Genomic DNA, 72,089 nt, shown 5'->3' on the forward strand with positions numbered 1-72,089 from the left:
AGGGCACAGTGGAGTAACTAAAAGTATTTTTTCCCCGGTGGAAACGAAATCCCCTTTTGGCCAAAAAGTACAGTTTATACGTGTGGTGGGGGGCTCAGAGAGCTCCCACTAAGGAAAGTAGGCTTTCTAATGACACAACCCGCCTTTGTTTTGGTGAGTAGCAAAAAACATTATTTTAATTTACGCTAAAGACGAGAGGCTGGTCTGCATTCATGCGAGCGGCGGAAGTCGAGAGTAACATAGCTCTAAATGCAACGCATTAGAGCTATGGACCAGAGCTAACTATAGGCTATACCAGTGATTCCCAACCTTTGGAATTTCGGTTTGATAGCCTTAGGACAGGGATTCAGATATCCCTGATCTATGACTGCAAAATCCTCAGTGTAAATTTAACTCTAAGAGTGTGCGATTGAAACAGTCCATTCGGTTCTTCTCTATATGAGTTACAGACTCGTAAAGGCTCCATTTGCAACAAATTGCCAAATTGCTCCCCGAACGCAACATCGAGAGTGCTGTACTACAAAACAGGGAAAGTGACATCAGCGGTTTCAAGAGGTGAGAGGAGGTTGAAGTCTCTTGGGACCATGAGCAGAGTCAATCTTAATTTATACTGGCCCTCGCTAAAAGGAGCAGACGGTGTCACTTTTGGCAAGCAACACTGAGTATTCAATTAAATATATATATATTTTTATTATACTGCCAAATCACAACAACACCTAAAATTAGCAAGATTTTGGCGACAATAGCGAGGAAAACATCCCCTTAACTGGAACCTCAAGCACAGCCAGGTTCTGGGTGGGGGCGGCCATCTGCCTCAACCGCGTATAAATTAAGTGGTATTATGTAATTTTTGTGTGTGAATACAATTACATTTGTATCCAATCTGTACAACGAGACCAGAAGACATGCGACAAGGACAAGAACAAAAGGAAGGGAAAGTAGACTACACTCTAAAAACATGCATGGCGAAACGCGTCGTGCAAATAAAGCAGCAATTAAATCTTGTCCACAAGCATCTTTTTGGAGTGTGCCGCCCGCCCCTTCCTTTCCTAAGGGAAGTTATTATTTGGTTTGCACACACACACACACACACACACACACACACACACACAATGCTGAATTTCATGTTGTTGTTATTGATGTTCATGTTTCATTGACGGTGTCTCTTGTTTTGTAGCATGATGTTGTGTAGTTGTTTTTGTTTCCCCCTTTTTTTTAAATCAATATGGCACGAGCCATAGAAATACCTGGACAAACCAGACACGGTATACCTCAGAGAAACAGTTCATGCAATCTTTTACAGAGGAACATGAAGATGGTTATTTATTTTTCTCCAAGGAGCTAAATGGGAGATTCGAGGGGAAGGCTGACACCCCCAAAAATAATCCTGTCAGGTCTTCAACTGGCTTATCATCTCAAGTGACGCCGGAAAGACATGACAGATGACAGATGTTGCTCTGTCTGTTGGAGATATTTACTGGTTTTATGATGTGGAGGAAGAAAATATTGTCACAGAACTCAAGGTGTTATTTCTATGTTCTTCCGACCACCCAGTGGTTCCCAAACTGTGGTGCGTGCACCCCTTGTGGTGCGTGGGCAGCTTGGGGATGCGCGACATGAAAAGGCTAATGGTGGTGCTATAGTTTTATTTTAAATATATTAACATATTATGCCAATATATTATATGGCAAGTATATGCAGAATATAGCCTATGCTGCATATGTATCTCATATTCAAGTTGCATATGTGGATAAATATAGGAAATGTATGTCTCTATAGCTTATGCAATTTATATTTCCATGTGTGGGGGGGGGGGGGGGGGGGGGGTGCATGGCCAAAAACGTTGGGGAACCACTGCGGGCTTAACCTATAGTGCAGGTGTCTATATTTTGTCAATTTTTTTTGCATGTTTTAGCAGTCGATCTATTTTTCATGTTTTCAAAGATAGCCGACCTATACAAGCTGATCTACCATGCATGTGGAAGGCAGGCTGAGGCTTTCAGACTCAGATATTCTGCTGCCATTGACATATAGCTGACCCAAATCGAGGTCAAATTCCATTTATGAGCAAACAAAAAAATAAAATAAAATGTCTACTCTGACTTTATCCCCCCCCCTTTTCAATGTACAGCCCATCCCCACTGTGTGTGTGTGTGTGTGTGTGTGTGTGTGTGTGTGTGTGTGTGTGTGTGTGTGTGTGTGTGCGTGCGTGCGTGTGAACACCAAATCCTTGCAAATGGGGGGTCCGGGGCCTTATTTGGCGGTCCATGGCATGAAAATGTATGTTTTTGAGAACCACATCTGGAAGATTGAGCCTATACCTCTTATAAATTATGTTTATCCTACTGAAATGCCATGGCAATGGTAGATAGGTATTGGGTCTCTCACACAATAAAATAAACATAAATCATTATCATAGCAGCTTATACGCACGCGCGCGCTCTTTCTCTGCAATGTAGCTATAAGCTCACACGCACGAAGTATTTAAGCGTTTCTCACGCCTCCCGCGTCATAACCCGCATTACCATCAAGCGTCCCCCCGCACTGTAGACTGAGTTGGTAGGCTATAAATGCGCGAGGATCTACAGTCAATCTGCCAAAGAAACCAATATAAACTCACTGGGAATTCAAAGTCAGACAAAGGAAAAGTCACACTGATTTAGGAAAACACCCGAAATTGTGGATATTTAAATAGGCTGATAATTTGTTGAAGGTAAGTGGAAAGCAATTTACATAATCTTTAATTGTCACATATGGCTGTCAATAATTTAATTCAATTGTCGGAGGAAGTATAAAGTGAATTCAAACTGTTGAATTCAAACATTATTTGTAGCCTACGCTGTCTAGTGTAATTTTCAATCTTTGATCAATTACGTGTTGAGTGTGTCAGCAATCAGACTCAGTCAGCAGCAGCTGCAGTGACTGACTTGATTTGTTTCCCCAAACTTTTGAAACAGTAGCCTAGAAACAAACATGCAGTAGCCTATCGTTTCGTTCTGTCTGTCGGTAACATCAATTAGTTTACACTTACAGTTACAGCCTGTGGTGATAAATAAATCAACAATCCGGACCCGCATCCAAGCGATCCTCTGTAGCGGGCGGCACTGAACAGGCAACTGCAGATTATACAAGCATGCATGTGCTCTCCGAAAATAGCCGATCTACAAGCTCACAACAACGCGTTGCGATGCGACACGGTGTGAGCTTGTAGATTGGCTATTTTCGGTGCGCGCCACCGCCATACGACGGGTATTATAGCATATTACATTCAGAATCAGATCAGATCCTCAAACCGTAATATTTAACACCATTATTATTCGGAACTGAATAGCGGTATTACGGTATAGCCTTAAAACCTCTTCTCCAAATGTCCCCCATTGCAATTTTCTCACAGCTTCACATACCTTGATCAGTTCAGCAGGCAAGAGACAACCACTTTCTACACTGCACTGACTGCACTGCACTGTAACAGTCTTTTTATTTTCAAGGACCCCCAGTTTGAATTTAGCAGGGACTCTAATCTACACTGTAAAATCCTCATTGTTAATCTCATTGTTGTCACCCCAGAGGTGGAGGTGGAGGGTTTACGAAAGTGAGAACAGGGAGAAGAATATAGGTTAGACGGGCATAAGGCATTTATAGGTGAGTGGAGGTGGCCTGATTGGAGGTGGCTAGATAGGAGGTGGAGGTAACTGAATTGGAGTGTGTGGTCCTGCTCCTATGAACCATTTATCAATCATTTCACTTGGGACCCCCTGGGACTTCCCCAAAGACCGCTCAGGTCCCTGGACCTCATGTAGAAGGCCAGTATAGCACACTGACTGTTTTATCAGAATCACCATGGTCAGGTTCATTGTTCAAGGTGGCGTCAGTGTGTGTGCCAGAATTCACAGTGTGAAACCCTTTGAAGGAAGATATTTTTACAATACAACAAAGTAAAGCAATCAATATGTTTGATAGGTGATAGATTGATGATGGCTATACTGACATGTCTATGTACTGCATGGTGCTAAAGGGCTCGTCCACCTGACAGCGACAATACATTTATTCTGTGTAACACAATTGACATCTGCCTACATCTGTTCTGTTCTGATGAGAAATGTTTTACAGTTCACATTTATGTAGAACCAACACACCCTTTAAACTCAGTCCACACATGATTGCAACCATGCACACAGAAAACTGTAATAATGGATCCATATAGGGTCCACATTTAAGTAAGAGAATTGATCCATTTCAGTCAAAGGAACAGTAATGATTTCAGCCTGCAGAGCTACAGGTCTGTGGCAGTTTGCAGCTCTGCACAAAACATCCAGAGTACAGCCACATTTTGTAGAAATCGATCCTTGGCACAATTCTACTCTCCGGATTAACTCTCAGACTTACTGTAAATGTCAAGATAAAACACATGCATCATCTTGACAAGACAACAGGTTGTTGGTTTGTTCTTGGAATATATATTCCTATGTAATTTTGTGAATTGGCACACATGGAAAGATGGAGCCTATTGATTCAGCTCCGTGCTGTGCTTGAGTGATTATCATCTTGACAGGCTTGTGAAGAATTGTACCCTCAGCAATGTACATCAAAACACCTGTTAGATTTGTATGACTGTAGTTGTTTTTCCCCCTAGCTTTTTAGTTAAATTGTCTAATCTGCTGTTCATTTATTTCATACTTTATCTTATCTACTTATTTCTGTATTCTTTTTGTTTTGTCTTATAACGCTTGTCATGCAGTCTACTGACAAGCCTCTTCTTTCCAAAGATGTACAGCATTGTCCTGTCCTGTCCTGTTCTGTTCTGTCCTGTCCTGTCCTGTCCTGGTGAAGTAAAGAAAATAAAATGTAAAGAACAAATTCTTATAGCTGAATTTTCTCATGAAAAAAATCACACTTGTGTGAAGTGAGCGGTGCCTCGATGTATGATCATGAGATTGTTATCATACATCACATTTCGCGTGCTCAAACGGACAGACATACATACATACAAAATTACAGCATCCTAGTTCCTACCTAGACAAAGTACTTGTTTGAGAGCTACGGTTAAAAGGGTGTTGCAGGGGCATGTAAGCACTGTATTCAAGGTGATTAGCTACATTATAAATGATAATCTCCTACACAGTGTACCTCACTTACCAGGAACCATAATTATTCACACAGAGCAGCAGTTGAGCTGTGTGCTTCACCCCACCTGACCCCCATCTCTGATGGGATTAATTTGTGCTCGCAGGCACACTTATGCCCACTTGTGTTATTAATTAAGATATTACTGTATTTAGCTTGCTTTAATAGCAGCTCAGTGGCTTTGTGGTTAAGAGTGTCTGTAGAAATCGATCCTTGGCACAATCTTACGCTCAGACTGGGAGGTCAGTGGTTCGATTCCAAAGACTATAACAATGGGACCTTATGCCTCTCTGCTTGTTGGAAATCTCTGTCACAATCTAGCATCATGTCCATGGGGTGTACTTAATGTACATCATGGCTGGGGGATGTGGATATACTGTATGTGTACATTGAGCAGCCTTACGCTACAGAAACATACAGTAAGCTCCTGTGCTATGGGTCCTTACGCTATACAGAAACATACAGTAAGCTCCTGTGCTATGGGTCCTTACGCTATACAGAAACATACAGTAAGCTCCTGTGCTATGGGTCCTTACGCCATACAGAAACATACACTAGGCTCCTGTGCTATGGGTCCTTACGCCATACAGAAACATACACTAGGCTCCTGTGCTATGGGTCCTTACGCTATACAGAAACATACAGTAAGCTCCTGTGCTATGGGTCACACGCATTGGCACGGCTTACATATAACTTCCTAGACAAAACACCTCTCTGAGGTAGACCTCATTCTCTGCATGTTCTCATCAGTTCGTGACATTATTTGAGATAATCGCAATTGCGTCGCAAAATTGTCATAATCGTTTCCATGTTGAAAAGTGTCAAAGAAATAGCAGATCTGCAAGCTCACAATGTGTTACGAGACCGTTAACCACAATTCATAATTATGAGTGACAATTTAATTGTCAAGTGAAATGTCATGTCATGTCACAACCCGTATACCTGTACATGCTTGTAATGTGACTTATGGCTGCAGTTGAATGAAATCTTGCGCACGCCCCGCACACATGCAAAGGTTTGTCATTGGTCAATTTGAATGTGGTTAAAAAAAGGTCTTTTATGGCACGTGGTTCTCAAACTTTATAGCTTGAGACCCAAAAGAGTGATTGATTGATGTCTCCCTGGTCCCGGGACTCAAACTAGCTAGTGTTCCGCCCCAGTGTTTGGGAAACACTGTGGTAATGGTAGTAAGCACTGTATTCAGACTGAATAGCAAATGTGAAACATTTGAAATTATAATCTCTTACCTCACGTACCAGGAACCATAATATGGTTCAAATATGGCACAAATTCAACCTATCAGAGGCAGAGCCGGGGGGGGGGGTTAGGTGGGGTGAGGAACACATATTATGTGTTCCTCACCCCACCTAACCCCCCCCCCCCAGCTCTGATAGGTTGAATTTGTGCTGTACATTTGGCACATTTTATGCGTAATTTATGCTCAGATGCATGACAGCATGGCATGCCAAACGTTAGCAAGCCTCAACCTACATGCTCACAATGCGCTGTAGGTCTGCTATTTTTGTCACATAATGTCCATGGTTGTGCATGCGACAATATATGAATCGGGCAAAAGCATCCTCGACAAAAGCATCAAAATCAGTTTGAGACACTAGTTGACCTGAGGCATTTTACAGTGGGGTCCGACACGCTTAATTCATATCAATGCATATTTGTCCTTGAAATGAAATAGCATGAGGATCACTGCTGCACTGAGCAGATACATAGACACATACTGGTACATGGTTCCATGATGCGTCGTGCACTGTTGTAATTGGAAACCATGGCAACAAAACAACATCAGATCAACGGTCAGATCATAGGCATGCAGTGGTGTCTGAAGTGGGGAGTGGTCTCAAACCATAACCAACTAATAGTAGAAAATAAGCGGAGCACAATTACTACCCCAGGAATAATGAAAATTCCTCTAGCAATTCTGCTTGCAAAAATAAAAAAGTAAACACAAAACAAAGCGAGGTTTCAATCTTTGAAACAAACAAAAAAAAATTGTATTAACGCAAACCTTTTAATTTCATTTCAACCTTTAATTCTCGGAAAACACACACAGGTACCAGCGGGGGCCAACAACACAAAACACAACAACAATATGAAAGGAAGAAAATAAAGAATAAGTAAATGAATGAAATAACATGATTAAAAGAAAATTCGATCACATGTTCAGGTACCAAAGTTGATAGATCCAACTGAAAGCGGCCTAAGGGGGCAAGAGAGCTATACTTAAGCAATGCTCATAACCTCATAAACCTAATAAAACAATCTTATTGCCGCCTAATTAATTAATGTTTGGAATGCAATCTTGCTTGTTCTTTAATTGTCATTAAAAAATAAAACGTAAAAATAAAGCAAAACAATCTTTGAAAAAATGCTAAATTATGAACACAACATGACCCAATTAAGAGTATGGAATGGTCAATAGCAACACTTTACACCGGGAATGTTTTGCTTTGTTGAATGGCCATTTGCCTCCACTGGCCAGTGGCCAAGCTTTTCACATTGAACAGGCTGCATTCATTATGCCAAACCCATGATTCTGGCCTTCCACCACACACACACTGACTTGACTTTCATCAACAAACCAACCCCAAAATAGGAGCCATACCCACAGGTTATAATGGTTCCATTATAACCATACAATTTTATTTTTTTATTATTATTATTTTTACTAAAAAAATTATCCCACGATTTTGAAACCCATTTTTTCACCCAGTGTCAAATGTCTAATCTTCTAATGGGCGCTATCTGGCGGAGTCACGTTAGGGCGCTACACTCCCTCTGCTAACCTATAGGGAGAGCAACGGACTGACCTCATGCTTCCTTCTATGCATGAGGAGTCCAAGCCGCTTCTTTTCACCTGACAGCAGAGAGTTTCCCCGGTTGCACAGAAAGGCCCTTTTGTATACCATTGTATTTTAATAGTGAATCGTTCTTCAGGTTCGTTATATCATCTGGGTCAGAGAACCATGCATGCATGTGCTCAACTTGTGGAGATTGTAGATTGTCTATTTTCGACTAAGATAATGGTGTTTTCAGATAGGGGTCTGGTGCCAAATTATACTCATCAGTCGGGGACCTTGAAATGAAAATGTTTGAAGACCACTGCTGTAGACTCTTGTAGAGGGCAAGCTGAGTTGTCAGGCCAGTTGTTCAGATGCACTCTCAGGAACTTGCAGTTGTCCACCATCTCCACCACCTCCCCGTGTATGACGCCAGGGACAGGTGGAAGTTGGAACCCTCTTGCTCGTACAGTAGTCCACAACCATTTCCTTGGTCTTCTTGTTTGTTTTGAGCCAGATCGAGGCAGTTCATCTCGCAGATGTAGTCAAGCTCAAATTGACATAATATACTGTAGTTTGATTGATTGGTTGTTTGATTGATTGATTGATTGATTGATTGATTGATTGAATATTTTTTTAACAGTTTGCAAAGACACGCACAGGAACAGTCTGCTAAGAGGTTTTTAAACCCAATAAATCAGTATATGGCTTGTTTACATTGGGGTCCCTTGTACTCAACAGTCAACATTCATCAAAACATTTAATGCAGACAATACTGTGCAAAAACATTATATAAACAAGTAGAAATAGAAAATAAAAACATATACAGTAACCAATGCAGATGTAGTAAAGATAGAGTTTGCATTTTGTTTAATGTAGATGTAGTCAAGCTAGAATTGATGTATAGTTTAAAGAATATATACTGTAGGAGCCATTAGAAGAGAGGCATTATTTGTATTATTATTATTACCAGTATTATTTTTGACCACCTGGTGGCGGGCTTGAGAAACACAGCTTATAGAAGGTGACCACTTATAAAGGTGACACAGGGGCACTAGGAAGGAACTATAGACACAGGGAACCAGGGAGCAAACCGTTCTTACCAGTAGCAGCAGCACAGCAGCAGCAGAACAGAGACTAACTTGTAAACATCTACTAATAACTGGTACAGTATGTTCATGTTCATGCTCAATTTCATTTCTGATAAATAAATAACACTCAAACTGGATCAAAGACTGGACATCCATCTGTTGCAATTTTCTGTGTGTGTACTGCGTAGGATCACTCCCATACCTGTGAGGTAACTGCAAAGGAGACTGGAAAGTGGAAAAATGGCAGTTACATATACGGTAGTGAAGTTTGAAGGGACTCAGGTGAGCGACAACTTGCAAAACAGAAGGTTTGATCCCTGGCTCCTTGAGTCGAAGTCGAAGCCCCTAAGTGTTGCTGATGAGCAGGGTGCCTTGTATGGTTCCCTCTGCCATCAATGTACATGTACAGTATGTCTGTGTGAATACAATGCACATTGTAAGGCGCTATGGATAAAGATAAAGGTGCTATATAAATACACCATTTACAAGAGCACTCAATAGAGAGTGCAAGTCTCCACCAGGCATGTACTAATAATGATAGCAATTGCAGTCAAATTACTACTTAGAATCATGAAACTGTGGGGTGGCACGTAATTGCCAGTTCAGAGTTAAAATAGCTCTATGAAATTATGCTGTGTAAGATAAAGAGTTCTGGCAACAAAAGTGAACTCTCTCCTTAAACAGTTCCATTCCTGTCTGTCTGTCTGTCTGTCTGTCTGTCTGTCTGTCTGTCTGTCTGTCTGTCTGTCAGTAGTGATGTCCTCAACCAGAGACGAAATGTTTTTATAATCGTCATATATAAAAACACTGTACCAAGGCAAGCAAAACGGACAAATGCAGTGTCTATATCTATGTTCTGAGGGTTAGACAATGGTATTACAGCATTTTAATGTCATTAGTGCTAAGCCTACTAATAAATATGCAAATTAGTAGTGACCACCATTACAGAAAACGGTTTTGTACTCAAAGGGGTCCACACTCCACACACCTTATTTTCTTTTTTTCTGTTCTATATCTGTATATTTGGCATCCCTAGCAGATCTAATATACAAATATACAGTATGATCTGATGTACGTGCGTAAGTATCCATCTGGATGGGTGGGTCGGTCGTGTGCATTTTCAGAGCATGTTTATTGTAATGATAAATCAATCAACAGTGTTCAAGTAGTACACTTTAAGTTTCTATTGATCAGTGTCACAAACACACAATGAAAGTGGACCAGTAATCAAATGGACCCACGTAGTGTACGTTGTAAAACAACACTGGTTTAACATCTCTTTACTGTTTGCCAGCCCCCCGGACACATCTACAGTAAACCTCGCTCAATGTCACAGCTAAACGTGGTGAAGTCAGTCTTTCAGATTGTGATAAAATTCCCATTAATAGGGAAGCAGCACGTCGTCATTCAAATTGTTCAAAGAGGCGAAAGAGAAAAGAAGTCTGAATCAGCGATTGTGAAGTGGCGGACTCCCTTTGCTCCTTCCTGCCGTGAAGGAGGGCAGCCTATTATCTTGTTCTATATACAGTAGTAAGCTATAGAACACTTTGAGGGGGGAAGCCATTTTGATGACCTGAATATGTTCATTTCTGACAGCTCTACTGTAATAAAGGTGTGGCTTCCATGTGGATAGTGAACTTCTCGTGACATCAGTCATTTACGATTTTCACCAAATTTCAGCCCGATCTGACCCAAATGACATTTGCGGCAATTGCAATTGCAAAATCAATTGCTTTCTGAATTAATAATGTCTTTCTTACATGACATGCAGTGGTGGGTAAAATTAAAATTAAAAATTAAAAGTACAAATTACGAAGTACATTTTCAGAAATTGCCTGAAATTTTAAGACATTTTCAAATATACTGGAAATAGCAGATCTATAAGTTCTGTGAGCTTGTAGATCGACTATTTTCAATATATTTGAAATAGGGCTTAAGTTTCAAGAGTCCCTTAATTCCTAGAAATGTGGTGGAGTCAAAAATCTCAAAATATTTCAATTTGAATACTTAAGTACAGCACTCTAAGTAAACTGTAGTTACTGTTCACCAATGCTGGCATGGCACTGCATGGAATAAATCCATTAATTTTTTTTATCCATTAATAAATCTTTCATCCATGCAGTCAATGTAAATTTGAGCCTATGCAAGGGACTGCATACAGTAACATACTGTATCTAGCTCTCTGTTCTGCCCCCACAGTGTAGTGGTCATGTTTAATTATTCTGTCAAACTGCACCACCCTGTGGTACCCCAGGGTTTCTTATTTTCATGTTTGCCTTGTGCTTGCAATTAGATACAAGTTTTACAACATATATTTCAGCTGTGCTCAGTCAGTCAGTCAGTCAAATGTCTTCAGCTGTACTGCTGTTTGTGTCTTGTCTTGGGCTAAAAGCAATGTCTGTGAGTAACTTGATTGTTGATTCTATGATGGCAGGTTATTTTATGTTGTTTCATGTTGTTTGCATTTGTACAGATGTATTTTAAATCAGCTTAAGTGATAAGTGATTTGTACTTTGACACATGCTTTCTGTATTGTAACAGTAATTTGGAATGTTTGTATTTTGTAGTTACAGTTTCACAAATTGACGAGTAAACTTCATAAAGACAATGCCTTCTCTGTGGAGTTTGTTGGGAGATGTTTAGCTGGTGGGATAGCTGACATCCTCAGCTAGTGAGGCCTACACACTCTCCAAAATTCTAGAATTATGTAGAAATCCTAGATGAATGACAGGTAGTGTAACAGCAACCAGGAGTCTCTGGTGTAGCAGAGGAAAGAAGCAGGAAGTGAGAGTCAGGCCTGCTAGAATAAAAATCTGTCTTACTAGAGTGAAGCTGAGCTTCACAGACTGTGCAGTAGCTCCAACAAAAACAAGAAATGCTGAATTGCCTCAGAGCCGTGTCTGTCCAGAGACTCATACAGTATTCCAACGGAACAACAGTGGGTCGGGAGTCGGGAACCATTTTCATGGGTCGTGAGTAAATATGTAGAGGACGAGTGCTGCATAGTGCATAATGCAACACTATATGTATACAGGACGCATGTGCATCTGTAGAAGATACAATGCTGAATTATTAATTTAATATAACATAAGTAACACAAACGATGATCGTTCTGGCTGGCTATACCAAGAGAGCGCCCTTTCATCCCCTACTTCATACTTAGTCGTTGCATATAGCTAAAATAGCCTATTAGTTCATAGATTTTCTTACATTTGACGTATGAAATATTATTTACAAATATCTTTTACGTTTTACATTGTATTGTTTTTTTTGTAAATAAATGCCCTACTTCGTCATACTACAGTGAATTGTTTGAAAGTGAAAGTCTGTCTGTGGGATTTATAATATTGAACCAATGAGACGTATTCAGAGTAAGAGCATTGTTTTAACCCATTCTGACCGGGCACCCATTTTGGTGTTAGCATCATGTTATGCTTTACCTATTGAAAAATAGCAGATCTACAAGCTCATATCGCGCCACCGAGTGGCGCGATACGAGCTTGTAGGTCTGCTATTTTTGAAAAATTCGAAGAACGACTGACATTTTTAGAATCTGATCTCAGGTCAGAATGGGTTCATCAGACCAGTGTGTGTCCAGTGGAAACCTCGTATGAATCTGATCTCAGGTCAGAATGGGTTAAATCCCATGGATTCTTCACTACTGTCACGATGTGCTGATACAGCATGTAAAAGTGTTAACACGTAATTAGCTGTAAAAACCAAGACTCATTATGAAATTATATTATGCGCGGCCCCAGCGGGACGTCTCCGTCTGCAGTTCACAGTAAAACCCAGTTATCCACAGTAAAATGTTATTACTGTACTGTACTGTACTGTACTGTACTGTACTGTATACGTCCTCTCAGCGAGAGTGGAGCTCAGCCCCATGCATGCCAGCATAGGCAGGGACCAGGGTTGCTTAGCTTTGTCATCAATTGTAACTAATAAAGGGCATTATTTAACAACTCTGCCTTCGGGGGTCGAAGCTACGGTGGTTTTTATTTATTTATGTATTGCATAGTGCATTGTTTAACCACATGAACCCTAGCATCTCTATTCTGGGCATCTAATAATATATTGTTGCTAAAAACAGGAAATACGTTATTATAACATGCCCAGAACAAAACAGAGATCTACACACTCATTAACACGTTTGCAACGTGATGTGTTATGAGTAGATTTGCTCCCGATCATTTGTTTTTGAGCATCTGCCGATACAGATTTTTCACGATCCGATATTTATATTTCATAGAACACAACAGTACAATATCCAGTCTAATATCATGATATGGATATTATATTGATACTAGGGGTGTTTTTTGGCTCCCGATCCGAAAATAACATGATCGGGCGCCTGCTGGTCTTGTGGTCCAGGTGCATACCACATATACTGTAGGCTATGGCCTGACAGACATGGAACCAATTTGTACACTCTCAGAGTTACATACCGATAGGGACCGGGGACATTTGGAACCCACTCAAGGACATTTTGAGACCCACTGGAGTAGCAGAGTGTTTCCAGTGAGCCAACATGCACAATATCAGCACCCTGACTCTGTTTGACCAGAATGGAACAGAGCCTTTATTAGTGTCATCGGTAATACCTGTGAACTGTGAAGGAAGTAGGGAAGGCCCAGAAGTAGGAAGCATACAGTAGGAAGAGTTATTCTGTGTGCATAGAGCCTACTGTATATTGGGACTCCTATACAGGTTAGTCCGGGTGCCTTTGCAGCAGTGAGTGTAACTGGGAGGGATAGTGTTCCTCTGAATGTGCTGCACCCAGGCGGCAAGGAAGCTACACTGCTACAATATTAATTAATAGTCTGGTCGCTATTTTCCTCCTGCTACCGGCTGCAGAAGCCTTCTCCCAGAAGGATTACCATGTCATTGATTTGATTGGACTTTACACTTGATTTTATTACCTTAGTGATCATTGTGATCAATTCATGTCAGTCCGTCACGCCTCATGACACGTGCCATATATTTCTCCATGATGAAGATCACGACACTGACCTCATCAAACCCTATAGATAGCCATGCATACATGGAGAACACTGGATCATCACCTAGATCTGCATATGTGGAGCAGGCCAGCAACTCTATATACAGTAGATCTGACCTCAGGACACCAAGTTTATCTGACCTCATCAAACCCTTAGATCTCCATATATGGAGCTGACCTGTTCTGACTTTCCATTATGTTGAACCTTCCCCACCCGTCCTTCCTTTTCGATGTCTCCTTTTTGACTGATACCTGTCCATTCAAAATCTAGACGGGCCCGCCCCGAAAATAAAGGCAGTCCAAGGAGAACAAAAAAGTCCATATATGGGTATTCCCAGACCTGTTGTTTCTTTTTGGGACCATATTCTTTACAGTCTATGGTTGCATCTTCCTTCCAGAGTTTTGGGTCCAATACCGATCCTGGTTTTGGAGTGTCCTATGTTACCGATTCCTGAAGTGTGGCTTTGTGTGTACCCCCCGTGATGTCATGTGACATTCAAGTCACAAAATAAATAAAATAAATGTAATAAATGTGTGTATGGCTGACGTCATAGAGGACTGTCATAGGCTGTTTTTTTAAGAACATAAAATTGGCATTCTATCATACTGAAGTTTAAACATTAAAAATCATGTATCATATTTGCTAATCACAGCGACCGGCTATCATACTGTAATGAATTAAAAATGTACTTTGGCGATACCATGTCTGGTGTTCACATCATTAGCGACTTCATGTGATTTCTGTATCGGCGCATAATTGTTATGTAATTAGATTGTACGGAAGTTGCTGTATTTTGCAGTGACAAGCCTGCATGAGGACCACAAATATGTATATATCTATACAGTATATCTAGTGGTGAATGTTGTAGTTCTTGACAGAATGTGGATCATGAAGCGCCTGGTAGCTGGGGGTGAGTGCCACTACCTCTTCCCTGGTAAAGAGTATGTTGTGGGACGCAAGAACTGTGACATCCTGCTGTCTCGTGACCGGTCCGTCAGCAGGGTTCATGCCCACCTCGCTGCTACTGACCAGACCCTAACAGTGAAGGACAGCTCCAAGTATGGAACGTTTGTCAACAATCAGCGTCTGTCAAATAACACATCGCTGAGCCTGGGAGAAGGAGACCAAGTCACCTTTGGAGTTTTCCAAAGCGAGTTCAGTGTGGACAGGATGCAGTTGGTGGTTTGTTCATCGCGTGTGGACGATGAGGGCAAGGCGAGGCTCTCTCAGGCCCTGCTTCCTCTGGGAGGTGTACTGGTCAACAGCTGGACAGAGGACTGTACTCACCTGGTCATGCCCACTGTCACGGTCACCATCAAGACTATAAGTGCTCTCCTGTGCTGCCGACCAATCATCAAACAGGAGTTCATCAGTGAGCTGAGCAGAGCAGTTCAGCAAAAGCATCCCATCCCTGAAGCTGACAGTTTCGTCCCAGAGTTGGATGAGCCCCATCTGCACAGAGAGGAGGTGGATCTCACAGCCAGGCCAGAACGCCGACGGCTCTTTGTTGGGAAAACCTTTGTCTTCCTCAGTGACAAACAGCTCAAACGTGTGGGTGCAACGGTGGCTTTTGGAGGTGGGCAGAGCCAGCTGTTGGCAGAAGGCAGTCTTCCCCGCCCGCTGCTACAGTCGCCACAGAGCTGCGTGGTCAACGTGGTCACCAGGAGCTCCCAGGCCTCCATAGTACCTTCTTCCACCATGGACTGGGCTGACTCTGTGGGGAGGATTCTGCAAGAGAAAGCCTTGCGGTGGATCCCAGAGTTTGAGATTGGCTTGGCCGCCGTCTACATCTCTTGTGACAAATACTGCAATCCAACCCATGCCATGACAGACACGGTGGGGGTCTGTGCAAAGTCCAGAATTCACGGTGCCACACATTCCCAGAATGCAGTGGAGGAGACAGTGTTAGCAGGAGTATCTCTGAACATCACAGCATACGCCGTCAACACAGAACCCTCACAAGGCATCAGTTTGGATCAACATGAGGTAACGGGGGTGACAGCAGTAGGAGAGACTCCCGAGAAGAGACACAGAGGCAGCTCAGTAATTACGGTGGCTGAGACCATCAGTTCATCTATCAGCTCTACACAGAAAACAACCTCACACGGGAAGCAGACAGACAGATCACCACACCAAGGTGTTGTGACAGCAGGTGTGGCTGACCTTACTGTGCATCCAGTCCCGTCTAAGGCGACCAGCTTTGGGGCCATGTTCTCTCTGAAGCAGTCCCCTCAAAAACAGAAGCCATCTACAGTAACGTCTCCACAGAAACGGTCTTCTCTCGCCAGCTTCTTTCAGCCACCCGATAAGAAAAGACCTCGGGAAGATGACTCCTCCCCTGTTGTGTTGGAGTCAAAGCGGTCCAGGGATCTTGGTCACCAGGCCTCGGGGTCAGAGTTTTTCCCGGGCCAATCTCCCACCGGCTGCTACCCTGACCAGGGCAGAAAGAGGAAGGAGATGGATGCAGGGTTTGAGCTGGAAGAAATAGAGTCTGAGGACATGGACGACTTCGATGATCAGCAGCCGTACCAGCAGGTTCAACCAGCAGGACGCAACAAAACCCGGCCTGATGCGCTTGTAGACGCTAAGAAGTGTGAACACTCCACAAATCAGAGAGAGGCTTTAAGTGTCGGGACACTTTCTAGCAAGAGGTTGCGGCTCGCCAATCAGCTGCCAAGCATGGAAGTAGAGGAGTTACCAGTGTCCAATAGAAACCAGAGCCTTGAAACAGAGGAGCGGTCTTCATCCAATAGGAGACAGCAGCCACAGCCTGTGGAAGATGAGGCATCCAATCAGAAGTCCAGTCCTCCTCTCTGGCAGGCTGCCAAAGAGGAGGAGGTGTCCGTTGTTGTGCATTCAGAAGAATGCAATGGTGTTTTTGGCCAACAGAAGTCTTCTGAGACCCCACTGAAGCCCACCAAAGTCAAACTGGAGACCCCCGTGTCGGGGGCAGACGAAGATCTTCCTCAAACTGGGTTATTCATCGAGTTTAGATCACTGACAGTCAAACCACGGCACTTCCAGGGAAACGGCTCCACCACCAATTTCAAACGCTTCCGCAAGGTTCCAGTGCCCGGAGCCAAAGGCAGACCCAGCTTCATAGGAGCATCAGATCTGTTTGTTTACAACAGGAGCAGCAATGCTGAGCTAGACGAATGGCTTAGAGCTGTTGCTGAGGACGAACAGCGGAACAGCAATGAGCAGACTCTAGAAGATGATCTGCTCATGTACAACCCCACCAACGTTACCAGGATAACATGAAATGCTATCGTATCGCAACCTGAGGGAGCACGAGTATGTTTTACTAGCAGAGAATGTACAGTGGATGGATTGCATTGCTATGCACTACGTGCTTACTCGAAGTAAGTTAATTTATACGTTTTGATTCAAATAAAACGTTTCTGTTAAAGGTTAAAGCACTATAGTAGCGCACACTTAGAGTGTTTGTTCACTAACAGGGGTCTTCCCGACTATCATGATGATTATGTATGATGTGAAGATGTATTTATATTGACTGACATGACATCACACAAAGAGGTCACGTGATGTCATTTGCCATTGACGTGGCCCGAAAGTCAAAAGAATCATCATAAAAAGTCCATAGACATGATGGCGTCACAGGCAGAACACTGCACAGACAGATGTTGGAGGGGCTAGCACCCCTCAAAAAATACATTTTCATTTTTCAGCCAATCAAGAGAGTACCCATTTATCAGCTTTTTTTTAGTGTTCAAGTTCACAGTTTATTTTCCACATTTTTCCATGAATTAATTTTGCCTCAAAAAGGCAAAAACGGCTGACCTGACTCCGCCAGATTGCGGCAGTATTGAGTTCACAAGTTCCCTCCTCCTACCTTGATCTGGTCTCTCTCAAGCAGAAACGATGAACCGGAAGCAGCGGGACAAAAATCTGATATCTCCATAATAATTTTGAGTTGTAGTCTTGTTAGGTTGTGTTTACATTTGAGCTGTGGCACAGCTACAATACGTCATCAGTCTCACGTTGATCGCTCCGATCAGCATTTGACCGGAGTGCATCGTCTCTGCCCGAGAGAGACCAGATGGGAGCAGGAGGAGGAACTCGCTGCTGCCGCTATCTGGCGGAGTCAGTTTAAAAAACAGCAGAAGTACTTGTAATCTCACAATGTGTTGCATCGTGACTATATGAGCAACACCTTATTAAAGCATCTCTGTGGACACAATGAGGAGGGCGTAATGAGCCCCTCTGTGTGCTGCCTGTGGTGTCCTTGTGTAAAGTACTCTCCGCGCTCATGCTGAAGGAATGATTCACAGCCCGAGACACCGTAACCTATGCTCTCTGGCTGCACTCATTATTTGCCAATCCTCCTTTATAACAAGAATCTGTGGCTAATTACATGTTGCTGTCAGGTGGAAACATTGCTTGTACATCCAAAACATTGCTGTTGAGGAAATGTATCTGTTTGTCTGTCTGTCTGTCTGTCTGTCTGTCTGTCTGTCTGTCTGTCTGTCTGTCTGTCTGTCTGTCTGTCTGTCTGTCTGTCTGTCTGTCTGTCTGTCTGTCTGTCTGTGATAAACCAACCGTGTCATCTCGCTTTCCTTAAACACAAGCCTAACATTAATCTCAATTGAAACCCTCCACAAATTACACACATACTGTACACACAGTCTTGGAGCCTAAACCTGAAACGTTGTGTCCTTGATCCTCCTCCCACTCTATCCATCTACTTAGTTACCGTTCGGTTCATTGCACCTACATTTATTATATTGAAAGCACTGCTGTTTGTTTCAGATTGTGGTGTATTTTACTTTACTGGAGTATTTCCAATATTTTAAAACTTTCTTGTTAACAAGTTACTATAGTTATTATACTATATATATTATACTATGTATATTTTGATTCTTATTTCAAAACATACATTAAACACTTCATCCCTATATACATTTTGTCCAACAGCCGATATATATATATAGCTTGTAGATCTGATATTTTCAAAAGATTTTTATGATATTTGAAAACTTGTGAAATTGGACATTGTGCATAATGAGTAGTAGGCTATACTTTCTACTTTTGGTACAGAGTATTTCTACATTGCAGAATTGATACTTTCACTTTTTCCACCACTGGTGGACGCTATATATATATACACTCTGGGGACATGACTGGTGCTCTCAGCAGCTCAGTCAGGTTACGATGGGGACATGACTGACGCTCTCAGCAGCTCAGTCAGGTTACGATGGGGACATGACTGACGCTCTCAGCAGCTCAGTCAGGTTACGATGGGGACATGACTGACGCTCTCAGCAGCTCAGTCAGGTTACGATGGGGACATGACTGATGCTCTCAGAAGCTCAGTCAGGTTACGATGGGGACATGACTGACGCTCTCAGCAGCTCAGTCAGGTTACGATGGGGACATGACTGACGCTCTCAGCAGCTCAGTCAGGTTACGATGGGGACATGACTGACGCTCTCAGCAGCTCAGTCAGGTTACGATGGGGACATGACTGACGCTCTCAGCAGCTCAGTCAGGTTACGATGGGGACATGACTGATGCAGTCAGGTTACGATGGGGACATGACTGACGCTCTCAACAGCTCAGTCAGGTTACGATGGGGACATGACTGACGCTCTCAGCAGCTCAGTCAGGTTACGATGGGGACATGACTGACGCTCTCAGCAGCTCAGTCAGGTTACGATGGGGACATGACTGACGCTCTCAGCAGCTCAGTCAGGTTACGATGGGGACATGACTGACGCTCTCAGCAGCTCAGTCAGGTTACGATGGGGACATGACTGACGCTCTCAACAGCTCAGTCACATTCACTCTACTCCCACTCTGTTCCCGTTGTCACTTCTAATGCAAGATTTGCCAAATATTAAGCCGATTTGCCACACAGACATTCTCCGCCAAAATGTAGCATCCAAAGATGGAACAGTTGTTCAGTAAATGTAAAGTTGTCCTGTTGAATTTCAAATTAACCTCGTTCATTGTCTCCACCAGGCGATTTATTTTTTTCTGTTTTTTTACTGTAAACCAGCCTGCTCAAAGCTGGCTCCTCAATAGGATTCAGGAAAGGAGAATAAGGTGGAAGGAATAGAACAGAAACATTTTCTAATGATGCCAACAACTGTGTAATGGCTGAGATTGGGTTGGACCCTCTGGCCAGCCTCGCTCATAGTCAAACCACAGTTGCCCTAATCTCATTAGATATGACCGTTCTCCTTCTTCTTTTTCCTCTTCCTCTCCCTCCTCCTCCTCCTCCTCGTCCACCACCTTGTTCTCCTCCTCCTCCTCCTCCTCCTCCTCCTCCACCATGTCCTCATCCTTCTCTCTGTCCATCTACTCCTCTACCTCCTCCTCCTCCTCTCACTCTTACCCCTCAACTTCTCTGGTTGTCGATCTCTTCAAGGTTCTCCATTGTTCACCAGACAAAACACAGGCTCTCAAGCCCCTTTTATGCTGCAGTCCTGATAGAAAATTGCTCACCAGACCTGAATGTTTAGAGATTTGACTATTTGTGTGTTGTAGGTTGATGCTTTGAGATTTGATGTGAGAATGAAAGTCTAATGCAAATAAGGGAGTGTGATGTAGTGCAAATTATGTCGAGTGATTCAGATTAGGTACATGAAGTGAAGGTTGTGCAAATTGTGTTTTCGATTTTTGTGTGTTAACAATCGTGAAAAACTGTAATAGGGTTAAATAACCAATTAACCTGCAATTATATATAACGGGTCAACATGACTGTTTTATAATTGACTATATAATAGCTGAAAATAGTGAATGTGTATATGTGTATTACATTATTTATTGTAATGTATTTAATACATATTTTATTGATTAAATCGGTTAGGTTGATTATCATTATATTGCACTCATTTAATGCCATTTAATGCAATATAATTAAGTATGTGATGTCAGTTGCTGTTACTTGTATAGTTAGGCTGTTTAATGTGAGAGATGCTTTTGCTTAAATGCATGTGAGCTGAAAGTTGACAAGACGATACAGAACAATGCATGTCACCAGATTTTGTGCAATTATCATCATTAGAAACACTATTTAAAACGAGTAGGAGAATTGTTAATTCTTCATGAATACCCATAGCTCTCTTGAGAGGCAAAAAAAAGGTCTGCAACTCCACAGCTGTTGTTGCTGAATCAGAGAGAGAGAGAGAGAGAGAGAGAGAGAGAGAGAGAGGGGGGTCAAGGCTAGAGCACATCAGGTTCTTCTCTGCACAGAGGTTCTGTTTACAGACAGACAGAAACTGCAGGGTACTTTATACAAAATGCAGTTGTTGACTCACAGTCCTGCACAGTTCACTCAATAAAGGAGAGATTTTGTGATTCTGTTGCTGATTTAACCATTTAAGAACTGCATGAGGCCAATTACAAATGCCTTTCCAAAGTTCTAAATCAGTTCTAAAAAATGTAAATCAAAAACTTTCTCAAACGTTTTTGTGCCACGGACCGCCAAAAGGATATGTATTTGGCCCATAGACGTAAGAAAATATGGACAAAGCGTTCTCCGGGTCTGATATGGACGACGTACGATCCACAATTCAAGGGTCAGCCCTTGAATTGTAAATCGCCATCATTTCTAGATCCGTTTGGGCCCAGCTGGCCATTGGCTGGCCCAGACAACGAGGCGGGACTTCCCATGTTGGTTTTTGTTTTGACTCGAGCGGGGGGTGGATCCCGATCATAGACTGTAAAGGTAGCCACGCCCCTCAGAACATACTCGACTTTATTGTCATTTTTTTTATAAATGGGACCATAATTTTCCAAAAAGAATATTATGACATGAGAAATGAGACTTTAAACTAGTGACTGGAAGCAGAAAGTATTCATGACCATGTTTATTAAGGTAATACAGTCTAGGTTGGGCCCAAATACAAGGACCTCTATGGAGCTATGGGGTTTTTTGGGCCCAATGACAGCACCACAACAGGCCATTATATGAACTTTCAGGAAGTCAGGATTTCCTACTGGCTTCAGACACTATTGGCTTCGGCCGCAGACTCCCCCGTCTGAAGTGTTTTTGTGCCAGGGACACCCCTAGAAGAGAAGAGTTGTGTTTTAAAAAAAATCAGACCCATCTGAAGTGAGTGGTGCAATAATTAAACATGTACAGATGTACAGCGTGTCACTTTTTTGAGAACTACTGTTCTAAAACACAGTTCTAAATCTTCTGAAAAACGTATTGCTTTATCTAAAAATGACACAGATGCTTTCCCAGTTTTAATGGGTTAACCATTCGGTGTGGGTTTTTTTAGTTGTTTTTTTTGGTAGCTGAAAAATAATTCTACTTGTTGTGTTGTTGTGGTGTTGTTAACAGGTTGTGTTGAGCGGTGTGCTCCCTGGCTAGGGCTGGTGTGGCCATGCCATTTGGCTGTCTAACAGTTGGGGAGAAGGACTACAACACTCCTTCCGAAGTCGCTGACAAATATGACCTGGGACAAATTGTTAAATCGTGAGTATACCTGTGCAGCAAGCAGTACGGTGTCAAATAACTATGTATATTTACTCAAGTACTGTGCTTAATTGCCTCTAATAGCCTAGACTGCCTAAGTATAGAGTTAACTTTGAACAGCTACTGCACCAACCGCTGAGTTGCTTGTCATGGAAATCCACTTTGAAATGGTGTAATCGCTTGTTGTAGTGTAGAAGAATATCCCATAGCGGCGATCACAACAACAGCCCGCTGGATTAACCCATTCTGACCTGAGATCAGATTCATACGAGGTTTCCACTGGACACACACTGGTCTGATGAACCCATTCTGACCCGAGATCAGATTATAAAAATGTCAGTTGCTCTTCGATTTTTCTAAAATAGCAGACCTACAAGCTCGTAGCGCGCCACTCGGTGCCGCGCTATGAGCTTGTAGATCTGCTATTTCTCAATAGCTAAAGCATAACATGATGCTAACACCAAAATGGGTGCCCGGTCAGAATGGGTTAAGAGCATCTGCTAAATGCCTAAATTGGAAATTGGAAAATTGTATCATGAGATCCTGCACATAATGTGAGACGTCAAAATGAATTGAAATAAAAAAACAAATGTAGCTTATATGTATCAGGTCTGGATCGCATCTTGGTACTATTGCAGTGTGTGATCACTAGTCGGCGATCAATTGTTTAGTATGAAAGCCACAAAGATATAATGGCAGCAGATTTAAAAAAGGACTCCACTAGTTTGAAATACATAACAAACTGATGACTATAAAAGTCCTACAGTGTGTAGGCGCTATAACAGGGCAACCAGACTATATAGCAATGTCACACTTTATTTTTTATTTTTATAGTCTACCATATTCTTTGCTGGCGAGGACTATTTATATTTAGATTGTTGAAGCTGTACAATTCTGATTATTATTATTATTATATATTCCAATACTAGAGTTTGTTCCACAGAGTCTGGGATGTTGGAACGATTAAATGACCGGGTTGTCAGGATCAAAAGTGACCTTGATGAGCTGGCCGCCAAAAAATAGGGCAGTGTTCCAACTTCCAGCACATCTTTTCCATAGAACTGCATGGCAGAAAGTCACTGGCAGCTCAAAAACAGTTTCTGGCTGGTAGTCCAGTCTGGCAGTGTGCCGCGGGTTCGACTCCCGATCCCGAGAGCCTTTACTGCATGTCACCCCCCCCTCATCGCTCTCCTGATTTCCTGTAAGCCTACTGTCTGTCCCTCCATAAAAAATATAAAAAATAAAGGCGAAAGCCTAACTCTGTCTACCAGCTCTGTGTCTCAGAGGTGGACTGCACATGGTTGGTAGGCTGGTTTCTGAACTGCTCATAACCTAACTCTGAGAGGCAGTGGGTTTAGACAGAAATTATACCATGTTATTATAATGAGCATTAGTGAGGATAAATTGTATGAAGATAAGTTTGTAGCGTGTACCTCCACATGCGTTACACCCCCTAGTGAGACCTGTCACTGTCGGGTGGAAAGAAGATGTTGGCTTGACGGTCCGGGTATCGGAGGAGACCTGAGGCTTTCTTCACCCTCCCAAAGACTGATTGTGGGGGTTGGCGGAGATGGAGTACTTGTAGAGAGGCTGCAGGGGAATTGGGAATTGGCTTTACTAAATTGGGACTTGAAGGGGAGAAAATATTTTTCTTTTGTCTTGAAGGGGCATGTTTTGCACAACGACATAGTCTTTTCATTATGTCTGCCCATGGTCTCTGTGATTCATACGTTTGTTTATCTCTTGTCACTGATACAAAAATCTGATGTTTTATTTTAAAGAAAAGGGGTCTTGTTTTAATGGTTAAACTGTTATGATGTTAATGTGAATTATTTCGTCTGTCTTGTCAGAGAGGAATTTTGCGAGATATTCCGAGCAAAGGACAGGAATACGTTGAAAATGTTCACCTGTAAAAAGTTCATCAAAAAGGATGGGAGAAAAGTGAGGAAAGCCGCCAAGAATGAGATCCTGATCTTGAAAATGTGAGTGAAGTTTTTAATTCTCTTATTGCTGTAATATACAATAACAAACATAAGACTGGATTTAAAATTGACTTTATAAATCCCTCATACATGCATAATTGCAGACACATGCACTTTCAACCTTGTGTTGGCAACGAATTTAAAGTGAAAATAGCCCATATACATGCATCTTTTTTGAGAATTTTGAGTGACATAAAAGATGAGGCATTCAATCATTTATGAAAGAAAACATAAAAATATGAAACATGAAGATGAAAGGTTTCTGCCCGACAGTGATGTTATTTTCAAGATGATATTGCATTGCTGGTATCATAGGCTTGAATGATACGCCTGATTTATAAGTAACTTAAGCCTGATTTATCCTACGTCGCATGAGGGTGTTGCACGCCAAAAATAGATGGTCAACAAGCTCATAATGTGATGAGTTGTGAGCTTATAGATCTGCTATTTTGACCAACTTGTACAACAAAGTATAAATCAGGATTTACTGCTCAAACTAAACACATTCCTCTCCTCCTTTCATAGGGTGAAACACCATAACATCCTCCAGCTGGTCGATGTCTTCGAGACCAAGAAAGAGTACTTCCTCTTCCTGGAGCTGTGAGTGTCTTGTTGAGGCGCTTTGTGAGCCTTTGATTAATTAAAGGCGGTGGTTCTAGGGACGCACGCACGCACGCACGCACGCACGCACGCACGCACGCACACACACACACACACACACACACACACACACACACACACACACACACACACACACACACACACACACACACACACACACACACACACACACACAGTTAAGACATTTAAATATATGCACAGTTTATGCTAAGAAAAAGAAGAAACAAAAACAATCACATGCATCAACAAAAGCCATATTCATAAACAGACTAGACCTCTTGGGAAAATATACACTCATTCTGTGGCTTTCGTGGTTTAGCTACCAGCAGCCTTTCATAGTTTGATGGCAGCATCATTTCCATTTTCCCTGGCAATTTACATAAATTGTAGGCTTCCCAGAGGCTTAGAAGCAAAAATGAGGAACAGTTTAAACACTTTAGCCCTGTTTTATTTTACAACTATTAAAAAATAGCTGATCGAATAGATTTGTGAACTTATAATAATATATTTTTGAAGATTTTACATTACAATACAATACAACTCCATTAATTCAGGCCTTATTCATTATGTCCGTGTTTTTCACCCTTTTTTAAACCGGCGCTAGCCCCTCCAACGCCTGGCTTTGTGTCATATTTTCATATTGTGCTATTGCTAGTTTTACTTCACTGAAAAGAACACTAATTATGGTGTGCGGTCAGGCCCACGCTTGAATCAGGGAGAAGGACCAAGGACGTCCCTGACATGCATAAACACCAAAACAATAACACAGGGGACAGAGTGTGGGTAGAACAAGAATCCTTCAGCTGGCTGCAGAGGGCGGCAGGGAGAGGTCCCTGTCCCTGCTCTCCCGCCCAGAGATGTTCCGGGATTAAAGGAGCCAAACATCTGTGAAGGGTGGCTCCCGGCTGATGACCCTGGGCCTGACACACTTCCGACGGTGCTGGCTCACCATGGCACCGTCGGAAGTGTATCAGGTGGAGATGCCCAGAAAGTGTTCTCACTTCTCACTTGTGCTTACATCTATTGCACACCTCAGGGCTACAGGCAGAGAGGTGTTTGACTGGATCCTAGACCAAGGCTACTACTCAGAGCAGGACACCAGCAATGTACTGAGACAGGTGCTGGAGGCTGTCGCCTACCTGCACTCACTGAGAATCGTCCACAGAAACCTGAAGGTATACTTCTTATTACATACATAAATACACTGTCCATCGCTGACACCTAGTGCTGAAAGGTAGCACCTGCACTTGACATGCCACAATAATATGCTTTAATCCAAATAATGAAATGAAATAAAGTGCACCAGTGGTGGAAAGTAAATGAGTAGATTTACTCAAGTACTGAACTTAAACACAATTTTGGTTTAGGCGAGTCTGAGCATATGAATATTTTAAAACAGCCTGGGGTGCACACAAAAGGAAAGTAGACGTTACAATTTGTTTGTTTTAGAGTGAAATAACCCTTTTAGTGCAAAGTGATTCTTACACCACAGAAGTGCACAGTTGCATTTGGTAATCATGGCAAAAAAAATACCTTCATGTTATTCCTTTTTAATCACAATGATTACTTTAATATCTATTTCTGTCTGGTGCAGCTGGAGAATTTGGTGTACTTTAATCGTTTGAAGCACTCCAAAATTGTTATCAGTGACTTCCAACTAGCCAAACTGGAAAATGGACTCATTAAGGACCCCTGTGGCACACCAGATTATCTTGGTAAGGATTTGGTTTTAGATCAGTAACAAAAGCATTAATTTAACTATAATTGGTCAACTGTATTAAGGCATTTTGATTAAAGATGATGTAAGTGAGGTGTGCAATATGGTTTTGAGGGATGACACATTTTATATATTGTTGCTGTTGGGCAGAAACCTCTTATCTCTGTTTTAACTTAATTTGTGTGTTTTTATTTATTTATTAATGCCCTACTTTGCCCTACTAAAATAGATAAACGTATTGCATTTTGAGCTTGTAGATCTGCTATTCTTTATTTAAATTCCAAAAAGTAACCATTTTGTAGGTTTCCACCCATCAGCAACGATATTATGATTTTGTGTATTGTGTTTTGTCAGCTCCTGAGGTGATATTATGATCTTGTGTATTGTGTTTTCAGCTCCTGAGGTGATCGGGAGGCAAAGATATGGAACGCCAGTCGACTGCTGGGCAATAGGGGTCATCATGTACATCCTGTAAGTGTTCCTGTAATAGTTTTTTATGGATTACTTACTTACTTAGTTCTCCAAGTATCCCGATCCTCAGCCAACACTTCCAGCTGTCCCCAAGCTGGCCCATAGCTTTTGCATCTGCCTCCAAGTCTCTGCGCCAGGTGTTCCGTGGCCGACCTCTCTTTCTTTTCCCTTGGGGGTTCCACTTGAGGGACTGCCTTGTGGTGTTTGAGGCTGGTTTTCGGAGAGTATGGCCTATCCATCTCCAGCGCCTTTTGAGGATCTCTTCCTCTGAGGATTACTTTTTTATTAATCAAAAGCATGCTTTTTATATCAACAAATCAAGGCAAACAATTTAAAGGATTATTTCTAAATAAATGGCTAAATTAATTAGTTTGATTAACCACTTTGCCCTAAATTATGATTTTTGAGCTATTGTAACTATATACTTATACAGCATTATACCCATAATGCATTATAGAGGTGCCTAGTAAGTGTTACCAAACCTTGTGTTATCCATGGTCACCTATAATAACAAAAAATATGATCACTTACCAATTATCTGTTAGAATCGCTTTTTTTATAACTGATTGAACCAATTAGTTTGATGTACTGTTGCAGCCCTATTCACAACTACGTGAAAGTATAAAACAGTAAAGTTTATATAACCTTTCACTGTTATATTTTTCACACGAACCATTCCACATGAGTATATATTATTTTTCTCTAAGCACTACTTTTAGTAGCAACTAAGCTTCCAGACCAAAGTGATGTGGGCACGCTTTTAAAGAGTGGTTAACGTTGTGTCTTTCTCTTCCGAACTCAACAGTTTGTCGGGGAACCCTCCGTTCTATGATGACGCGGAGGAGGACAACTATGATAACCACGATAAAAACCTTTTCCTGAAGATTTTGTCAGGAGACTATGAATTTGATTCACCATACTGGGATGACATTTCTGACTCAGGTATCACTATGAGATCACTGGGCCTCATCAGGCTAATGTTTTTTTTTCTCTTTTTTGGGGGGCTTTTTATGCCTTTATTGATAGGGAATAGTATACAGACAGGAAAGGGGAAGAGAGATGGGGACTCGGGAGTGACAAAGGCCGTCGGGCTTGGGAGTCAAACCCACGGCACACCTTCCGGCTGACTTGGCTGCCACGGTGCCCAGACTGTTGAGCTAAGTGTATTTTTAAGCAGAACACAATAATTGTGTTTTAGTCGAATCAGCGGTTCTGGACAAACACCGATCTGACCGACTTCAACACAGGCACTGCACTATCCCCTGGGGTCCTTGGTGACACACGTGCCGAGTTTAAAGTAAATTAGTCAGGTGGAATTTGGGATAGGACAGAAGGTGTTTTTACTAGTTTTTTCATTTTTTTCCTAAAGTAACTACTGGGAATGAGGACATTTGTGCAATCAAAGCCAGCAACATCCCATCAATGCCAGTTTTCATTGTTGCTACACTATATCAATATCAAATCACAAGTGTGGGAACCCTAGTTTAACAACTTAAAACTTGATTACGTAACTGGAATCTTTGCTTTATCAGCAGTGGTGCTGGGGTGATCCGATCTGACTTTATGATCCAGGAATGTTGATGATCATGTGACTAAATGGTCTAATATTCTATTTCAGTATCTTCGTAAAGGTCTCTATTCTACTCTGACTGGTAGTTAGGAACCAAATGGACCGTTAATGGGTCTGTAACTCTGACAGTGTATAAATGATATATATACATTTATAGAGAAGTTAAGTGTAGATTGAGGTCGTCGAGGATGAAAAGTGCCCTTTTCTTTTTCTTTTTTATATAATATTTGTTTTATTTGGAAAGTGCAATACAATACATATAGCAATTTTACATATGACACAAGAGCAGTTCCCAAGATTTTTTTTTTTTTTTCCACCCCTCTTCCCTCCCTCATCCCCCCTCCATGTGGCACCATCTCCAATGTCTCTGTATAGTCCTTTTTCTACATATGACATCAAGTCTGTGGGTCCTTTTCATTATTTACATGGATTAACTCTAGGTTTGTTTGTTTTTTTACAGCCAAAACACTTGTAGCATCATTGATGGAAATAGACCAAGATCAACGACTAACAGCACAGGAGGCTATAAACCATGAATGGTAAAAGTTCTCTCTCAGAAATACTGAAAACATTGTTTATTGGCTCTGCTATATATGGAGTATGAGAGATGACAGTTCTGTCCTGACCTTAAATATAATTCTAGGGGCTTTTACTTAGTTGAAAATGACTAGTTTTACGGTTAATACAAAACATACACTACAGTACGTATAGTGATGAATGGTTATGTATTATTACTGTAGGTCATCAGGCTACTGCCATGAATTGGCTCAACCAAAAATCTGAGTAGGCTTCTTCCACCAATGGTTGTCCTTTGCCTCAGGATTTCCGGGAACGCAGCCTCAAATAAGAACATCAAGGATGGAGTCTGTGCGCAGATAGAGAAGAACTTTGCCAAAGCCAAGTGGAAGGTAACTTTTACAAAACGTATTACCATTTACTCGAGTATCCGAATCCACTACATCTCAGATGCAAATTATATATTTTTTACATTTATTTGTAGTGGAGTTTACAGCAGTTGCACCTCTAGACAATTGTTCCCAAACCTTTTAGTTTGAGATCCAAAAGAGGAATTTGCTGTTTCTCCAGGATCCAAGCTAGTGAAAATTGCCGATTTTCTACAAGCTCACATCATGTGTGAGCTTGTAGAAAATATTTTTGAAATAATAATGAAAAACTAAATGTAGGACACAATAAAAAGGATATTTAGTTGCAACCCATGAAAATGTGTCCGCGACCCAAAAATGGGTCCCGGCCCACTGTTTTGGAAACACTACCTGATGAACTAGAACTAACTATCCCTCGATTGTTTATGGCTCACAGAAAGCGATAAGGGTGACCACCCTCATGCAGAGACTTCGGTCCCCTGAACAGAGTGAGTCGGGAGGCACTAGTCCCGTCGTGGGGCCTCCGGGGGGTCCCGTACCACCTGGCAACACTCCTGCACCCCCAGCCGGACGCCCAGGGTCCCTGGGACCTGCCGGCACGCAGGCTCCTGTCAACACATGCACTGCCATCAGCCCTGCAGCCTCCATGACCAGCAGTGCTGGCCAGCCATAGACCCACTGCCACGGTCGGGGACATTCTCCAAACATCATTGCAAACACAGGGTCATTAGACTGATTCAAAGTAGTATTTTAACGCCTACTGCGGCTTTCGCGTGCACCCGGTACAGTTACAGTATGTTGCTCGATTCAATATTTGATATTCATTTGGTCAGACACACAATTCAAACTCCAAGTGTTGAACTTGAACCATGTTAAATGAATTGAAAATACTAGTCCATTCTGGTGACAGATATTGTCCTTCCTTGTTCAATTACTTATTTTTTTTATGAAAAAAGCAATGAAATTGTGTGTGTGTGTGTGTGTGTGTGTGTGTGTGTGTGTGTGTGTGTGTGTGTGTGTGTGTGTGTCCACTCAAGCATTAGAAGGACAATATCAATCACCAGAAGTAGAGACGTGTTTCACATTTGTTTTCAATGAGGCTCATATATTTTAGGAGGGGCATAGATATCCTACAGTAGCCTACATGTCTGAAATATACAGTAGGTGCATGATAATGTCTGAAATATCCAAATACTGAATCAAGCAGCTTTAAACTGTCTGGGATGCACGCAGAAGCCAGAGTAGATGTTAAAGTATCCCTGTAAAAAACAATGTAAAAAGGACCTGTGCCATCCCGAATACATAATGTAGTGGCATATTGATAAAGTCTGTATTCTGTTCAGCTGTCTCCTAACCCACATCCTTAATGGAGGCTGGAGCACTGCTTTGTTCACACTCAGCCCAAATCCCATTTCAGCCTATTCAAATTGTTTTAATCAAGTCTGAATTAACAGCAAAAAAAAGGGGGAAATTTAAACCACATTCCTAGGTGGTTGGAAATTCTTTCAAATTGGATTTCTAAAGATGTGTGTGAGTTTGGACACTCGGACACGGAACCCTGATTTATATTTGGAAGTATGATGAGGTCGCTTAGCAGATCCTAGCACGTCGCATTGTCATCAGAGTACTATTATGAATATAGCATTACTCACACAATACAGTATGTCATTACTTTGTTACCACCACCAATGCAGATAGGTCAACAATGACACAAATGCCATCTGATGACTTTTCAATTAACAGTGTGGACAGTCTGTCCTAGATCAGATTTCAGAAACGAATGGGATTTGCCTGCAGTCTGAACAAAGCCAAAGAGCTGCGTTTGTATATTTAATCCACCCTCTGTGAACTGTGTGATTGTGTGATTGTCTTACTGTATGTATCGTACAGTACACTGTAGCCTACTTCCTTTAAACGTTGCTCTCCTGTCCGCTCTGTGCCCCTCAATGAGTGGACGTGTTAAATATTGTTGCTGTCGGGCATGTCTCCAAATCTCAACTTTCAAATCTTTTTCGTAAATGAATGCCCTACTTCATCATCATACAAGCCAGTCGCACTAAAGCAGTGAAAATAGCAGTACTACAAACTCACCACACGCTCCTATATGCGACGCGTCGTGAACTTGTAGATCGGCTGTTTTAAAAAATATATATAATAATGAAGAAATAACTTTCTTTTAACATATATTAGGTTTCCACCCAGCAGCAACAGTACTGAAAACAACTTTATTAAAATATCTTATTGGTCTGCTATTTCTTCATATAGGCCTAATGGCCTATATATATTTTTTAATGCTGTCTCTTTATGTTGCTCCTTTGGTCAGTTTCACAAGTTGCTATAGGCCTACTGTAAGTTATTATGAGATATGCTCAAAAACATTTGCTTGTGTTTTGTCTTTATTCGCACTTTATTCGAAACGTAGTAGGCTATTTTCGTTCTGTGGAGAGTAAAGTTTCAGCTGTTGTGGCGTTGTTCGTAAAGTAGCTAATAGCCCACGTTTTGTTTTTCTTAGTTGATTGTAGCTTTTAGCTGAGAAAAGGGGTTTGTTAAAATGCTTGTTAACTAATAAACTTAGCAATATTACTAAACTGCAACTGTGACACATTCCTTGAAGAATCACTCAACAAAGTTTTGTTTTTTCAGAATATTTGTGGAGACTCATTTAAACCATGTCTTGTTTGAATGTTACTGTTAATAAAACAAATCTGAAATACATTGTAATTCGGTCAAATTGCATTGTTTCTATATTAACTAAGTAAAAAATCATTAAATCATCTGACCGTATTTATTTTATGTGGAAATGTGGAATTGCTCTGACGCATACTGGAGTTATGAATGAATAGATAGCACCAAAATGGTATTTGTAAGTCAAATGTATGAAATGTGGAAAAAGAGCAAACATCTTATTATGCTTAAAATACCTTTATTACAGTAGGCCCTGGCCCCTACAGTCATTGAGTAATGAGTACCAGCTGCTCCTTGCCTAAAGTGGAAATTTGTTGTACGCAAACTCGGGTACAATAAAGTTAGAAAAAAAGAAAAGAAAGAAAACAGCTCAGATTTGGCCTCCATCTTTGTTTCTGTGCAGACAGACCTAAATCTATGAGACAGACACACAGACACAGTCAGAGCGTAGGAGACAGACAGGCTGTATCCGTATCGTATCCTGATAAGACTGAAATCCCTTCATCCTCCATAGTGGACTATATATAAAGGTTAGTATTTCAATATATATCGCACTGCCAGCTTGTTAAAAAATATATGATACGAGATAATTATGATATTAGTTATTTGATGCACGTTTCAGATCGTTTTCTTAACCTCTCCACATAGCATTAGCTTCTAAGCTAATGTGGCTAAGCGCGTCACCTTTTTTCCACAATGGCCTTGATAGAGTCGGTAATAAATGAATTCACGTTACTCCAATAGTGCTATAATTTCCTGAATTAAACTGGATGGACAATCATGGCCACAATTCACCTGCATTTGCTTTTAGGTCTAGGACGGATTAGATTATTGTCAATATCAATAGGCCGGGACGCCGGGTGGTTTGTAGCCGGCTAACGTTAGCCTGCAGTGTTAAAGCCTCATTATAACCCGTAATACCACGGGCTGGCGTCGCTTGCAAAAATAGACGTGCAAGCTAAGGGCAGGCTCATACTACAATGATACTTCAGTAGCCAAATTAGCTGTGTGAGCTTGTAGATAAGCTATTTTAGTTTTCACATTTATAGCCTATTTGAAAAATCTAGTCTGATGTTGAATTATATTGTAAGACAGTCATCATACTGTATGTTCAGGAAAGCATCATTATGTTCAATTTAAATTATTGTATTATATATTATTGAGTCGGTGGCTGTTTCTTGGCCAAAAGGCCATATTTTAGCTTTCTGTTCCGGTTTAGTAAATTCTGCTGTAAAATGAGACTTAAACTGAATTAAACTCCGCCACCAGATAAGACACGTTCTGGAGGAAAATGTGGGATGGACCTGGACAAAGATCGCGAGGGGGCCCGCCCTTTCGGTAAGCAGACAGAATTGTACTGATGGTGTTACTGAACTCAACATTTGTACATAAGGACTTATATTTGTTCATACTAACTGTGATAATTGCTTAAGTTAAGTAATTGCACTTGAGTTCAATGCTTGTTTATGTTGCTTATTTCGTGGTCTGTGTTTCTTTGCCAAAGCTTAACTTCAAAGTATAAATGTTTGTTCTAGTGGTGACCACCGTGGAGAGATGTTTGCAGGCCGCGATGGTCCCATGCCTGATTTTAGAGGTAGAGATGGGATGAACATGGGTCCCAGGCCTCTAGATGGACCACCCATGGACATGAGGAGGGGTGATGGTCCCCCCATGGACATGAGGAGGGGTGATGGTCCCCCCATGAGAGGACGTGACATGGAACAACGGGATATGCGAGATAGAGATCAAAACAGAGAGTTCTTCAGATCTGATGAAGAGCGAGACTTGAGTCTTAGGAGGCAATATGAAATGTCAATCAGAGACAAGCTGATGACTGCACCTGACTTCATGGGCCCAGGCAGGAACTCGGCAGACATGGAAGACAGGGGTATGCCACAGAGGGAGCCAATGAACAGGTTAATGGACATGAGAGACAGAGAGATGCATCGCTACGATAAGAAAGACATGGATGGGAGGAGAGGATTTCCCTCAGAACCAATGGGAAGAAATGATGGGTTTAGGGACATGCGTGATAGGCCTCCAATGGGCAGGGATGACATTGATGGCTGTGATATGGACATGTCTTCACGTGAGAGGAGGATGGACTTTGACAGAAGAGGTGGCCCACCGTTTAATGCAAGAGGAGGATTTGATTCCGATATGGACTTCAGAAATCGCCCTGGACCTGAATTCAGAGATAGGGACCGGTCTCCCATAAGGTTCGGAAACGATGATCGTCCCCCGATGGAAAGGGGAAGACCAGGCTTCAGAGGTGCAGAAGGCGCACACAGAGACAGAGAGTTCCAGCATTCAACCGATAGCCCCCCAATCGACCACTACAGAAGTGGTGAAGAGATGACTCTGGCAGAGGAATGGAAGAACCGTCGCAAGGAGAAACCCCCCGTGACAAATATGTTGAAAGGTATGATCGATCAAAATGCACCTCCAAGCTTTGGCAGAGAGAGTATTCTCGGAGCCCCGCCACCATTCAGTGACAGGGAAAGGCAGCCTACAGAGTTCCCTGGGAAAGATGCTGGCTTCCCCCGTGATCAGTTTGCTGCCAGGGATCTGCCCTCAGTTGGCCTCAAAGCTCCACTCGACCTGCCATTCCCAGAAATGGGTCTTCCAGGTTTGCTTGGTAGAGCGCCTGAAAGTAAACTTTGGCTTGGTGAAAGGGATCCCAAGCAAAATCAAAACGATGGAAGGCCCCCTTACCATCAAGATAAGAATGAAAAAAATCAGGGACCTCCAAGTGAAGGCTTCAAAGGGCTTAAGGCTATAGTGCATGATCAGCGACCTGATAGGGCTATTAAGATCGAACCTGAGTTCCAAAGTGGCAGTGCTACAGAAGGGAGAGACCAGGACTACAGGGACATTGATTATAGAACAGGGTCTGTGAGATCTTTTGATTACAAACACGAACCATTTCAAGCACCGGAGAAAGTTCTGAAAGAATCCAAACCTTTCCCACCACCGAAATTTAGTGATTCTGGTTCACAGGTAAGTTTCATTTTTGTGAAAATTTCTTAGGAATAGGAACCTCTTGTGATTTTTTTCATGCTTGATAACTGTTATTTGATTACAAATGTCCATGAAAGGATCAAGATTACAGGAGTGCATCTGTGGAGGACAAAGTTTCCAATACAATATCCATAATTGGCATTCCAAAGACTGCTACAATGGAGCAGGTAAGAATGAAGAATGAGAAACGATCCATGTTTTAGGCCATTCAAAATGTTCTTGTCTTGATTTGAATGAGTAGTTTTGGTTGACTGCCATGAGTCTTTATATTTTTCTTTCTTTCTTTTTTACTTTTCTTCACCAGATTCTTGGTGCCTTTGCTGTTCGTGATGGCGTTCCAATGCAGGGGATGAAAATAAAAAGTGTTGTCCCAGGTGAGAAAAAAGTTGCTTTGTGTAACTTGTTTAGGGCAATCGATCGCCCTTATACCCTACGATATATTTCGCTATTACGACATTCGAAACTTCGCACTCTTCTCTTCTCGAGCTTCTTTGTTGCCTTTGGTTTTCTGGGTCTTGATGAAATCATGCTGTAAGAGAGAGAATGTTCTGTGTCCTGACGACCTAGCCTAGGGATATCAACAGTCCAAGAGGACATATCTGCCTTGGAGAGTTATATTTTTGTTGACCGTCACAAATGTTCTGTGACAACTGACAGACTCGCCGGGTCCTTCAGAGGTGTATAGCCCATTCTCCTTTCTTTTATCCAACTCTCTCAGTGTTGACCTCATCGACAACATGCCTGGAACAGGGATGGTTTTGTTCATGCTGTGCTTAGAACTCAAGCTGTTCATGTCACTGATGGATTGTTGGTACACATGTCAATATGATGTCAAACCCTTTCGTCAAAATTATTACCACAAACATTCCAGAAGCCATAAGTATTTTATTAATCTGTTTATTTAACATTAGATGAGTTCTCTACTCTTCTTATGCAAATCGTCATATCCCCTGTTCGGGGATATGACATACCCGATATCCCCTTCGCTCTCTCTCTCCCCCCGTCTCTCTCTCTCTCTCTCTCTCTCAGGCTCCCCCTCTCTGTCATTCTCTCTCGGCTCCCCTCTATGTCCCCCCCTGCTCTCTACGCCCTCCCCCTACCACTCTCCCCCCTCACTTATTTTGGCTCATGTAGCAAACCCGTTATGTGAGGCTCAGCCAATCACCAGGCAGAATGACATACCTTCCAGCCAATCGCAGCGTGCAATATCTGAGGACGCGTTCGGTCCACACATTTCGTCCTCACATTATGAGGACGTAATATCTGGAATTATTAGTTTTTTTGGGCCAAAGTTTGCCTGGTTCTAGACCCCTGAATCACAATTCTTTACTTGCTTTTGCTCATCCCGACGTTTTCAAATTGTGTCGTGCAATGCAGAGGTCTGGTGTTGCCTTTGTCAATGGCTTCTAACAGGTTGGAGAAACCTTTGCCATTGGGACTACGTTTTTGCTATACACTGACTGGCTAAATGGGCTGGCTACAGAGTGTCCAGATATGTCGGTCAATACTGATTCACCCCGCCACCCCCTCCCCAAATAAAAGAAAAGGGAAAACAGAATTTCTGACAGAATACTGTGGTAAAGAAGTGGCCATTCCGTCTGAATGTGAATATCAAACCAAATAATCTCCATATATGCAGCTTGCATGTTCTGCTAACATGCAGCCTTTAAGTCGGTCTGGGATATCTTACTTTAAACTTAAAGACATAGCTTTAACACATCCTGTCAAACAAATGTCAATGTACTGAAGGCAGGAGAAGAAATAAGTATGAAATGTACCATGTAAAAAAAAAAAGGTATGCGTGTCAAAAGGTGTACATGTTGACACTACAGAAATGCTGACTGTTACATCGATGTGTTCACGAACTACTGTTTTTTTTTACTGGGTGACTGTCCTTACAGGCATTGACTAACAAAAACCCATCTGTATTTCAAATGCTGTCCCCAGGTTACAGCTACGATACGGCCTATGTGGAGTTTTTAAACCTCGATGATGCAGTCCACTTCATGGAGTCGAACAAGGTGGCCCATTCTCGTCACTCTACGAAGGCTGTCTCTCCCACCAGGATTACGGGGGTTGACAGGGCTTTTCAGAGGAAGCGGGAGGGGATGTGGGGTTTGGGGTGAAGTGGTTATTAGGCTTGGGCGGTATCTGTTTATTCATACCTTCGTATCACCAGGTATACGGTATCCGACGATATTTGTGTAAAAAAAAAAAAAAGAAAAAGAAACGCTGCCGGTGTTAGTCTTTGTAGCATGTATGACATTGTCTAATCTAGTCTGATATCCGTGATATGCCTACTTAGACGAGGCTTGCCAACACATCAGTTGGCTGAACGCACTAGATGTGTGGGCTGTGGTGACAGACAGGCACTTTAATAAAATCATGTGGCTAATAAGCTGCTTTTGTAGTTGAAAGAAGTCATGTTAAGGTAAAGTTATAGGTAAAGTCTGTATTTTTGATAGTATTAAATAATTCCGTGGGGATTTCTTGGTACCCTGCCTGGTTTACCGTACCGCCCAAGCCTATGATTATGATTACTGGGCCTGCATTAACTATGGGGGTGGAGATAACTGACTTGACATTCACGGCCGCAGTATTTTGAAAGTAAACAGTTCGCACACCGTCTTTTACTAAAGTAATTCAGTTACTTGTCTATTAATCCAGGATAGTACCTCATGTTACTTGGGTAGCATCTAAGATGAGGTTTAAAGATGCAATGTTTTACTTTTCTCCTGGAAGACACAGATCTTCGCACCCTTATGTCTATCTTTTAACCTTTGTACTGAAGGAATCAGAATGAATTTAATCAGAAAAGGACACACTTCAAACATTGTATTGCATCCTCACCTCCAGCTCAGAAGTTGGTCACTTTGTCCCACTGATGGTGTATTATGACAAAAAGGTAATTCCGGACACTTAATGTGTTGTGACGTGGTGTTCGTTCTGTACAGGACAAGAGCATTTTTAACTCTGCACCACATTGGAATATTGCTATGCTGTTTGCTTTTTTTCTGTGGTCACAAGCTTTGAAGAAGTTCTGTGGTCTTGGGAATACCTGCAAATTGCAATAGTTTAGTTTCTGGTACCTCCTCTCTGTTGCACACTCAGTTTAGGTTGTAATTGCAAACCTGATTGTTTTATCTACATTACGAGCCGAGATGACCATTTTTATAGTACTAGGAGAACACTTGTGTAGTACTTGTGTTGATAGGTTGATACTTGATAGAAGTCTGGTACTATTTGTCTTGATTGTGCATCCTCAAGCCTCTTCAGAGAGGTTTCGTCTTCAATGTTCTGATTCAGTCCTTGATATGGAAACATTCTTGGGCTATTCACGCTCTTTTGCTGTTCTGTGACCTCTTCTTGAACAACGTATACCTTCTGCGTAGTAATCTCCACTACGTGGGCCATTTGTCACAAGATCTTCAGCTTTCACTGGCATGCTTTGTACGTTTCTAACTTCTGGAGTTTTCATCTTGATATAATGGAAGCGCTCTTCAATCAAGTTTTTTTTTTCTTTTTTGCAGTATTTGTGTATAGTAGCCTACACTACGTGAAATGTGTCCTGTGCATTTACCCATCCTAGCTATTAGGAGCAGTGGCTGTCATTAATATGGCACCCTTATGTTGCTCAGGGACACATAGACTGGGCGGGTGAACCGGTGTCTTTCAGACTCTGCTGCGGTCCAGGGGATTAGTCTATCAGATGTTCATTGGGATGACCTCGGGTTTTGATGACTATGCAGATGCTGCATTTAGCGCTGCGCTTTTCCATTGGTAGAGGTTCACTGCAAATGATACCATTGATGGTGTTTACTCTGCAAACTGATAGCTCAACATAAATATTAAGATGCCACCATCAGCTGAAACCGCAATTTATTTTTTATTTAATCCCATTACGATATTCGATTAAAAGCCATTTGGTAGGTGGTAAGCTATAGGGAACCTTTTTCCTTGGTGATTTGTGCTAATTTCCAAATGCATTTATAGATGCATAGCTGGATCTGTTCTCCCCCCCCCCCCTTGGCTTCTTGCAAACTGATATCTGAAAACGAGTGCTGTGGCGGTTTTATATTTCTGATTCCGAGGAGGTTTTATGTTTTCTGAGTACTTTTGTTTTGCGTTTGGTTACTTTTTTTTCCTTTTTCTTTTTAGATTAGTTTTTGGCTTTAATGCCTTTTATTGATAGTTTCAAGTGGAGATAGACAGGAAAGAGGGAGAGAGAGAGATGGGGAAAGACATGCAGCAAAGGTCATGAACGGGTCTCGAACACGCGGCACGCTGTTAGTCAGGCCAGAGCCTATATGTGGCATGCGCCTGGACCACTAGGCCATCGGGTGCTTTTGACATGGACCATTTTAGGCATAAGCTAGTTGTTACCTAGTCACACAATGTGAATTTGTCACTTTGTCTGCCAAGTATATTAACATATACTTGGAAACGGTCTTTAAAGCAATTCGTTATGCTTTTGGTATAAGATGTAGTTTAGTATTCTCAACATTACCACAGTAGTTGCCATGGTTTGCTTCAGTTTGCAGTCCTTATTGACTGTTGAATTTTCTTTATTTCCTAATGGCAACTATCATTTTGGTAGTCATATCCTCATTATCAGAGATATGTAATATTTCATTTCCTTGCAAGGATTTTACCGTAGTAGATCCTCGCAGGTCTGTCCTTTTTGTGCACAGTGCACACACAAACCTGGCTGTCCTTGTCACCCTCAACACTGAGGTAGAAGGCTGTACCTGCCACAGTGCATGTTGGGAGTCATTTGACTATGTTATATAGATGTCAGTCAGTATTGTTACCGGTTGATGCACTGACTGTGACTGTTTTTACTTTCAGGGCTCCCTCAAGGTTGGTGCTAAAACTGCCTCCATGAAATACGTCCAGCCAGTCAAGAGTGAGAGAGATCTGCATGTGAGTGACACTGTTTTATCTCTACCATCATTGTATTAATACGCTTTACTACAGTGGTTCGCAAAGTGGGGTTCTTGAGGGGGGTTCAGGGTGTCCCCAGCAAAATGAGGAACAATTTAACCACTTTAACTTTCTTTAACCCTATTTTGTACTGAGCTACAAGATTGCAATGTGTCAAATTGTGGTGCGTTGTGAACTCGCACTCACTCGGCAATTAGCAATGTTCGAATTTCGGCTTTAGGTCAAAATCTGTAAATGGAAAAGATTTCTTTTTTCTTATGCGTGTCCCTGGAGCAAAATCTTTCAGATGTATGATTTGCAGCCAAATACATATCAATTTGGGGGCCCCTTGACACGAAAATGTTTGAGAACCACTGTTTTACTCTGTCATGAATTTCGATTCTTGATCTTTATCCTTTTTTTATAATTTAGGAGTCCCTTCCCCAAAGACCTACAATACCCCAAGTTCTTCAGGAGGCCCTGTTGCCCGGTCCAGGTGAGCTCTTGTTGGACAGTTCAAAGAACAACGTGAATGGCTCCCAGCAGCAGGCCCCAGAGCTGCTGGAGCCTCTGCCCCCCTGGCAGAGGAACTGTGACCTCACTCCGGAGGCCTGGCAGCAGCAGGTGGACCAGCAGCTCAGACAGCAAGACGCGGAGCTGCAGTCTGAGGCCTGGGCCGGCCGCAACGCGCCACGCCACGGCCCACCCCCCCACGGTGACCCCATCTTCAAAGAGAGCAAGAGTGAGTTTCATTTTGCTTAACCCATTTTTGACTTGAGATCAGATTCTAAAAATGTCTGTTTGAAAATGACAGTTTTCTGAAAAAGCTATGTTTCTATGTCAGTCGTTCTTCGATTTTTCAAAAATATCAGACCTACAAGCTCGTAGCGTGCCACCGAGTGAGCTTGTAGATCTGCTATTTTCACTGCGCAACACCAGCGTTTGACCTGTATACATGAAGAGCATAATGGGCCTATTTTTGAGGATTCTTGCCTATAACATGCCCAAAATAGGGACTGGTACAAGAGGGCTTAAGTCAACTTTTACTTCATTACTTAACAGCAATGATACTAAAGAACGTGAAGCCCACCACCACAGTGGAGACCATCCTCAAAGCCCTGGACCCCTTCGCATATCTGGACGAGAGGAACGTTCGCCTGGTCAAGGGCAAGACACCCGGTGCCAAATGCTTCTGCTTCGTAGACATGGACTCCCACGAGGTATTGCACACAACACTAACACTGATATTCAAAAGGATCATACATGCTGTGATCCCCCCCCCCCCCTAAAACATGTTCATCAAGTACTATGAGGAAGAGATTTGATTCTTCAAAAAAGTTGTACAGAAAGTGTTAAAATCACTTTATGTGGCCACAACCAACAGTTCATTAACCCATTCTGACCGGGCACCCATTTTGGTGTTAGCATCATGTTATGCTTTACCTATTGAAAAATAGCAGATCTACAAGCTCATATCGCGCCACCGAGTGGTGCGATACGAGCTTGTAGGTCTGCTATTTTTGAAAAATTCGAAGAACGACTGACATTTTTAGAATCTGATCTCAGGTCAGAATGGGTTCATCAGACCAGTGTGTGTCCAGTGGAAACCTCGAATGAATCTGATCTCAGGTCAGAATGGGTTAAGTATACCTTGTTTTCACCTTAGCACTACCCACCTGAACTTAAGCTTATTAGGGGTTAGGGTTATGATGATGACACAAAAAGTGGTGTAATTCGATTGGGCCTTTTGACAAAAAAGCTTTCAGGAAGAAACCACAAATACACAGGGATTTGAATATTATTATAACCACACCTGGGGGTCTATTTGAGTAATGTTAACGGCATAGACGCTGTTAGGGAAATATACTGATTCCCTTTGTTAGTTCATAGATACACATTTTTAAATTACTTAGACATGTTCAAACCTTTAACCTTTTATCTACAGATTGTGTGTGCTCGGCTGAGCAGCAGGGGAGGCGTGTGAGTCAAGGCTCTGTACCTACGTATCAGACTTTGATTCACTCCTTTCTCTGTCTTTTAAGGGCCTAGACGCCAAGGTCAAGTCTTGTCTTTCTGGTTCAGGCTGGTTACTCCCTGGCATATCGCCTGTGAGATTTACCACTTGGCCAGAAAGACACACCCTCTCAGACATCCTGTTCATCCAATATATACCATTGTATGTGCTTTTATGCCTCTTATGTCTATCCAACTGTCTCCATAAGAGGTAGTTGTATTCTCATCAGTCGACTTAATCTTCTGTTTAATAAATAACCACTCATGAGGCCAAACTGCTTTCAGACCTGACTTTATTTCACTGAAATGTTCTACGACAACGCATACAAAACAGAAAAAGTATAAAAACCACGGCACTGCATCTTTAATTTGTTATTTATATTGTTTTGTAGCAAGTGGTGCGTCTGGTTGAGCTGCTCACCAAACCACGGCCCCTCAACGTTGACGGTGTCAGAGTTTATGCTGAGGTTGCCAAACCTCTAAAGAACCAAAAGTGAGTATTCAGCTTGGAATATTGTCATAAAATCATTTCCTGTAATGTAAATCATCACAAGTCATTCACAAGTGATGTATTTCCTTTTCTTATTCAAGCATCAAGAGAGAATCGGACAAACCATTCACGTCTATTCTGGGGTACCCACCGGACGCCAATATGATGGAGGTAGGTCTGAGGCCATTTTGTTCCAGTTTTGTAATTTAATCAACTGAAGATGTGACGGCATTGGCCTTGACCCTTTAGACCAGTGGTTCCCAGACGTTTTAGCTCAAGTCCAAAAGAGAAATTTGAGGTCTCCCTGGGACCCAAACTAGTGATAATACACTCCTGGTACACACACATTGTGAGCTTGTAGATCTGCTATTTTCACTATTCATTTTTATTCTTTTTATTTGGGGAGGGGTGTTCTTTTGAAAAAATGTTGGGGCTGTTTTTCGGCCACTGCGTTCGACAAGCATCGTTTGTCAAAAGTGACTTATTTACGAGTACGACTCAGCCACTAATCGTATTGTTGTGAAGTATAAATGAGCCTTTAGTAGTACTGAAATACAACCCACTTTTTTGTTTTGTGATTTCAGCCGCCACCGATTCCAGATTTCTCTCTGCAGTATTCACAACATCTGCAGCAAGCAGTTCATCCACCAGCTGACATGCAAGGTCAGATTTCCTCAAACATGGAATATCTTAGCCTTCATACAATGTATATAGATGAATGCTGCACACAGGATGGCTGCACTAGCCTAGTTATAAATTAATGCAAGTGTTTACTAAAGTACTAACATTTTGTTCTATGTTTTAGTAATTCAACACAAATTAATTCATGTTTTTAAAGTTTTTAAACTGGGTTCATTAAAATTTGCCAACATTAAGGACTTCAGGATTTCAGTTGTCTTAAATTGATGGGGTAATAAGATGAGTTGGAGTTAGACCATTTTATTAGAAAATTCTGAATTGTTACCACCTCAATTTGTACAAAGTGAATTGAATGAAGTACAAATGACCTGGTTGATTAAACATGGTTGTATGTTTACATACTGTATAATATCTGTGCAGCCATAACCCACTCCAAACCAATCCCTGAAAGTTGGCAACCTTGCACGACTGACACAGATTATTTAACAATGATGTAAAACTAGAGTGCAGATGCCTGCCGATACCCTGAAACTACTAGTTTCAGACACAACCAACAGGTGCTATGAACAGTGTAAACCTTTCCTTGTAGACAAAATGTCTTAACAAGTCATGTATTTCCCCAGGTGATCCAATGGCTGGAAGTATGAACCCACCTCTATTACCAGACCCCAGCGGCTACACCCAGGTGGGTGCTCTCTCTCAAAGGTCAATGCCCAAAAACGAACCATACTGTCTGCCCTGCCACAGTAGTTGATTAACATGGCGCCTCCCTTCCCTTGCCATTCATTCTATAGGGAGTTGTCTACGGAGAGAACCCTGCTGTGGACCCGTCGTCCTACCATCAGGCGATGGCGCCGGCTATGTCTGCAGAGGCAGCCGCAGCCGGGATGATGGCCGCAGAACACGGAACGGAGGTTTACATCTATGGTACGTATGAGAGCCTCCGTCCGGTATTGATCCCGTGGGTTGGACCTGGCTGACGCGCTGCTGATAGACTTGTACTGTTCGCTGTGTGTCGGCGCTCCAATGATAAACACAGGCAGCTCTTCGTGCTTTTAAATATTTATTTATTGCTTCACCTGTTCACCATAGTCGGTACAGCATCTGCGTTCTCATAAAACAACCCATAATTAGAGACAGATAAATAAACATTTCAGACAAACAAACATTTCGCTTCACAGGGTTTGAACCATAGACTGTAAAAAAATATGGACAAAGCGTTCCGCGGGTCTAACGTGAACGTAAAATGAAGCCTGTCAGTCCTTGCAATGGAAGTGGGACCATAATTTTCCAAAAAGAATATTATGACATTAGCAATGAGACTTTAAACTAGTGACTGGAAGCAAAAAGTATTCATGACCATGTTTATTAAGGTAATACAGTCTAGGTGAAGTTGGGCCCAAATACATGGACTTCTATGGGGCTATGGGTTTTTTTGAGCCCAATGAGAGCGCCACAACAGGCCATTATATGAACTTTCATTTCCTTAGTGGCTTCACAAAATATCCGTCTGACTGCCCCCCTGGTTTGAACAACTGACATACCTGCGGTCAAAAACCATTGCCCTTCCGGGTCAATCCTCCCTACAGATGCCAGTGAACCTGGTGCTTATAAGGATAACAGCGCCACCCCATGGTCACAAATTCACTTGATAATTGTACTCATTTGGCCCTTACAGTACGAGACAACTAAAGCACCCAAGTTTGTTGTTCCGCTATTTCGGTGCGTGACATCAGCTCGCAACTTAAAGGACCACTTGACCAGCTCCCATTAAAAATGGGACCCAATGCCTCCCTACTCAGCATTAACCCATTTTGACCTGAGCTCAGATTCTAAAAATGTCTTCTACATCCAGACAGTTTTCTGAAGAAGCTATATTTCTATGTCAGTTGTTCTTCGATTTTTCAAAAATAGCAGACCTACACCAAAAGAAGGGCTGGGATTGGGGTGTCATGGGTGTACTTGTACATCATGGCTGGGGGATGCACTTGTCCTCATATTATATGAAGATAATATTGAACATGGGCAAAGTGCTCCTTATGTATGAATTAGGTTTCATGAACCTGTTCTCTGTTGAAGTTGAGACTCTTTTTGGAAATGTAAGATTGCTTTTTTTTTCTCTCCACATTGTTTTTATGTGGAGAGTTATGCTGCTGCAAAGCCAGCCGTGCTTTTGATGTTTGTACTGCAGTGTAATAGTGTATGTTTGTCCCTCTATAGGCTCTGAGACTCCAGACATGACGGGCTACCTCTATGATGGTACATCCGGCTTCTTCTACGACCCCCAGACCACTCTGTATTACGACCCCAACTCCAGGGTGAGAATATCACACTGACCATATTCACTTTCACAAAGCGTTCTTTTTGCTCTTGTCATATTCTGCTTTCATTTCAACCTCTTACCTAGCACGCTTCCTGCCAATACCGTAGATCTGCGGCATTTAATAAATATGATCCTTGGAGAAAGTATTAAGGGTGGACCTCATTTACAATGATGCATAGATTAATGACAACATTATGACGGGTTAAAATTATGATAATTTATGAAGAGGAAACTAGGGCTTAAGTGGCTAAATAGACTAATCAAATTACTAGAATATCAATTAGGATTTTTTTGTTGATATCAAAAAACAACTCTGATATTTGATTAAGTAGTGGCTAGTTGCAGCCCTACTCGGTTCACTCACTCTCATCTGCCTCTTGTCCTATTTTCTTTTGCTTTTGTTTTCTGTGTGCATGTGTAGTATTTCTACAACTCCCAGACCCAGGAGTACTTGTACTGGGATGGACTGTCCAAGACCTACATCCCCGTACCCAGTGGTGGCTCCACAACAGAGACCCCTGCAGTGAGCCAGCAGCCTGTGGCTCTGAGCGCTGAGGTCCAGGCCATTCTGGCCAACCCGGCCGCGGACGCTCCTCTGGAGATGAAGAAGCCTGCAGAACCCACGGCACCACTCCAGTCCACTGCCACTTTACCTCCCCCTATCGGTAGGCTTGGCACAATCTTTATTTTTTTGTTTGTTGCAGTTTTCCATTCATAAATGGTAAATGGTGCATTTATATAGTGCCTTTTATCCAAGGCGCTTTACATAGATTGTGCATCAATTCACCCATTCACACACACACATCCATACACCGATGGTGGCGGAAACCACGCAAGGCACCAACCAGCACATCAGGAGCAATTAGGGGTTCAGTGTCTTGCTCAAGGACACTTCGACACTAACTCTGGGGGAGTCCGAGTTCGAACTGGCAACCTTGCGGTTACTATCCAGCCACTCTACCCCTGAGCCACAGCCGCATTCATCTGTATGAATCAATTGAAAAATGTTTATGATACATTTCCAAATATTTTCAGAAATAGCAGATATACATGCATTGTGAGCTTCTTAATCGGAAATATATGATTTGACAATTTGAAAAATATATATTTTTGAAAGTATCAAAATGTTATGTAGCCTATTTTGTCATATCTGGCAAGTGCTATGTTTGTTGACTTTTAAATTTTGATGTATGTGTTCCAATGTTCAGTGCCAAAAACAATTCAATCATTAATCACTATTATGACACTTCCTTCATCTTCAAAGAAAATGTCCAGAGTATGAAGGACGTTGCTCCAGAAGTCAAGCCTCCACCGGCCCCAGATGCTGCTGCCCCTCCTGCTCCTGCCCCTGCTGCTGCTGCTGTTGTTGCTGCCCCGCCGCCCACTGCCACCACACCAGAGTCTGCCCTGCCCTCCTTACCGCTGACCCCTGAGAAGAGGGAGGACGACGACTCCAAGAAGGACAATAGAGAAGAAAAGCCCAGAAGCCTTGCTGCTGTCAAGGTACAGTACGGTAGCTCTTTGAACAATGCTTCACGTGATGTGTGGTGAAATGATGTGATGAAAACATTTGAAGTGGGGTTATTTTCTATTTTATCATAAGTCACTTGATCACAGTGCATTATCCTGTTCATACCGCGGCTTGCAAAATCTCCATAATTGCCAAAATAAATTATTCAGAAAGCCTTCCATGACACGTCTCTGCCAATCAGTCCAAAGTGGTCTGTTGTAGGTGCTGTGAAAGCATAAATGATGATATACATGTAGGTACCCTTCATTGAAAAATACATTACAGTATGTGTACTCAATAGCACATGGTGAGCATTGTGTTGACTGTCCTCAGTAGCACATGGTGAGCATTGTGTTGACCGTCCTCAATGGTGAGCATTGTGTTGGCTGTCTTTAGATCATGAAAGACATGGAACGCTGGGCAAAGATCCAGAACCGTCAGAAGGACACCGTCCGCTCCCCGTCCCCCGTCCTGAAGCTTGGACACGACGACAAGAAGACCTCCAAGGCAGCCGATGCAGGGTTCGCCATCTTTGCCAAGGCGGTAAGAAGGGGATGCTATATCTTCTATGTCCAAATTATTTTATTAATTTTAATTTGTATTGTGTTATCACTTTAGTGTCACTGTTGTTGTACCTTACTGACTCACCTGCCAGTGAGGATTCCCCACCGGGAGGGCATAGAGCCTTTCTTCTATTCCTCCTGGGTTATCCCAGCCTGTAGCATTATACAGTGATATCACCCTCCTGGCTTTCCTCCTGTGTGTTTGTATAGTACTGAATGTACTTTACCACTGCTCCACCTGAACGGCCTACTGTCATTTTCAAATGGAACGTTGGGTACCGGCTGCTGACTAAATGCTTACGTCATCACTGGAAGCCCAAATCTGATTTTGGCCTATCCAGATTAGAGTTCTCAACGGGCCTGAATATTAAGGCCCTGCCCTAACAATATATGTATACTGTGTATATTTAAAAAAAATCATGGAGGCCCAGTCCGGCCCTACTGATTAGCATACATTTTAAGGCCCAGGTTTGGAATCGCATTGGTTTGATCAAGTCTGAAAATGCATGAAAATTACTTTTGAAAATCAGATTTGCACCACATTCCTGGGAGGGGGTTGAAATGTGAATCTGAATTGGACTTAGTTGCTCATCTGCAAGCTCACAGTGAGCTTGTAAATCTACTATATTTGTACATCTTTGTACAAACAGATTATAACTGAAGTATTAATACTCACACCTATGTCGGACTCATTACTGATCAAATAATGTGTTATCCTCTATTTGTGTCTCTCTACACAGGGTGCTGGAGATGATCTCTTCAAGAAGCCCATGGCTCCTCCTAAGAAAGATCATGAGAAGGGAAAGGTGAGAAAGGTGATGATCACATAAACACAAATACAGTGGAAAAGAGATTAGCGGTGTGGAGATCAAGTAAACAGAATTTAGCGGTTCGGGGAAAAAACCAGCGGACTCATCTAATTTAAAGCCGCAAACCAGAACAAAGCGTGGCTCTGTTTCTGTGTGTTTGTGTCTCTGCTCGTCCGGAGCTAATCTGGCATACTGCAAGACCGATCAACACCAAACTTTATATGCAGTACACTGCCAGTAGGCCACAAAAGCATATCCACTAATTTCTTTATGTTTTATATTTAAAAAAAACCTCGTGTGAAAGACACTGCAAGAAGATATAGCGCCGATAAAAGCGCTCGTCGACCGTTTCTGAATAACTAGCAGGTTTGATATTTGGCTCTCTCGCCGACTGGACATCCTACAGTATTAACTGAGTTGTGACAGCGCTCCGAGAATATTACAGCCAATGAGAGCACAGGACAGCTGTGCTCACAGACACTGTCTGTTGACTGTATTGATAGATGATAATATATATATATATAACCTTTATTCCTTGGGTCCCTGTGTCGTAGATATATTATCCCAATGTTGCTGTTAAATAGTCTATAAAACCAACGCATTTCACTTGAATAATGTTGATAAAACCTCCCTCCCCAGCGTCCTTTGAGCTCTCTGGGTCTGCTAGCGTCAGACTACGGTGTTTTAAAATGTGCCTCCCTCCCCAGCGTCCTTTGTTGTTAAAATGTGCCTCCCTCCCCAGCGTCCTTTGTTGTTAAAATGTGCCTCCCTCCCCCCAGCGTCCTTTGAGCTCTCTGGGTCTGCTGGCTTCAGACTACGGTGTTTAAAATGTGCCTCCCTCCCCACAGCGTCCTTTGAGCTCTCTGGGTCTGCTGGCTTCAGACTACGGTGCCGGCAGCGACGAGGAGGTGGAGGAGGAGAAACACGACGCTCCGAAGCCCTCCAAGAGCAACAAGGATGACAAGGACGACAAGCTGACGGACTGGAAGAAGATGGCCTGCCTGCTGTGTCGACGGCAGTTCCCCAATAAGGACGCGCTCATCCGCCACCAGCAGCTCTCTGACCTGCATAAGGTAGGGCTGTCCTGATCATGACATTGTACTTCAATTGCCATTAAAACTCTTTCAGCGCCACCTGGTGGTCACCAGTTTAGGCTTTGAGTGCCAATTCTCCCATTAAAAAAGAAATAATTATGCATGTAATGTGCATGTCATCACCTGTACACCAGATTAGAGGTATTTTCAAAATATGGATAAAAAAAGAATAAAGGGATCACGTCTTGTCGTCCGTGGCATCCGGTACATAATTGGCAATTAGCAAAAATTAAAATGTCTTAAAAAGTTTTGCTTTTAAGCTTTGTAAACCAAACTAACCAAAAGAATATACAAAAGAAATTACTGACATATTTAATAACTTAATACTTTCAAACGTTTAAAACAATATATATTGGAAATGGCAGATACACAATAATGCAAAAATAATTGTGATTATCTCAAATAATTATGGTTAGGTGATCATGTAATAATTGTGACAGACGTGTATCACTGTTTTTACCATCAACTCATAAGCACACACACACAGGGGAAGGTTTTTACCCAGTAGAGAGACAGCCACCGGCTGTAGTGTATGCATTCACATCTCATAGCCGTGTCTGTCTTACAGCAAAATATGGAGATCCACCTCAAGATCAAACGCTCCAAGAAGGAACTGGAGGCTTTGGAGAACCAGGAAAAAGAGGTAAGCCTCATTAAAACGTCACTCCTGAATGCCGATGAGAACCACATGCATCATCTTCATTGATTCACTGACTTGCTAATCGTCCCCTGTACTCCTGTAGCTGATCGCCAAGGACGCCATCAAGTCTCCAGAGCCCAAGAAGGGAAGGAAACACCATCACCAGCAACAGCAGCATCATCATAACACCTGGGCTGGAAGCTCCAAGTAGGTGGCCCCACCTTTCCTGCAAAATGTCATTGTAAGTCTCTCAACTTAGGGTTGGGATTCTTTTTTGGGGGATTTTAACAATTCCGGTTCCTTAACGATTCCTATATTAATAAATCTATATAAACAGATAGCTTTTGAGAACCACTGGTATTGTATAGCAGTCCACATAGCAGCTCTGACAGTGTGATAAACCTATTCCAGAATTGGTTTCAAATATGATGGAACGGATTCCTCAATTTAGCGTTTGTTCTGCTTTAACCAGTAACCACAGTCGTATAGTTATCCCATCGTCATTAAATATCTGCATCTTTTTGTCCACACCTCAGGGATAACTACAAGGGTAGCGAGAGGCCTGGTCTGGGTGCCGAACCTGTGGAGGTAGGCGTTAAACATTTACGTTTGGCTGCAGAACTTTGTGCCACACATTATTGTCAATATATTAAAAGCTGCTCTCTCTCTCTCTCTCTGCATTTCCTCGCCCCCCCTACAGAAGAAAAAGAAAGAGCCTGTCGTTTGGGACCATGCCACTTACAAGCAAGCTGTACGAAAAGCCATGTTTGCAAGATTTAAGGAGCTGGATTGACCTGACCCCCCCCCCCCCCCCCCGCCATGTGAGGCAGTGGATACCGTGTCACCCTTTGTCTCTGTGAAGAGTTCATCCAGTGGTTCTCAACCTTGTCAAAAGCGTTGGCGGACCACCCGTCTGACCACATTGGCAGCCGAACGTTCAATTTAACGATCGCTCAATCGATTGTGACACAGATTCAACACAGACACAACGAAAACATATTTCGCAAAGGTTTTTAAGAAAAACAGAATAGCATGTCATTTGTTTTACATATGTATTTTTAAATTATATTAATGTTATTAAAATCAATTTTTGGGGGGACCCACCAGTGGTCTTTGGCCCATAGGTTGAGAATCACTGAGTTGATCAGAATGAGCTACCTGCCTTGGAGTGAGAAGTCCCCCCAATCCCCTCACAACGCAGGAGGCTATACCAACCCTCTGTTGCCAGCCCTGTTCGTGAGGCAGAAAAGTCCAATCTGATATGTATTAAATGACGATAAACTCACCAATATGTCTACAGATAGCTTGGGTTATCATTTGTTTCAAAAATAATCCACCCTTATTGTCTTTCAGTGGAAGAAATTGTAACTTAGAGGTTGGAAAGATGGCTTGTGGTTGTGGCTACCTCCCTCTTGCACACTCGAGCGCGCGGCCGTGCGCGCACACACACACACCTCTGCCTGTGTTTACTGCCTCTGCCGTGGCTCGTTCATGTACTTGTTTTGAACTGAGGTTAACAGAATAATGCGATGAGCCAAAAGGCCGCGTTTCTCATCTGCAGTGGACCTGCGAGGGCTTATCTAGAGCAGTGGTTCTCAAAGTGGGGTTCCCAGAGGGTCCTTGAAGGGTTTCAGGGGGTCCTAAATGACTGATTAGGAACCAAATGGAACCATACAGGTCTGTAACTCTTAATGGACACGGTTCAATTTGTACACTTGAGAGTTATTGGGTCCGTGGCCTAATGCATACAAAATTGGGGGTCCTTGAAATTAAAAGGTTTGAACTGGAAAGAAGATGGAAAAAAAATCAAATTAGGTTCGTTTAAGATTTTGGTTTAGGGTTACATGTTTCAGCGTTTCGATCTGCTATTTTCTTTTTTTACCCCCTTTTCTTTAAGCCATTTAGCAACATAGGGGCCACAGCCAGAGGCTATGGCTGGTTGGGGATCCTGTGGCATAGACCAGTATTGTGAACCACTGGTCTAGATAGTTATGCGTCGTTACTGTGTTTTACGGTTTGTGTCGATGATTCCGTTAACTCTAAACTGTTTATTTTTCTGCTCCTAGTATGTTTGACCGATGTACAGTGTTGTGATTAAGTGTCCAAACCTGTTGTGAAGATGTTTCTTTTGTTATGTTTTTTTTTTGTATTTTATGTTCACAAGCTCGCTGCTTGGTTTAAATTTGTTTTAACAGGCGTTTTTTTTTTATACATGGACTATTATCTTTGTATTGGTATTATATGTACCCATGTTTATGTACAAAGAAGTGGACTTGTATAACATGGCATGGTCTGGCAGGGTTTTCCAACCCCCTTTTTTTGCAATTAACACAATGCTCTGTGTTATGAGTGCAAGTCGCTGTCTTTACAGGGAACAGTCCCTCTGTGCAGTTTCTTCTTATTGCCACTGGGTGGCAGCAAGACCCTTTTTATGTTCATATACCTGGGGGAAAAACGAGTTGTTGTGACCTCTTAGCTAAAATGACAATAAAGACATGATAGAAATACTTACACACTGAAGCTTCTCACCTGTATCTTTTCTGTCAATGGACTTACTAAATTAACATTTTCTTTCCAAAGATAAAACAAAACCAACATTGTAACGGATGGTGTTCTTGCCAATGTGAGTCATGCATTGTCTACGTTTCAAACACTGCAAGTCTCCTTTGAATTCTAACAGTAAAAGTAATTAAAATCCCCTCAGGCGAACTTGAGTTGATTTTGAAGCATAGTGTGGTCAGAGTGAAGCCCCAGATGAGATCCTTAACACTGGCCCATGTATTTTATGTTGTATTTATTAGGGGATTAGCGGAGTTGTCTCTGACAGTTCTCTGAGAGCATGGTAACAAGATCTACACTCCTATCCCAAACAGCAGGAACCATTCAGGGCAGTGTATCCCAACATGGGGCCAAGGCAGGCCCCCTTTGGAGGCGTCCAAGAATCGTGATCAAGATCAAACCTTTTTCTATAGGAGGTGATCTTAATTTTTACATCAATACAGTGTTGTAGAAGCTACTTTTAGATAAAACACTTAAATGATGCAGACGTGTATAGCCTATTTAGAAACGGGGTTTACAATACTTAATTGTATCCATGTAAGTAAATGACAAGTAAAACAATATTTTTTTCCCCAAAAATACTTTTAGCTGTGAGAGAAGGGGGGGGGGGGGGGTGCTGCTCCCCCACCCCCCACCACACCCCTGCTCTTGCACCCCCAGATGTCCATCTGACTGTCAAAACTAGTTTGGAAAGTCTGTCCAAAACGTGTGCTGACCTTGAGACTTTGTCTGTTTGGAGGCAGTCCAAAAATGTTAAACAAAAATCTGAACTATTTCATTCATTATATTGCTTGTAGGCTATATGTTTGCAATGTCGTCATAGTATAACTTGTCGTATATACAGAACTTTTTTATTTCTTTTTTTAATAAAATCTACAGTAGGTTGGATAAGTCCCCTATTTGTACAAGAATTAGGGCGTAAGTGTCCAAAAAACAAGTGTGTGTGACGTGTGTGCAATTTGTGGCGGGGTTCTCAGCTTTAGTCAGATGTAAGAAAGGGGGGTTCCAAGGAAAACAAGATTGGGAACTACTGCTTCAGGCAGAGTTCTCCTGATGAGGGCCAGATTCCAACACCTTTTTATCAGTGATAGGCTTCAGTGCAGAAAATGTACTCACACTTGGTCCTGAAGTGTTTCTGACAAAGAACCCAAAACTATGCTCTATGATGACATCTGTGCTTTGTGCAATAACAGTAGAAAGAATTTCCTTCGATTTTACGTCATTAAGAAGTTGTCTTTCATATTGCCTGTCTTTCGTGTATCCATGAAGCTCTCACTACTTGAGCCAAGAAAGAGCAGGTATATAAATCAGGCTTATCGAGGGGTCAAATCTCAAAGGTAAACAACTAAAACATTACAGACTGCTCTCAGAGGCATTGACTGTGGAGCCTGGAAAAGAGTGTTGCGTTGTGCGGCGTGCCCTGGCAACAAAGACCGATGAAAGCACAATAAATAACCACACCACACCCATTATCTCAGGTACTAAAAAGTGAACACCCCAGATTCACAACTAATTTGACTACTCCTCGGTCTGGGGCCCATGACCCATAGTTTGACTACTCCTCGGTCTGAGGCCCATGAGTCATGACCCATCGTTTTGCAACCCATTTTGATAGTCTAGGCCTAGGCGGCTCTGGGTAGCTGACCACCGGAGCTGAAATAACGTTGGAGTGGTGGTGAGTAAAAACAGAGAGAAGAGCTGGGGCGGTGGCGGTGGTTTGCTCTTCACCGCGGCTCGTGACGTCATGTTGTAGTTCGGTGGTCACCTCACCACCGGAAATCCAGACTATGAATGAGCCTTATTCACTTACCACCGCGGCGTGACGTCATGTTGTAGTTTCCAGTGGTCACCCTATCACCTAAAACTGGAGTATAGGCCTTTACCTGGACAAGGCCCTAAAGCAACTATAGGGATGACTGCATGTTGACACTGTGAAATGCAGTGGTGGAAAGTAACTAAGTAATTTACTAAGTACATTACTTAAGTACTGTACTTAAGTACAATTTTGATGTATTTGTACGTTACTCGAGTAGGCCTATTTCCAATTTCCAATACTTTTACTTCTACTCAACTACATCTGAGATCCAAATATTGTACTTTTACCCCACTACATTTATTTTAAAACTTTAGTTACTATAGTTACTTGGATTTAGATTATTATTACAGTACTTTTTCCACCACTGGTGAAATGTAACCTCGTGTCACCAGGCTTAGGTGAGATGTGTGATATACTGTGTATGGTCTGAAAGTGCAATGCACTAAAGGTAGACTAGGGGGCCCTGATGTGAAAAGGTGAATGGTATTGTATTTATGATGTCATGAGGTCAAAGGAGATGAAAGAGGAAGTAAAGAAGTGAACACATGGTTTGAAGCTGGCTTGTCTTCTTTCTCATTTGAAAGAATTGTGCAAGCTGCCTAGAATTGGACTGATTGGAATCAAGCTCAGTTGTGGTTGGAGTTTTAACTCTGCCTAGCGGGGCAACAGCTGTGATGGGGTTTTTAACTATTCCTGCCGAACAGCCACTGACAGTGGGGACATAATAAGGCTTGGAGAAACCATTCATTTCGACTATGGGGTCAAATGTTTGTTGTTACGGACGGAAGGAATGGACGGTTAAGGAAAGAACAGACAGCTAAGTCGTGTTGAGCACCTGGATCAAGAAATGGCAAAGGAGCAGCAGGGCAGCCATGCCCATGGGCAGGCCATGATGTCCAACCTGTGTACAACTAATCTCGCGAGTTGCGTCACCAGACTTTTTCGAGTCCAACAAAGTCCTGGACCTGGAGGCCTATGGCAGTGTTTGGCAAGAAAGAGGCCATGACCCCTCACATGGAAGAGACTACAGGGTGGCAATTAAGCCCCAGAGGCCGGAGTACTTATCATGTGGAAGATGGCACAGTGGGGTTGGGGTAAGTGTCAGATTTCCTTTTTAGTTTTGTTCCTATGTTGACTTATGGTGCAACCAGAGCTATCTAATAGAAGAGTTGCAATATTGAGGGGTCAGAAAACAGCCCGGTCACGTGACACATAGACTCCAATGCATTCCGTAAACTTCCGGTTGTCCCTATTTGAAGGCTTCAAATAGGGAGTTTGCATAACTCTTATCTGGGTGCAATGCATCAGCATTTTTACTAAAATAATTGTCATAGCAGCCAAGATGAACAACAAGCCTGCCAGACTAATTTCAGTTACATTTACCGCCATATAACCAAATGTCCTAAATGAAGTGAGGGGCGCTTATCATCGTACAGGTTCATGAATCATCTCATACTGGCCAATCAGAATGCCTGTTGCCACAAATGTACGTCATATTTGGCGGACATTTGACCTCATTTCTCCTTTCATTGTTAATGGCAAATATTGAGACGTACCAAAAGCTGTATATAGGAGGGGGTTCACACCCGTGTGAAGTGAGGGGTGCTTTGTGTTGCCACAAATGTACGTCATATTTGGCAGACTTTTGACCTATTTTCTCCTTTCATTGTCCATGGGAAATATGAGATGTATGGCATTGGGACTATATATGTGTATATATATATAATTATTATTTTAATGAAAAGAAATCTGCAGAATAATCGCTAAAGAACATGATTCCGTAGTTGCATCCCTAGCACGCTATCGGAGTTAACCTGCTATAGTGAGGGTTGTCAGGACTTGGACTCCTTGTATTACATCTACTCTAAAGCCTACATCATACATCTTCCTTTGCCGAAAATCAACACTATCCTACGATGATAAATTAGGCTTACGCGAGGATAGGACTCGATCTGGCCACAGAACTCACTTCATCACGCTTTGATCTGAGAGCCGAAGACTACATTAGTGTGCAGACTTTGAGTTTAATCTCTATGTCTATGGAGCTGTGGTTCTCCCCCAAAAGAATCATATTTTCATACATGACAAGCACTTGGAATTGTAGGTGTTGAGAGGCACAAATATAGTTTGACCCCCGAAGATGCTTTGGCTATGTCTCACGACCCCCGACCCCCTCCCCACCACCAATACAAATTGACTGCTACATTAACCTTAATAATACTATACTCTAAATTTCCATTTTCCAGCCATTCAGTTGCAAAAAAATAATATATATATACATATATTTATTTATTTATTCCAGGGCCCCCAAGGGGTTGCAACCCCCATGTTGAGAGCCCCTGATGTATTTTCACAATTTTGCCTCTAATATTTGACAATTGGGGCAAATATCTGATACATTTTTCATGTTTGTTGATTACGTTTGACACAGTAATGGTGGTGCATTATAACTAGACATGTGCCCGTTGGCCACTGGCCTACTTGGGAACGATGCAAGTCGGGAACCTACTGTAGTATGCAATACCCGTTGTCATAGCACCCGTTTTAACTGCCTGTCTGTGTCACATTATGGAGATCCCTGTGTCTGAAGAGTGCAAACTGAGTGAAAAGTGTACTGGTTTAAATTGATTGCAATGGCAATCAATAATTGGCTGAGGCAGAGTCAGGGAATTGTACAGTTGAAGGGACTTAGGCTCATTACAGTAGGTCCACTGGCAGAGCCTGACCAGAGCCTTTAGTAGTGTTTCTGGACAACGGTGTATGCCACCGACTCAAGGCCGGGCACTGCACTCCTTGTGGTGGTGTGGACACTAAACACTATGCAGTGGGGAAAACGGTTCTCGAGTTACGTGGATTACAGACGTACTGTATACGTATGTATGTACGTACAGCTGTACGTACAGATGTGGTGCATTTATAGTAGGATGTTTCATTTTAGAGGTCTTTGTCACTTTATTTATTAATGTGCAGATATACTGTATACACTTAGCCCTAGATCTTGCGCCACCCCTTGGTTTAAAACATTTAAAAATAGTACAAATCTACAAGCTAACAACGTGTCGATGTAGATTGGCTATAGTTGAACTATTTTTGTTTTAAAATAGTAAAAAATGGCAAATAAGTTTAGGGATAAGGGGTAAGGGGTGGGGCAAGATGGAGTCCTTATACTGTAGGGCAGGCTATGTTGGTTTTGTTTACTCTTGAGTGAGAAAACAGTGTTGCACATTAAGCAAATTATCTGGGACCCCCACCCCATAAATTTGGGGACATCCCAGGGGTCGAGGGGGTGTACTCCTTGGCTTTAACTGTGTAGGCCTACACATCAGCTATTTGAAAATGGCCGATCTGCTATTAAAAAACAAAAAAGGTATATTTTTTTCCAGCCATTCAGACCTGGCACAAAACATTTTCAGAAGGGGATTCACGACCAAACACATGAATTTGTGGGGTCCTTGACATGAAAATATTTTGAGAACTGCTCTGTTCAGTTTAAAATGTGCGTGTGCAAAGTGTGACCTCCGCCGGCTCCTCCACAGAGATATTTAAAGCTGTAACGTATTCATGCCAGGTCCGTTTGGACAAATCAAAGCCGTTTTCTCTTGTTCTTCTTGTTGTGGTATGTTGATTGATATCTAGCATGTGGGAAACATTGTGGAATAATCGTCAACTACGCAGTTGAAGCAACATTTCTGTTCCTGTGTCGCTTTTATCTCATTTACATCTGTTTCTTCTAGTGTGTGCTGCACAACGTTAAGTGTCCTAGCTCTGTGCAGCTGCAGGGAGGAAGTGAAAACATATCTGGCATGGAAGGTATGAAACTGTGGTTTCTAAAACTATTGCAAGTGAACCCCCCAAATAATTGGCAAAACGCTAAGATTTTGAAAGTGTTATCATTGAATAAGAAGCATACTATTACGTTCTATTTATCCACTTTGGAACACAATCGATTGATTAATCATTAAAATATGCTCTGAAACACGGCTTCAAGAGGTCAAGATTTTCAAGTGGGCACCGAATTCCAGATAATGTTGAGAGCCACACTGGGCTATAGTATACTATAGAAGCTCGACCCGACAGAGGCGTGTATATGTCGCACTGTGATCCGACTGAGAAACACACACTTTATGGCGCCTGACACACTATTAAAACGAAATCGCTCTCTCTCTGTTCCAGGGGGAGAGGGGGGGGCAGAGCGGCTCGCGATTCGTTTTCAATGGGAGTCACTGGGTTTGACAGAGCAGCTTTGCTCCATATGGCTGTGTTCTGCCCTCCTCCCCCCCTCCATGGAGCAGAGCTGCTCTGTGAAACCCAGTGACTCCCATTGAAAATGAATTGCGAGCCGCTCTGCCCCCTCTCTCCCCCCGGAACAGAGTGATTTCGTTTTAATAGTGTGTCAGGCGCCATAAAGTGTGTGTTTCTCAGTCGGATCACTCTGATTTACTTTCAATAGTGTGTACGGGTGTTTTAGGTTGTGTTGTTGTTCCGTGCTGTTGTTTCTCTGTGAGGCTTCATACACACATGAAGAACAAATGTGCTGTGCTCTGCCTGTGTTTCATGGCCGCCTCAATGCTTTTCCAATGGAAGTCACGTGTTTTGACCAAACACTTGTGTTTGATTGGGGGGAGGGGGGGCGTATCGCGTCCGTGGAACGCGGGCGTTGCGGCGCTTTCGCATCCTTCTGCATGTGTCACGGTCTATGACTTGCCCAACTGAACTGCACACAAAGTGTGCAGTTCACAACTTACCGTCTCAGATGTAATAATAGATGGGGCCTATGTCCATTAGGCCACAGGTGGGGTCCGGGGACCCCCTCGGGGTCCTTAGGAGGGTTCCATGCATGAGATCCGTCCCGGCTAAATGAGGAACCGTTTTAAACACTTAACCTATTTTGTTATTCGGATATTTGAAAATGGCCGATCTACAAATCTTGTAGATCTGAAAATGTTTTACGAACCACTGCAATAGCCTACATTTTATAGATTGCAATCTAATTATAGTAATATTCACACATTTTGTCGTTATACGTCTTTCTGTATTTCCCAATTTGAGGAAACGACCACAATGACTTACTGATGTCAGAAGGTGCTGAAATGTCTTCATACATATTTCTGAGCATGTTTCAACTTTTCAAGGTGGCCTGTATGATTTGTCCAGGTTGTTTTCATGCCCATAGTAGAAGAAATCTGCACATTATTCTCATCTCCAGTAAATGCATAGCAAGCCTACGGCTACCGATCAAAATGAATATCTTTTCAGTGCAAAGTAACACCTATAGGCCTTTAGTGTCTGTGTATTTGCATATAGATGGAGTATTTATCAGCGCAGATCTAACATGGATGGTTGCACTCATTTATTTCATTGTACTGGAGTCCAAGTCGCACAAAGCCCAAAGTCAATGAAATGTGTGAAACCTTAATGCCAGATAATCTGATTGGCAATGCGGCGAGAAATGTCATTTCAGGAAAGCACGGCAAGCACCGTGCGGAAACAAATGGGCAAGTTTGATTCTGTAGCCCGAAAGACAATGAGATGTCTGTGCTGATAATGAGCAAACGCTCAACATTGACCGATGACCGGTTGCCACACACACATCCACCGTATAACAATGTGCACGCTTGTGCATCGCGCGGTGTCAACGGCAAGAATGGGGCTCTTTGCAGCTTGATTTATGCAGACGTCTCAATTAAAGTCAGAAAAAGGGGGATCAGTAGGGGAAATTCCATTATTTTTCTGTTGCATCGCAGCAAAAAAAAGGGGCCATTTTGAAGAGTGGTCTCGGGGTATTGTGATCTAATTTCCATTCCTTTTTTCTCTGTCCCCCCCCAAAGCCCCCCCCCCCCCCTCTCCCAAGCCCACCGTCTCAGCTCCTGCAATGACAGATTATCATTATCATTAAGTTAATGATTTATACTTTGCCGTATGACGTTGTCGTGTAGCAAAAATAGCCGATCTACAAGCTTTTAGATATTTTCGTATGACAGAGCATTAATGAGGCATTTATTTCCCCCAGTCTGACTGTGTCTGACGGTGACTTCACCGGATGAGAGGCTAAACAAGAGACGCAGGGGGCAGACGGTCACCTTATTTTGTATCCCCGGCACGTGCTAACAGGGCTTTCAGGCACCAGGGGTGGCAGTCAGGGTTGGACTGGGGGGCCAATTATCCTCCCAGCTGGCTGGCTCCCAGCTAACGGCAGCAGGCAGGTGGGGCCCAGGCTGGCTGGGATGCTGGGCTGGGGTTGGGCTGGGCTGGGCTGAGAGGGCAGGCGGAGGGTGGGGATGGGGGTTTGTGAAGAACACAGCCAGCAGGGACCCTCAGATATTTAGATGTGCCATCCGTCACCACCAGTGGAGAGAAAAGCAGTGAGAGGCTCTTTTGATGGCGGCGGTGGCTGCGCGCTCGAACCCTGCGGCCGCAAATGGACAGAGACACTAATTATTGAAGAGAGAAGAACAAAAAGAACCTGAATAATTGTGAATCATTGATTACAGTTTGTAAATGCCCCATATTCATACTCACATTTATGAACCCTATAGCGTCCCTATTTTGGGGTGAACATTCGTGAAAATATGCAATCAACGCAGCTTCTCGATCTGTTATTTCCGGTGAAGAGATTTGGGATTGAGAGGAAACGGGAGCGGGCCATGGACCCCTGGGAAACGCCAGGGTATTCCAGTCAACAAAGTCTAGGGTTTCTCAAGCCCTAACCACACCAAAGGGTCACCATGCAACTCCTTGGGTCCAAACGGTTGCAAGGAGTTGATGCTAAAACCGTCTTGTGGTTTTTTGGCCATTGAATTCCATGCGTTTAATCACTAGGGTCAACGCGCAACAAGACATATCACACCGCAGGGACAACGCTAAAACCGTCTTGACCCTTTGGTGTGGTTAGGGCTTTAGTGGTTAAACGCAGCATCTACATACTGTACATATACAGTAGATATTTCAGTTATAGTTAGTCGGTTTGGTCTTAGTCGACCAAGACTTCACCTCATGATTGTATTCAATGCATTTTGTCCATGCTGAATGAATATTATTTTGCAAAAATTAAGAGCACATATCTTTCTAGATATAAACCTTTAATTATCTGCATGATTGTATGCAGCAAATGTGGCCTGATATTTTACACATTTGTTGAATAAATCAACTAGTTGACAATTTTCGACCCTGACATTTCTGTGACTTTATTCTGCAGTCCTGAAAAGCACTGATGCACACATCACAGTACGCATAGTGGAACAGCCTTTGTCGCTGGGCCACATTTACTGTATATCTTTATTTTCTTTAAGTACAGTATAAGTGACAGAAGTGTCACATTTTTGTGTGTTAAGAAATTCTATCCATACAGTATTTACAGGTTGATGATACAAGATACTTTGAGCATCAGGCTTATGTAACACAGTCACATGCACACGCACATGATGCTTTATGGCCATCTCCAATATCTTTTGTCCAACGTGACAAATGATCAAATGTATGCTTCATGTCCAATGACTCCCCTTAACCCATTCTGAACGGGAACCATGGAGTCATGTTATGCTTTAGCTATTGAAAAATAGCAGACCTACAAGCTCATAGCGCGCCACCGAGTGGCGCGCTATGAGCTTGTAGGTCTGCTATTTTTGAAAAATCGAAGAACGACTGACATTTTTTAGAATCTGATCTCAGGTCAGAATGGGTTATAATCAGACCAGTGTGTGTCCAGTAGGAAACCTCGTATGAATCTGATCTCAGGTCAGAATGGGTTAAGGAGTAGCATGTGTTTGCGGTCGGCCCCGTGCAAACAAAAGGGAACAGATCATCAAAAGACTAATAACCCATTCTGACCTGAGATCAGATTCATACGAGGTTTCCACGGGACACACACTGGTCTGATTAACCCATTCTGACCTGAGATCAGATTCTAAAAATGTCAGTCGTTCTTCGAATTTTTCAAAAATAGCAGACCTACAAGCTCGTAGCGCGCCACTCGGTGGCGCGCTATGAGCTTGTAGATCTGCTATTTTTCAATAGCTAAAGCACGACATGACGCTAACACCAAAATGGGTGCCCGGTCAGAATGGGATAAGAACATCATGCTGGTCTGAGCGTATACTTGCTGAGCACATTATGCTTTCAAGTGTGAGTTGAAAAATGAGTTTTGCTCTTGACTGATAATCTACCAGATCATCTTGAAAGTGTCCTTGTACTTGTCAGACTATAGGGAGCATATTTGGGAAGCGCGCTGCGTTATGTTGTGACTGCTCTGACCACCGCTCCAATGTCTGACCTGTCGTTTAACCCATTCTGACCTGAGATCAGATTCATACGAGGTTTCCACTGCGAACACACACTGGTCTGATTAACCCATTCTGACCTGAGATCAGATTCTAAAAAAATGTCAGTCGTTCTTCGATTTTTCTAAAATAGCAGACCTACAAGCTCGCTATGAGCTTGTAGATCTGCTATTTTTCAATAGCTAAAGCATTAACATGATGCTAGCACCAAAATGGGTTCCCGTTCAGAATGGGTTAAGAACGTTATTATAGACGTTGGACGTCAGTGTTCTGCCTCAGCACGGACATGAGAGCGTGCGAGCAGCACGTCTTGACAGCCCTTAAACCAACACATGAAAACATACGCTTGAAATACTTCCAGCCATTTCTTCTCTCTCAATGTCTCCGTTATTCTCCCCCCAACCCGCTCTATTCCCCCTCTGTCTGTCTGTCTGTTGTGCGCATGAAGCCCTGTCTGACATCACACACAACAGCAACCATTGGTGCCCCGTGCTAACCGTCGCTGAAAATGGCAGATGTTATGATTGATTGATTGTTTGACATATTTATTAACAGTTTGCAGAATTACAGTACAATTCAAGCACAAACTCAATACAAAGACTGTTAACTGTGAGTGGACGACCCAATTAAGCATTAACCTTGTTTACAACAGGGTCCACCTTGTTCAATTCATCAAAAATGAGCATGTGGATCAGCTATATTTGCCTTCTGCCACCAGTCATACATTGATTGATTGATTGACTGAATAATTTATTAGCAGGATTGTTAACAGTACAGGTAGTACAGTCAAAGGGATATGCTAAAAGGACACAAAAAGTCCCATGTTTCCATCTATTTATCTATACATGCACCACGTCTCTGTGTGCAGTATGTGTGTACGTCTGTAATCCACATAACTCGAGAACCATTCGCTCCATCGACTTAAAATTCAACATGCTCGTTCGCGGCGTTCCATATACCAACCACACGGAGGGCAGTGCCCGGCCTTGAGTCGGTCGGACCCACGGTTGGCCAGAACCAGCACAAAGGCCCCTGCCCATAGGCTCCATATATGGAGCTGGCCTGTTCTGACATGACTGATGTTCTGACATCTGCATAGACTCCATGTCCAGGCATGCCTGACAAAGAACTCCATATATGGGCATAAATGGGACACAGACATAATAACTGGGTGGGCCAATTATTGATCACACCTGATCAGCCCCCAACAGGCACTGTTCTAGTTGTACTAAATTCATTAATGCATATTAAGTACAATACACAAAGTATCAAATGGGGCTCTTAAAGCTGCTATAAGCAATAATGTGTCAAAAATGTAATTACCTTTTTATTTAGTTTGGTATTCAGACAGCCAGCAATGAGTAAAACGCTCTAAAAGAATGTAGTCTCTGTGAGACATCTAGGGGCCACAATCGGCATTCAAAGATATTCCTAGAAGCCTGGTCGATTTGCTTTTGTTTTCGACCAATTCTTTTTTGTAAGCGTTTTACACATTGTTGGCTGTCTGAATACCAAAAACTAAAATAAAAACCAGTAGTCTGCGTGAATGAACTCTTGACGTTTGGTATCTGTTTGCAGTTAGCAGCATGGCTGTCCTGCAGAGATTTATTAAGACTGACTGCTGAGCCACCCTCACTCACACTGTGTGATTATCAGAGATACAGACCGCAGAGGTACAGTAAAACATTTAGGCTAAAAGGATAACAGGGCCTTGTTTCCATTGTTGTCCTATGTATGCAACATGGCATAGAATATTAAGACATTAATACAAGCTGTACACAAAAACCGATCCATTGATACAGAAAAACACATGACAAGTGATTTACGACACATTTGCTTCACGACAAAGTGATGAATTAATATGCTTTATCTCTTCTGCCAGATAGTTTGCTTTTTTATCATTTTCATATGAGCTGTCATGACGCCTGGCAAGTCTTATTGAATGTTCCATAAATTATAATCCCCTTTGTCACATCACATGTCCAGTGGGAGTTGAGAGAGGGAGAGAGATCCCCATGAATATTAGTGTGACATTATGAGAGGTCACAGACTGGCTACACCTACCTTTTTATGTGACCGGTTGGTTTATAATTGAGTAATTCAATTTGCAGAGAAAACGTACTGTATTCACAATTCTCATCTCATTTTCATGAACAGACTGTCATAATACATGTAGATGTATACATAATAGAAGTCCCATGTTTACACCTGCTACAGTTTTGCAATATTTCGTGACTGATATTTTGTATAGTTTGGCATTCAAGATTATGTATAATATAAGGTATACAGTTTACACAATGTTTTACTTTATACTAAAATACAAGATAGCTTCATAACTGTACTCTCAGAAATATTGTGAAGAAAATCATTTTGAGCTGGAATTAATTTGCATATTTCCATTTTTCTTTTCTTATTTCGAGTACAGGCAGGGATTTTGTGGGATTTAACTTGTCAGGATTATGAAATTCATCATGATTACCTCACTCTACTGGAATATACAGTAACCTGTAAAGCACAAACCACACCAAGGGTCGGGTTGGGACAAAACGTTTTTTAATGTAGACCACACCACACCGATGCAACTCATTGTGCAAACTCAATGAGTTGCATTGGTGTGGTTTACCCTAAAAACTGTTCCAGGGGGTCCCCAGCAATTGGTTAATTGTGAGTCGGGGGTCTCTGGCACAAATACTTTTAGATGGGTGTCCGCGGGCAAATACATGACACGACGCATGAAAAGGTTTCAGAACCACTGACCCAAACTGATCCCCAATTTTACAACATGGCTCTTATCACTGCCAAAATATGAGCTGCCATACCTTTCATCATTCTCATAGATTGCTGTTGTCTGTAAATCTATCCCACACCCTTACAAAGCACTCTCTAAACACATTTGTGGGGAACTACAAAGTGACAACCGCTATCATGGTTTCAACCTAATTGATGTCATTCTATGTTGCATAGTGTGAGTTGTACAGTAACACGTTCTGGTAGCATGCCTGCTGGATTGGAATAGATATAGACGTTAACTGGTAATTGAGGTTGAAAAGTATTCCATTCCCGGTTATGGTTTTGACAATCACAAGGATAACTATTTAGTTTTCCCATGTGGCTGGCTGTAATGACAGCTTGAGGCAGTAGAACATTGACATCATATACAGTATGGGCAATATAACTGGTATCCCTCCGATTGGTTTATCGTTTAGATGCACCGTCTAAAATGAAAAGCCTTGCTATCCCCTGTTATTGCTCTGTTGTGCATCATATCCATGTTACTTATGTTTTTGTATACCTCCTTTTCTAGTTGTTATATCAATTGATTCCTCCCTACACACATTAAGTGTTGCCACTGTTGTTTTATCCTACTGAGGAGGAGCCGGGAGGACGTAGACTCAGAGCCTGCGTCCTACTCCTCCTGCCTAACATCTCTGCATCCCCAGCCCGTAGGAGTGTGTGCAGTGACAAATGTAGAGCATGTAGAGCAGGTCGTCCACTGATCCCTGGGTCGGCGGTTCGAATCCCGGCTCCTCCTGTCCACATGTCGAAGTGTCCTTGGGCAAGACACTGAACCCTACATTGCCCCTAATGAGTCGGTCGGTGTGAGCTTGCCACCATTGGTGTGGGAAGTGAGGACGCTGGCGTCGACTGTTCGCCGCTTTACCTCCCAATGTACTGTATGAATGAATGAACCATTGTAAACCGCTTTGAGCACTTGGAAAAGCGCTATAAAAATGCAATTCATTATTATTATTATTGTTAAATGCCACTCTGACCCCCGGCTTCCCTCACCTGAACACGGGCCAGTTGTGTTTGTGTGTAGACGCTCAATAAAGCGAGATGCACCACGGTGGATTCGAATCCCTCGACTCCACGGTGGTGGGCAGGCACTTTACCACTATGCCACCCAAGTGCCATTCTCTTTTCTCCATCTCTCTCACCCACTCTGCTGCCATGTTAAATGGTTAGATAGGTGTTCTGTGTGCATTTGAATGATCAACAAGAACTAATATGTTGTACTGTTAGTATACTAGTATAAGCTAGTGCTACTTACTTACTACGGGAATAAACTCTTTTTTTCAAGGTTTTTAAAGAAAAATATTTATTTTTACACAATTCTTTCTATATAGCCGATTCTAAACTTGTATTATCAATGCAATCTCAAAGTGTTTTGCCAATTAATATCATCACACATGGGTCACTTGATCTGGTGGGCTACGCCACAGACTTAGTTTGCATAATATAGGAAATGTTTATCACTCGGCCAGGCGGAGGCCTACATTTTCCCACCTGAGTTGACTCAGGTGGGCTCTCTTATTGGCCGGTATGGAGGTAGGGAAGGCAGAGAAGAGTCTGTTCTGTTGTCTGTGTTTGTGATCTGGCGGGCAGGTCTGGAGAGCAGAAGGCACATTCTTCTCTATGGTATGTCCCTGTGTTGGCACACTGCCATCGGCTACACCTGCCCCCCCCCCCCCCCCCCCATAAGCACTAGATTCGAAGATAAGATGAATGAGCTATACCCCACCCCAAACCTCCGCCAATCATGTACTCTGTATCTGGGACACATTCATAAACTTGTCTTTTGTAGCTGTCGGGTAGAAACCTTGCATCTCCAGGTTTGAAATTGTTATGTTTCTAAATTTCATCATTCGAGAGTGTCACACAAAAGTAGGTAAAATAGCCGATCTGTAGTACAAGTTTACAACTGAATTTCCCTTGTGGGATCAATAAGGGAAATTCAGGGCTACTCGGTTACTGAATAATTATAAATGTTTTTGTTTGCACCTTTTTTAAATAGCGTTCTTTCCACTCTACATAACCATCAACCCTGCTGTTTGTCTGTAGGATTCATTCCATTTTAGTACCATGTTGCATTTTATGGCCTGTAACTTGTAGATTGTAAATTGTAGGAATACTCTGTCCCATTTGCTGCTTTGAGGAATATAAGAACCTGTATTTCTCAAGAGATTATGGATGTCAAACCCCGGAGAGTTAATCTTGACAGTGTTATATAAACCAGAGTATTGTAACAGCTGGTAAAGAGATCCCAGAGTAGAGCCCCCGATGACAGAAACATGGCCGTGGTTTTGGGCACCCCACGGCAGCTCACAGTGCCGTACCTGTAGTGTAATGTTGGGGCCCTCTAGATCAGTGTTGCCAGATTTAGCGGAAGGAACCAGCAGTCCGTTGCTCTCCCCAGGTTGGCAGAGGGAGTGTGTATCGCCCAGCATTACGTTAGATAAAAACTGGGTGGTCTATAACTCATGTTGATTAGGTGATGTAATGGTGATGTAAAACAAACGGTGCAAACACAAGCATTAAACACCATTAACAATGAAGAGACAATATGACGTGAATGCCACATTATGACGTTAATTTCCCCTTCATTGTCAACGGCGTTTACAAAACAAACATTGAACTAAAGACAAACGTTAAACCTGTGAATAGGAGGGGCTAGCGCCCCTCAAAAATGTGTTACAAAAATCGTGGGATAAAAATTTTAGTAAAAAAGAAATGTCGTCGTCGTCTATAACGGGCCCAAAAGAATAAACTAGGCATCATGAGCGTGCACGCACACACACACACACACACACACACACACACACACACGCACACACACACACACGCACACAAACACACACGCGCTGTTTGAGATCCACTGATTTAAACATTTACAGTAGGAAGCAAGCCCCAAATAAGCAACTACACTTTAGAAACAAACTCTTAATTGTCTGGATTAGTGGATTCAGATAAAAAATAGCAGATCTATAACCTGAAAAGTGCTGTTTCAAGCCTGAGGATCTGCTACTTTTGGTTGTAGTTGGTATGATCAAGTATAAGATGTTAATTTATGAGAAAAAAAAGGTTATTCACAAGAAACTTTTACAGGAAGAAAAACAAACAAAAACAAAGCCCAAACTCGCTTGTAATAAGCCGGACATGGCAACACTGCTCTAAATGTGCACTGAATCAGCGGGTGCTGAAAGGTACTTACAACACCAGCCTTTTACCCTGATCCAGGAGTCCTGTGGTCTTACACGGACTTCCCACCGCGCTCCTGGGACCCCGGGACACATGGCTGGTTTCATCAGCGCCGCGGTTAGGTTTACGTTAGTTTTCTTCAGCTGATAAACCTATCAGCACAGCGGCATGCAGGGAAACAAATGAAGATGTGATGGAGTTGCTCTTTGCGTTCCTTTCCTCACCCACCTTATAGTTCCCTCAGACCCTCATATCAGCCGTTGTACGGCTGTACGCTGCCCTGGGGGGGATTTGAATAAGCCCCTGTTTATTTATTCCTTGTACAATGGCCGACCATCAACCTTGCAATGCGTCAAGGTGCGCCGCATTGCAAGCTTGTATAGATTTGTGATTTAGTCATACTTTTTACTTTATAATAAAGCACCAAATATAATCACGCTATAATGCAATATAACAGTGACTTTAATGCAATATGTTAGTAGTATTATTATGTACTAGAACAGTGCCCGTTGGGGGGGGGGGGATCAGGTGTGATCAATTGGCTAATAAAGGGCGAGGTTATGTGCATCATTGTGATGTCAGAACAGCATTGTGATGTTTGAACAGGCCAGCTCCATACATGGAGATCTAGGGGTGATCTGGATTTGGGCCCTGTCCGTGTCCGGAGCCATGGGCAGAGGCTTTTGTGTTGGTTCTGGACAACCGGCCATCCGGCGGTCTCGAACACCGGGCACTACACTCCCTGTGAGTGTGTGCTACGTGTGTGTGTCGAATTTGAAGTCGGTGAGGCGAACGGTTCTCGAGTTGTGGATTACAGACGTACTGTACATACACACAGAGACTTGGTGCAGGTATAAGATTTTGACTATGGCTAAAGGAAAAGTCGACCAGACTCTTGTAACACTTTATTATTATTATGCCACTTCCATATAGGAGTAGTATTTTTTTTTATTTGCTACTCCTCCCACGGTTTTGACTGTACGCACTTGAGCCATATTTCTGAAGTATTATGACGCTCACTATAAGTCATTATATAATGCTTTAGTATCTTATGATTGCATTGAGTGCTTTTTATTCTTTATACTTTTATACTTGACCTTATGACTCATAAAAGGCTTCATGGAAATAACTATAATTATACATTGTCATATAAGCATATTCTAATCTAATGCATTATAAACTTAAGTTGTACGTTATAGTTAATCCCTTTCTCTTGGCCGACAACATTCACTATCGTTCCATTTTATATTGTACAGTTATTGCAATACCAGCACCTTCACCATCGCAGCCAATTAGTGGCGAAGCAAAGTGACTGTACAAATGGGTTCATTGTCCCGGAGGCACAGACCAGCATGGCCACAACATTAACATCCATATCAAGGTTGTCATGCAGCCGTGAGGGATTATAGTGGTTCTGTAATGTTGCCTGCATGCACTTTTTTACACAAATTAAAATAGATGTTATTGTCTGCGATATGTGCTACACCCCCCCACCATCCACTCTCATTGATTGTCACCAGTGCTAAAAGATTACTACAGGGTTTGTCATCTGTGATAATGTAACCAGCACTGCGTTTGATCTATTGCTCTGCACAGGGATATAAATGTCATGTTTTCGTGGCCGACCTTTGGCTATTCCATTAGTAATGACAAACCATTGCTGATTGTTTGACTTAACGGTTTTCAAAATTTGCACAATATAGTCTTGATATAGTAAGATAAATGTCAGTGGAAACAGAACACCTTTTGTTGAAACAATGCCAGGTCTGTACAGCTGTGGAAAAAAAGACATTATGTTTTGGCGTTGTTAAAGACATTATGTGTTGGCGTTGTTAATGTCATTTGTCTTCAGCTGAAGTGCTTGAGGCCCCATGGGTGACAAGGAAAAGGCCATAAATCACTCGCATGGTTCTCTCTTCCAGACTAGAGGAAGTGCATGGAGGAGACCTATAGCAGACAGTAGACCTCCAACAGGGTTGTACTGTGAGCAGAAAATTATATTCCTAATGAGTATTTTTAAACCCTCTAGTCTTGAGAGCAGAGAACAACTTGAGTTACAATCTGTACTTTTCCCCCTCTTTCCGTCTTCATCAAATCTCTTTACAGAAAATAGCTGATCTACAAGTTCACATTGTGTTGCAACGCGACTTCGTGTGAGCTTGTAGATCTGCTATTTTAGCCCAAATATTCGCCCCATAATAATATGGTTGCTCAAGTGGCTATAAGTAAAAACCAATCTGAATACTTCCTCCACCACTGACACCTGAGAAGGACTCTATACCTGTGACCACCTCACCTCTATTGAAGTGATGACGGCTCAGTGTTCAGCCCCATGGCTGGCGGAGGTGAAAGCGTGCGTGAGAAGGAATTAGGCTTTAATGTGGGTCACTGTCTTTTAATGGAAGCCTGTTGAATGTGAGCTTTTTGTGGGACAGCATTGTGCCCAGTGGTGCTGCTATGCTATCAGTGGAGAGTTGTGGTCTGGCAGTGTACAGTACAGTACAGTACAGTCAGTTTCATGCTCCGATGACAAAGTGACGCGGCGCTTCGACACGTTGTCGCCGAAGCATAAATCGTCCGTTAAAACGTTTCCATTGGATTCCTCAGATGTGTTTTAGCTTTGTGGAGTCAAGTCACGCGATGTATTAAATGTTTTCCCCTATACCTATGATTGTCCCGTGGTTTAAAGCAGTGGTTCAAATTCAAACCTTTTAGCTCAAGACCTAAAAGAGAACTTAGACGTTTTCCCCCCCGACCCAAACTAGTGAAAATGGCAGATCTACAAGCTCTAAACGGGTTGCTTCAAGCCGCGTTGGGTGAAGTGGTCCTTTAAGGTCAGACTAAAGATTAGCGATGAGAAGAGAAACCATTTACAGCCTCATTTGTAGTTGTGTATACAGTGTTGTGGAGCACTCACATCATACAGTAGCCTACAGCTTAAGTGTGTGTATGTGTGTGTGTGTGTGTGTGTGTGTGTGTGTGTGTGTGTGTGTGTGATATTTCATAGCATCTATTAGGTCAATGGGTTCACTACTAGAGGCT

General features: G+C 42.4%; 3 protein-coding genes across 5 annotated transcripts; all 3 read left to right on the plus strand.

Moving 5' to 3' along the window:
- Positions 1-14,892: 14,892 nt before the first annotated feature.
- Positions 14,893-17,274, plus strand: LOC308326538 (nibrin-like; the record flags this gene model as incomplete). The annotated part of the gene is made up of 1 exon (XM_080779470.1): positions 14,893-17,274. One exon carries the CDS (start codon positions 14,893-14,895, stop codon positions 17,272-17,274), a length of 2,382 nt encoding a protein of 793 aa, XP_080635596.1.
- A 5,084-nt stretch (positions 17,275-22,358) lies between these two features.
- Positions 22,359-30,380, plus strand: LOC308326547 (caM kinase-like vesicle-associated protein; the record flags this gene model as incomplete). Its single annotated transcript, XM_080779484.1, has 10 exons — positions 22,359-22,462; positions 24,313-24,444; positions 24,970-25,044; positions 26,102-26,240; positions 26,660-26,780; positions 27,178-27,253; positions 28,059-28,195; positions 29,284-29,362; positions 29,644-29,731; positions 30,144-30,380. Exons 1-10 carry the CDS (start codon positions 22,371-22,373, stop codon positions 30,378-30,380), a joined length of 1,176 nt encoding a protein of 391 aa, XP_080635610.1. The 5' UTR covers positions 22,359-22,370.
- A 2,424-nt stretch (positions 30,381-32,804) lies between these two features.
- On the plus strand, positions 32,805-52,937 carry rbm6 (RNA binding motif protein 6). Of its 3 annotated transcripts, none has more exons than XM_080788197.1 (24): positions 32,805-32,922; positions 33,662-33,730; positions 33,928-35,392; positions 35,491-35,580; positions 35,718-35,787; positions 37,361-37,434; positions 40,262-40,336; positions 40,769-41,078; positions 41,399-41,556; positions 42,742-42,842; positions 42,941-43,010; positions 43,424-43,502; positions 44,102-44,163; positions 44,273-44,405; positions 45,699-45,796; positions 46,223-46,466; positions 47,066-47,304; positions 47,708-47,854; positions 48,615-48,689; positions 49,532-49,756; positions 50,346-50,420; positions 50,521-50,624; positions 50,954-51,005; positions 51,118-52,937. In XM_080788197.1, the coding sequence occupies exons 2-24, from the start codon at positions 33,684-33,686 to the stop codon at positions 51,208-51,210; spliced, it is 4,086 nt and encodes a 1,361-aa protein (XP_080644323.1). In that variant the 5' UTR covers positions 32,805-32,922; positions 33,662-33,683; the 3' UTR covers positions 51,211-52,937. The 3 variants fall into 3 exon arrangements, with proteins under 3 accessions (XP_080644323.1, XP_080644324.1, XP_080644325.1); XM_080788198.1 differs by having other exon boundaries at positions 48,615-48,680; XM_080788199.1 differs by lacking the exon at positions 51,118-52,937 and having other exon boundaries at positions 50,521-50,658.
- The last annotated feature ends 19,152 nt before the right edge of the window (positions 52,938-72,089 follow it).

The sequence above is a fragment of the Protomyctophum bolini genome (genome assembly GCF_963924005.1).
Source record: "Protomyctophum bolini genome assembly, chromosome: 2".
NCBI lineage: Eukaryota > Metazoa > Chordata > Actinopteri > Myctophiformes > Myctophidae > Protomyctophum > Protomyctophum bolini.

What these genes read in the sequence shown, in the direction of transcription:
- rbm6 (XM_080788197.1), top strand. Translation starts at nt 33,684, where the DNA reads ATGTGGGATGGACCTGGACAAAGATCGCGAGGGGGCCCGCCCTTTCG. An exon ending in CGAGGGGGCCCGCCCTTTCG is followed by an intron (nt 33,731 to 33,927) that starts GTAAGCAGACAG and finishes TGTTTGTTCTAG; the next exon opens with TGGTGACCACCGTGGAGAGA. An exon ending in AAACCTCTAAAGAACCAAAA is followed by an intron (nt 42,843 to 42,940) that starts GTGAGTATTCAG and finishes TTCTTATTCAAG; the next exon opens with CATCAAGAGAGAATCGGACA.